This window comes from Lepus europaeus, chromosome 7, assembly GCF_033115175.1.
Source record: "Lepus europaeus isolate LE1 chromosome 7, mLepTim1.pri, whole genome shotgun sequence".
NCBI lineage: Eukaryota > Metazoa > Chordata > Mammalia > Lagomorpha > Leporidae > Lepus > Lepus europaeus.
This window is the reverse complement of record NC_084833.1, coordinates 109,825,043-109,897,131: the sequence shown is the minus strand read 5'-3', so window position 1 is coordinate 109,897,131 and position 72,089 is coordinate 109,825,043. Positions and strand designations below refer to the sequence as shown.

Below are 72,089 nucleotides of genomic sequence, written 5' to 3'. Positions count from 1 at the left end.
CTCAGAATCTTCTTTGACATCAAAGGTTTTGCTCTGTGTCCACTAGAGCTAACAAAAGACATCTTCTACGGGGCAAACATTAGGCGCAGCAGCAAAGGTGATGCTTGGGACATGCACAGCCCATATCAGAGTCCCTGGCTTTGAGTTCGTGCTCCACTTCCGATTCCAGCTTCTTGCTAACGCACACCCCAGCAGGCATCAGGTGATGGTTCAGGTACTTGGCTCCCTGCTACCAATATGGAAGACCTGAACTGAGATCCTGTCTCCTGGCTTCTGTCTGACCCAGCCCCAGGTGTTGCAGGCATTTGAGGAGTGAAACCAAGAAATGAGAAATCACTCTGCCTCTCTTTATCTCCGTGTGTGTGTGTGTGTGTGTGAGAGAGAGAGAGAGAGAGATATGTATGTATGTATGTATGTATGTAAGTGTGCTGCCTTTTTTAAGATTTTATCTGAGATTTAGAGTTACAGACATTGAGAGGGAGAGACAGAGAGAAAGGTCTTCCGTCCGTTGGTTCACTCCCCTAAGGCCGCAACAGTCAAAGAAGCCAGGAGCCAGGTTCTTCCTCCCAGTCTCCCACATGGATGCAGGGGCCCAAGCACTTGGGCCATCCTCCACTGCCCTTCTAGGCCACAGCAGAGAGCTGGATTGGAAATGGAGCAGCCGGGACTAGAACTGGCGCCCATATGGGATGCCGGTGCCTCAGGCAGAGGATCAACCTTCTGCGCCACAGCACCAGCCCCCGTGTGCTGCCTTTCAAATAAATAGATAATTTTTAAAATAGCTGCTTGTAGGCTTTGAGAGAAAGTCTGCAATCAGGGGAAGCCAAGGGGACTCCTAGGAGGATAAAGTCATGGTACTCTACATGAGAGTGAACGGTGGAATATGTGAATTGTCAAACAGCGGAGTGAGGATGAAGCGAAACCTGCTCTGGTTTTTAGTTATTTGGTCCTGGAAGCCGCAGAGTCAGTTGGGTTCCACCAGACAAATGAGAAAGCGAAGGCAGCCCTGGATGAAGCAAGTGCGGGGAGACGGCTGACAAGTCTTCCCGCACACGGGAGGCCTCGGGGCCTGCCGCAGAGTGCACTTCTCCCAGGCTCCTGGTACAGCACCAGCTCTCCAGCTGCCGGCAGCTGTGTGCCTGCCAGCTCCTCACAGCTGGCTTGTCACATAGAAAGGGCCTCTCCCTAAAACAGTTTCCCAGAAGAGATGGCTCCCATCTTACAGTGTGTTACAGCACAACTGTAAAAGTGCCGATGAAACGAAACGCATCGTGATATGGGATATCAAGGTGTGGTTGACCCCAGGCGTCCCACACGGTACAGGTCTTTGCTGGAGGAGAGGCAGAGGTTTTCCTTCATTCCTTCATGTCTCCTACCTTTTACTCACGCCGAACAGCAGCAGGGTTGGGATTCTGGAAGCGCGTTTTCCCCAGGGGAGCTTGAGCCCTTTCCTGGGCTGTGCTCATTTGTGCACCATACATGGTGCATGCATGTATGGGTTCCTGAGCCTGTGGAGGGGGGTCTCGGGGCTACACATACATCTGCAGTTATATGTGTGCATACATAAAGCACGCCTCAGAGTATTTTCCTAATATCAATCACATATATTCTAAAAGCATAGTTCAAGACCGCATTGGAGAAGAAAGGTTTTCCTTTTATGATGGAGCTGAGTTTCAAGCTTTTATGAGGTAGACTGAGCTGAGTTCAAGAGAATAATTGAATGAGAAGTTGTGGTGCAAACAACAGTTCCTGCTGTATCCTATTTTCTGTTAAATCAGAGGCTGTTGCTTTCATCTGTTCTTAGTGACACACCGTTGTGCTACTGAGTTCTGGTTGCTTGGAGGATGAAGCTCACACCCCCAGGGGAATCTCAGTGCATAAGCAAGAGGAATTTGTTGTTGTTGTTGTTGTTGTTGTTGTTAAAAAATGTTTTAAATGCTATAAACTTCCAACCTGTTTTTCAAAGTTAATCCTAAACCCATGCTAGGCTGTTTGCTCAGAGCTCAATGATTCTAACAGATGGACATTGGAGGGCGATTTTCAAATATGCATTTATATTAGCTTTTTCTACTTATTTTTCCCATTTATTATCCTGGGACCTGAAGCTATGGATCACTCACCATTTCTTTTGCTCTCTCTTTCCGTCCTCCCTACCCTCTCTCCCTTTCTTCCTTCCTTCCCAGCCTCTTTCTTATTCTTTTTCTTTCCTCACTTCCGAGCACTGGCTTCTGTCTCATGACACAACCTCCCATTTGCCAGATGACATAAATTTCAAGCGCTTCTTCTGTTGCTTTGTGAGGCACCTCCTTCCAAACTGTGTTTCCCCTCAGACTTAACTCTTTGAAAGGAGCAAGGCTCAGGGGACTGAGAGACGGAGGCATGAGGGGAGAAAAAGACAGAAGATCTCATTTGGCAGACTCATAGACCCCCTCCATCCACAAATCTCACCAAAGCCTTTTCAAATCTGGAAATATTTTCATGCAGCTAAAGACGGTGGAGTTGTGGAGTTGTTCCTTCCGGCTTTGTTGATCCTCTCCCCTCTCTCACTCCTGCCCCGCACCTGTCTTCCTCACTGAGTAGAGAAACAGAGAATCACAAATTAAAAGCAGGAAGTGGATAAGGTAGGAAAGAAGTTGGAAACCCAAGGGGAAACAATGGAACATTTTGAAGTTTGGGGGTCAGGTATGGATCCCAGAAACAAGGTGGTAATGTTCTCCCTGCCTTGCAAGCCCTTTGTCTTTCTGAGCTACTGGGGCTGGCTACTCCTGCACGCCAACTGTGAATTCTGTTATCCCTGGTGGAGCCCCAGCTTGGGAGGATTCCACCTACATTCCTTCACTGCCCTGTTGGGGAGGGTCACGGGGGACGCAGGAGAGGGGGCGGGAGGCCCTGGGGATTGTCCGACATACAACACCATGCCGCCCTGCAAAAATGGCTAGGGTTTTAGCAGATTCATTTTGAAGTTCACCCAAAGTCGCAGAGTTGAAATGCCTGAATTTAATACCACTTCCCCACACCACACACTCAGCCAAGTGTCCTTGGCTTTTCAATAGTCCTAACCTCTTGGCACTATTGAGTCTTGATGTTTTGCATTCAGTTTTCTTAGATTTTTAACCCTCAACTTGCGCTTTCCTGGCTTCAGCCTCAATAGTCACTTAAATGGATGCCTTACAGCCTGAATGCCTTCCTCCCTTCCCCCTGCCCACCTTTCCTCCTTCCTGCCTTTCTTCCTCCCTTTCTCTCTTTCCCATCACTTTTGCTTGCTTGCTTTTTTTTTCCCACTTTTTTCAGGAGAGAGCAAGAAAGCAGTGGAGCAGCCCCCGGACACAGTGTCGCAAAGGCCAACGTGGTGTGGCCTTTTGCTCTATTTGTTGAAGCAGCTTCAGAAAGCCAGAATTTAATCCTTGTGTTGAGAGTTGTCCCAGTCCTTGGCACTGAACACAGTCTTCAAGCATTCCCCTGGAGTAGCAGAAAAGCTTTATTGTCCAGTTGTCCCCTTGCGCCCTTTTGGAGACCTTCTCCTGGGTGTCTCTAGCATGGCCAAGTTCCTTAGTTGACTGCCAGCTAGGACTGGTGTTAGTTTTTTTAAAGTTTAAATGTTTTCCATAGCTGTGCCTCCACTTTTTAACTGTCTTGCAGTTTTATTTCCCCCAGAAAGCCCAGTGGCTCTTCCAAAGTTCACAGTCTTAGTGAAGAGCAAAGCCATAGAAAGCACTTGGCCAGGCACACATATAGGGTACGTCTCACTCAAGATATACAGAATCAGTCAGTGTGACTGAACGGGCAAGTGTGGCTTTACACCTATTTTTGATGAAACTAATTAGTTATGAAGTCATAGAATCAATCCATTGGTTCTCTGTGTGTGTGTGCATGATTTTGGTTTTGCCATTCTAAAGCTAGAGTTGAAACAGAAACCCCAAGTTGATCCTCCCGGATCTTCAGCCAGAAGCTATTTCATGGAGTTTGTCTGTGACTAGCTTCCTACATTCTGCCCTTTATGTGCAATCTTGATAGTAATTATGATTTCACTTATTGGGTATGTGCTACGTATCAGGCAAGGCACTAAGAGTTTCGTACATACTGTCTTATTTAATTTTCTGAATGCTCCTATGAAGTACTATGCTGATTAACTTTTCAGATGAGGAAACTGACATCCAGATATGTTGTGACACTTGCCTAATGTCCATTATTAGTCACCTATGTCTCCCAGCATCTTGTAATAAGCAGAATGTTCTCTTCCCTACTCTTCTATCCACCACAAAGCACATACAAAAGTATTTCAAAACATTCATGGAAAATGGAATTAAAAGAAAAGTTTTGGTGCAAACTATTTTGAAATCCATGCATACAAGGGAGTCTTCTAAGAGTTCATGGTGAATGTACATCATTACAAAGCATGAATTTCAAACTTCTTTGCACCAAAATAAACTCATCTTTTAATTTCACTTTTTCCAAGAACATGCATGCTGCATTAATACCAAGGAATGTCCTTTTCCCAACGGGAAAATTTTAAAACAAAGATCCAGATATAATCAAGGAGGGGTGTGTTATAATTCCTTCCAAATCTTTGGAGCCACACAACTTACTCTCACTCTAGACAGAGTGGTGGTAATTCTGCACGAAGCTAAAAGGGAACTATGGAATTCAGATTTTCGTTGTCCACTTCAGATCTCATTGCCATGTTGGGGGGCTATGACCCCACATCTATGTAAGCATAAATACAAATATTCACCATTCTCTGCCATCCAAAAATGTTAATTTTCTGTGACCCAAATCATGAACCTCTCTGTTCTATATGAAACGAAAGTGTGTGGATAGGGGTGGTAAATTTGCAGGAGCCAGGCTGGGCAAACACTGGGCATTTACTTTGTTCTAAGGCCCCCATACTGGCTCCAAACTAGATGGTTTCTTCTCTTTTTTTATTTTTATGATTTATTTATTTATTTACCTATCTATCTATCTATCTATCTATCTGAAAGGCAGAGTTACCGAAAAAGGGAGGGAGAGGCGAGAAAAAGATCTTCCATCCACTGGTTCACTCCACAGATGGCTGCAAAGGCTCCCGCTGGGCTAATCTGAAGCCAGGAGCTTCAGCCCAGTCTCCCATGTAAACACAGGGGGCCCAAGCACTTGAACCATCTTCCACTACTTTCCCAGGAGCATTAGTAGGGAGCTGGATCAGAAGCGGAGCAGCCAGGACTCGAACCAGCACCCATATGGGATGCCAGTGCCGCAGGCAGAGGCTTAATCCACTGCACCACATCACCGGCCCCCAGATGGTTTCTTATACCTAGAAACTCAGATTTCTCTAGCATTTAGTCTCTATCCCTGAAGTCACTGTCCCTTCCCATGCCCCACTTCATTAGGCAGAACAATGTGACCAAAGAAAATGCAATTCTTCAGTGTTGCATATTGAATGGAGGAAATCTTGCTATTGCAATCTCTACTCTATCCCAGTTTGTTGGAAGTTGCTAATAATTCCATCTCTGGCTCCATTTCTAGCTCCAGCTCAGAAAAATCCACACACCTAGCTCTCCACATTAGATGAGGGCTCTTGCTATAACTTATTGTGGTTAACTTGGTTTCATCCAGAGCTATTGAGTTTGTTCATCTCAAACTAAGCAACTCTGTTTCCATTTATTGACAGAGTCTACCAACTACCAGAGTTGAATGCTGAGAACCAACAAGGGTGAAAGAAAAAGGAAAGGCCTCTTTTGTCACACTCAGTTACTTCCAGATTCTTCAAGAAAATAGTCAATACAGACAGTGCCTGTTACTGGAACAAGAGCCAGACCAGCAGAATGGGGAGATAAGGTGGCTGGAATACACAGGAAGCTTCAATACTAAGAGGCAGGCATACACACAAAGACAGGATTTATCACCAAGAAAGACACAGGACATAAAGAAAACATGATTTTAATTAAGCAAGTTGCTAAATAAGCTGACTCTTCTGTCTACCCAGAGATGAGTTAAAATAAAGTATGAAGCCAGAGAGACTGCTGGATCAAGCAGCTGACTCTATTACCACTCGGGACTTTTTGAACAAGTCACATTTTCACTGGGAAGAAAACAAGCCAAATACTACCCCAAAGACATTAAGATTATAGTTTCCCCATTCTCCTCCAGAGAATCCTCCTGGTAGGATCACAACATTACAATGCTACATTTTCTGACCTCACCTGCTTATCCTCCAGAACTTTTGCTGAGTATTGACATGGGATTTATTTGTCATCTGTCCTTTTAACTGCCATTTTCTCTTGGCCTCTGTGTTCCAGAAAGCTGATCATTGGATTACAAAGTGCCCCAGACCTACCTAATAGGTGAGTTCCCTTTTGATCTCAGGAGAATTGAATCTAACCCCTTCCCTCCTGATGGTCCACTCCCTTCCTCATCCAATCAATGGCACCAGGTGAGACATCCAAAACAGGTTTCAAAATGAAGCCCAAGGAAAAGAGACAACGGCCTTGAAGGCCATACAAATGAGTAAAGAAATTGAAACAAGAACTGTGATACAAGCCTACCCAAAATGGGATAAAAACAGAGACTGAAAGGGATGGGGAAAGAGAAGCACAAGAGCTTTCAGATCAAGAGGTAGAGGCTGAATAAAAATTCCTACTCCAACAACAGTGGTTGATTTTACTTCTTTTAAAGCACAAAGAAGCTATTTAAAAGATCTAATCTAGATCACAGAATACTTGGTAGAAGCTCGGGCCCTAGGGACAGGCAGTCCTGGTTTGAATTTCCAGTGTTGTGTCTCACCAGCTAGGTGACCTCAAGGAGATTTCTACACTGTCTGTCAAATGGGAGTAACCACTATCTACCTCACTGGAATGTTTTCAGGTTTCAATGAGATCATAGCATTAGCACTTGTATAAAACCTACCATGCGCTGGGCATTGCTAACTAATCAACTTGCCCAAGACCACACAATTAGACATGGTAAAGGGGTGATTTGAACCCAGAGATGATTTGGTTCCAGTATGAGTTCTTACCTATGGTGTCTCTCCAGTCCCAAACCCGGAATTGGTGCACAATAATAATGTTGTAAACATCAGCTATTGTTTTATTAGTTTTCTTACACAGAACGTAAGAAAAATCTTCTTGTCAATAAAGATGATGGGAGGAAAAGATGGGCCTGAAATGCAATACCTGGAGCTCTGAATGCCAGAATAATATTGTCTAGGAGATTTGGGAAAGAGATGTTTTGTTTTCCCTGGAGATGCTTCTGGCTCAGTTTTCTTAGTTTAGTAGCAATGGCTTGTTTTTCCAAGACAAACCCAGAACTCTAAATCTCAACGTGGAATTACAGATTCTCATCTCCCTCTCATTTCATAAACAAGTAAATTGAAGACTCAAATTCATAGTATTTTATTAGAGAAGCTTTGTAAACTAGCTACAAAGCTGCTACTTGAACTATAGTCTCTTAATGCCCAGATAGTGCTCTGCCTCTTAAATCAATAGGCAACACATACACTGGCTTTTCTGGATTTCAAGATCTCTTCTCCACTGTCTGCTTAAGTGCTGTCCTATTGGCCAGATAAGTGATTTAATTATTGATCTGGAAAATACGGTTACCATGATTCATCACATGGAAGACAGCGCCGGAGCTTCCCTCTGTTTGCTTCTAATGGGCTTGGGGTGCGGAGTGGGGAGAGGGTGGCTTAAATCCAAATGTCCCAAATTACCTACCACAGTCCCCTTGGTCCTCCATGGTTGTCCTCCATGGTCCTGAGGTTTGCAGACCTGTTTGCTCATGAGGAGATCCAAAAGCTCCCACTGAATTTAGCTGTTAAAATGCTCTAGGAGGGGGGCTTGAAACATTGAAATCAGGGACCTCCTTCTACTACCCCGAAAATATCCTTTGCCTTTAAGGGACTGTTTTAAAAAGCTCCGAGTTTCCTCTGTTCCTCCTTAATAAAGTTCCCCAGCAGCGGCAGCGGCGTTCCCCTCCCTTATTTGAGATCTGTGCAGTCTCATTAAATTTGATGTGCCACAGAGGGCTCGGCTATGTGAAAGGCAGGCTGTGGGAGCAGGACTGGAGGTTGCCAGCTTTGCTAAGGAAACGTAATTCATTATGGCTTTTCAAAATGGACGCCCCTCTGGCTTCCTGCTCCATTGATTTTTTCCCCCCCTTTGCAAGTAACAAGTGAAGGGCCAGCTCAGCCTGCAGATTTAACCCTTATTAACAGCTGTTTAAATTAGAGATGCGGTTTGATGGAGAGACGCGAGCCTTCTTATATCCCCACTCAAAGGAAACCGAGAAGAGACGATTAAAGATGAAAGCGCGCAGCCTCTGGTGCGAGCCTGGCGAGACGGCATCCACCCCCGTCCGAGGAGGGGCTAACACTGCTAGGAAGTAGTTTATCCAAATAATGTGCTCCTACTTTTCCCCGATTAAATATTCATGACATTTCCCCCCCTACACACACACACACACACACTGCAGCTCCAAACAGTAGGACAAGAACGGCCGCCCGACCCAAGCCCATGACACTGCATGGCGGTCACCGCAGGAAGCTCGACCCAGAACCACTAGGGGCTTCCGTGACCTTGGAGTGGACATGCGTATTGCCTGGGTACTCCTGAATGGAGGCCCCAGGACCAGAGGACACCATGCACCATGCAGACAGTAGCTTCGCCTCCGTCTGTGGGACCAGTGAGTGCAGAGACACCCCCACCCCCACCCCAAACTGATCAGAAGCAGAGTAGCAAGGACAGGGCCAGCCCCAGGATGGAGAAGGAGCAGCTAGTCCTGCACAGCCCAGACAGCTCTTCCCCGCCATTGTCCCCCTGTGACAGTGGAATCTAATATCTCAGATCCCTTAGGCCTCGCCCCAGTAGGTTTTTGGGGGATTCATGGTGTTGTTCCTGTGAGTTTTGCCCCTCAAAAGCTTAGTGTGGGCGTCACGGCGAAGACAACAGAACTAGTTGCCCATTGCAAAAGTGCATCGCGGCCGAACGACCCCTGTGGAGAATGAGCAGAGGGGTGTGCCCCCTTCAGATAGCAAAGCCCACCGTGTTGCTCCCCCTTGCTTCCATGAATGCATAAAATAAGCGCAGAATCAGGGCCCCACCTCTGAAAACGCACACACACACGCTGTTCTGAGAGGGGAAGCCATCACCGCGGTGCCCTCATGCTCCTACTCTATAACTGTATTTTCCTGACTCGCAGCATCTCCTTCAAGGAATCTAAGAGAGAAACATTCGGTGACAGAAACAAAATAAGACAGGCCTAAGTAAATCATGCATTGACAGCACCAGCATTTACATATTAAGTGAAGGGATGTCAGCTCACTGGCTTCTAATTTTATTTTCAACTGAAGTGAAAGGTTTTTTTCTTGAGTCAAAACTGTAGCAATTCATATGATAAAAACCTTAGTACACCTTCCACAAGGAGTTTTTACTCTACAGGAATAACACTCCCCCCTCCTCCAAGTCCCAAGATAGGAAAAAAAAAAAAAAAAAAAAAAAAAAAAAAACCACATCCGAAGCATGACTATGATCTTCCCTACCTCCTCATTCCATTTCAGTGAGTTTTGCTTAAGTTGTTTTTTTTTCTTTTTGGTTGGGGGGGGGGGGGGATTCAAAGTGTACACAGTTTGTTATAAATGGGATTTTCTTCATACTGTTTTGAAACAATATTTTAAAGTATTTACACTGTCAGAGGGAGTTATTGCCTGCTTGTCTTTATCAAGGAGTGGTGAGCATTGGAAATAAGGGTCTTTCACTTTTTTATAACTATAATCGACACCATCAGGGAAATGCACAAAGATGAAGCCATGGGGAAATAAACCATACATTTCCAGTGTACATCCCATCGAGGGGCAGATTAAGGGAGCTGCCAAGAACTTTCAGGTTCAGATTAAGGGAGCTGCCAAGAACTTTCAGGTTCAGAACAAGCGTCCAAGCACGATGCAATCTTGGCACAAGGCTTTTCCTCTTAATTTCAAACTCACGCATATGTATGGAGAAATGTAATCCGTTTTTTTCTGAGAAGCTTTCCCTTTCCAGAACATTCGCGTCCTGTTTTACAAGCACGTACAGCATAAAGGGGGGGGGGGGGGGGGCTAATTATATGGAGGAAACTTTCTTGCCAAACAAGGAAATTGTTTCTCCAGCAGTTAGAAGTAAAGTGTTTGAGGTGAGCGATTCAGGAGGGACCACAACTACACCCTGTGCTCTACACAAGGAAGGAGCTGTGTGACCCCTAGAAAAGTGTAGAATGATAGAGGTTTACAAAAAAACAGGACTGAAAGATAAGATTGTTTTGGTTCAAAGAGTTTTGAAATCCGTATACTGGTTTTTCAAGGTATGAATTTTCCATGAACTTTTGAAGACTCTTCATATGCATGAATGCCCAAATGCTTTGTATGAAAATAGAATTATCTTTTAATTATATTTCTCTGTTTGAAGTATCCTCATATGTGTTGTCTCATTCATACTTTGCAATGGTCCTATGAGATCAATTATCCTTTTTCTTTCCTTTTTTTTATTTTTCTTTCATGTACAGATGAAGACATTAAGGACCAGATGAGTTCAATAACCTTTTCAAGGTCTAAGTAGCTAAACTGGGACTAGGCTCACAATGTACCTAATTTTAAAGCCACTTTCTTTCTACTCCACACACCATCTCCAATTGCAACGGTCTTTAGAAACTGTAGAATCAAATGCCACCAAAATCACGAAAGAGTAGAAAAGAAAAAAGAATGTTTATTCTTAGCTCAGTCATTTTTGGTCATAGCAAATTGACCAGCGTTGTGTCCATTAGTCTACCCATTAGACTTATGAGTCTAGCGTTCCTGTTCCACTTCTTAACCCCAAGCCATACCATATACAATCAGATAAAAGTTACACCATGCAACAAGACATACAAGGAGGTCAGTGTACTAATCAATTATTTTAACAAATATTTACTTGTGCTTGCTATCCTGAACAGTCCTCAGGGTAAAAAAAAAAAAAAAAATGCAGGTCCGCACCCACAACCCTCTTTGCCGTTTCAGATGCTGAGAAGACATTATCAGAACAAGAACAGGCGTGGTCATTACACTGAGAGGTGATCCACATTCCCACTATAAAGCAGAATGACTAGGCAGCAGTCTCCTTCCCTGATGGCAAACACAGGTCTTCATCTTCAACTTCAACGTCAGACTCAATCTTCCTCAGCCCCCATATCCCTACTTCCAGCCTCAACACAGACCTTACCCACCTTGGCTTCTTCCCCCTTCTTTCTCATTCATTTAGCCCCACTTGCATCCAAACCAAGTTTCCATCACCGTCCTTCATATTCCATCCCATCTTCTCAACTAGCCCCTTCTTTAGTACCCCATGGAATCCTACTCTATTTAATGAATAAATCCCAGATAGCCTCAAGCCCTTACATAAGCATTCTTTCCACCTCACTGTCTAAGTGGAAACATGGATTTCCCTTAATTATACAACAGCTCTCAAACTCCTTTCACAAAGAAACTATTTTTTCTTCCCCAGCTCTAACTCCTGTCTGATTACACTTCCTCTCAAATTCTCTTGCTGAGCTCTGTTCTGCAGCAATGGCACAAGAACCTGTCTCCTTTGCAACTCTCTGCCCTCACTCCTTGATGTAGTCTTCTGATCCTTGGAGCCTTGAGTACCGGTGTATCTCAGACTCCATCAACAGATCAGCTCATGTGGATGATTAATGACCTCCTCAGCAGCAAGAATCTCAGCTCTCCTCTGTTTCTCCTAACAAAGGCCATGGTTCTCAAATCATGTTGATTGGACCAGGAGCATCTTCTAGAAACTTGCTAGAAATGCAAATTCTCAGGCTACACCCTAGACCAGTCAAATCCGAATCCCCAGCAATCCTGGAAACATGAGCTTTAGTAGGCTCTGCAGATGATTCTGATGCTCTAACATTTGCATACCATTAGGGTTAAGTATGACTATACTGTGGGTCTTTATCAGTTGGGTCTACTCTAAGATCTCTCAGTATAACTTCCTTGCAATCACTTTTTCTGTTTCCTCACATTGGCTAATATAATATTTTTCATGGCCTGGAAGTCAAGACTCTTTCACCCAGTTTGGTCCCGGCTCAGCTATTTGCATAATTCCACTAAGGCTGCAATTGCCACTTAACTGGTTTCCCCTAAACTTGGACTTTTTGGCAAAAACTATGAAATCGTGCTGACTGAATACAAGCTATTTATCTTTTCTGGCCCTTGCTGCTGGTTCATACTTGTATTATTTGTTTATTTTGGATTCTCTAACTTGTTCTTCATAATATTCCCAACATTTACTCACTTTCTTAAAACTAGCATTTCTCACCCAGCTTTATAGATTTAAGAAAGATGGCCTTCACTCTTACTTTTCTTAAAAGAACAAAATCACCCATATGAGTTCCCTCACTTTCCACCTACAGCTTTCCAATCTCTATAGCTGCTCTTTCTGATTGTGAAGTCGAAATGAACTTCCTCATTTCTTATACTCTGACTCTCCTACCTCATGACCCCGTCAGAACGCTGATCCTCAGGAATGCCAGTGGAATGTAGGGACTCTAGGAAGAGAAGTTCAAGACCATGTCTTGCAGAGAGTGGGAGAGATTGCAAGTGATTAATAGTGTCATGTGTCAGAAATAGATCCCAGATGAGACTGAAGACTGTTTTCTTGTGGCCATTAGTAGATAACTGGTTTCAGTAGAGAGGTGAGGAAAGAAAACAGATTATTTGAGGTTAAGGGTATAAGGGTATGCATGGCTCACAACTACAAAAAAAAGTTAGCCATGTGGCAAAAGAAGAGAGTAGAACGATATCTCAAAAGGCTGTGGACACTGATCAGACTTCCTCCTGCCATCAGTGAGGTCTTTGCTCTATGCAAAGGGAAAGCATCTCCGAAGAGAGCTAAGTTAAAGATAATAGAAGATGGGATGAGTGAAGGGAAAAGTCTTATAGTAGAACAAAACTTGATGAACCTATCCAACACTGCTCTTGGTTGCAAGAGAAATGATACCTCAGAAACTAACAAACTGAAATAGAGCTATATTGGCCATATAACCAGCAAGAGTAGGAATGTAGTTAGAACTTGCTATACCCAGAGACTAACCACTGTCTATACCCAGTGATTCTTCCAGGATCACTGGCTCATCTCTGCTTCTCTCTGTGTATCTTCCACTTTCTTTTCTATGACAGCAAAAGACCCATTCCATAAGCTACTCGTGCACAATCTTTCCAGCTTTTCCATCAGAAAAGAAAGGATTTCTCCCCAAATCCAGTTAAAAGCCATAAGGACTCTGATTTGGCCCAATCTGTTTTGTGCCCAACCCTAAGGTAGGAAAGAGAGGGAGAAGACAGAATATTCTGATTGATAAATCCCTCTTTGAAAAATGGATGGAGGAGGGCCGGCGCCGCGGCTCAATAGGCTAATCCTCCACCTTGCGGCACTGGCACATGGGGTTCTAGTCCCGGTCGGGGCACCGGTCCTGTCCCGGTTGCCCCTCTTCCAGGCCAGCTCTCTGCTGTGGCCAGGGAGTGCAGTGGAGGATGGCCCAAGTTCTTGGGCCCTGCACCCCATGGGCGACCAGGATAAGCACCTGGCTCCTGCCGTCAGATCAGCGTGGTGCGCCAGTCGCAGCACGCCGGCCACGGCAGCCATTGGAGGGTGAACCAATGGCAAAAGGAAGACCTTTCTCTCTGTCTCTCTCACTGTCCACTCTGCCCGTCAAAAAAAAAAAAAAAAAAATGGATGGAGGAGCTCCTCTTCATTTGCCCACAAAATGTAGACTACTTTGACCAAAAGAGACCAGGGAGAAATGATGTACATTTGCAACCAATGTCAACTAGGTTGTAGCCTTAGGTAGGAACAGTTACTCTCTGACATTGGAATGGATTGTGTGTGTGTGTTACATGTGTGTGATTATATGAGAGTGCTACAAAAATTTAAAGAAAAAGAGAATTAAAAAATAAGTTTATTTTGGAGCAAAAGTTTTTGAAATTCATGCAATTAATGTCTAGTTTTTTCATAATATACATTTTCCATCATATAAGACCCATCATAATACATTTTCCATCGTTAAGACCCATTATATATAATATATATGCGTAGGTATATATACATGTATATATACATACACACAAACATCCTTACTTATGTATATAGGTGTGTATGTCACAGGCGAGGTACTCTGGAAGCAGATGCTGAGATAGTTTGTTGTGAATATATTCATTGTGGATCAGTACCTGCAAAAGGAAGATAAAAGAAACCATACCTGACATGGACGGGGTAAAACTGCAATACAGACCTGGCAAAGCCTGCATCAATCCAGTGGAAAGCTCTGGAGTAAGTGTCACAAGTTAGAATTGTCTTGTGTCAGGTAGAAATGCCTGGTCCAATGTGGTTAGGCCTTCATACGTCTGCCTCACTCACTAGACACAGACTACCCAGAGGAAGAAAGCCCTCGACAGTTGAAGGCTGACTGCTGGAAGCTGCTGTCTGCATTCTTCATAACCAGGCAGTTAGATGGTGCAGCTAAAAGAGGGATCTAGATGGTGCAGCTCCATGTTTATCATACCAGAGTAGATGGAAAAGTTATGTCAAAAGTCAAACCCTGGCCATGAAGCAGAATGCGGTCCCTTCACTTTGTCAGTGCCCGCATGGGAGCAGCAAAGCTGAGCAGAGAGCATCTGGATTCAAGTTGGTATCTAGTGAGTCCACGGAAAAAAATGCTCAATTATAATATGTGTAGGTGTAATACATTTTAAATAGTGGAAAATTCTTTGACACACCTCTCATCAGGAGGTGGAGTCTATTTCTTCCTCCCTTGAATCTGGGCTTGCCGTTTTGATTTCTGGGGGATGTCAGGAGAGACACTATGCTATTTCCATACCCAACCCTTAAGACAACTTGGTCTCTGGGAGCACTGAGCTGTTAAATAAGCCCAACTACCCTGCTGGAGGGATCACACAGGGAAGCACTTGGGCTACTTGTAGATGGAGAGGAACCTATGTGAACCCATCTTCCAACTGTGATCATGAAAGTTCCAGGCATGTAAGTGAAGACAGACCATTGGCTGAAAACCACCACGTGACCCCCGCTGATACCAAGCCACCAAGCCCTGACTGAATACCTGGCAAAACATGTGATATGAAACTATAGAGTTATTTAAAACCTGTAGCACTGAAGGTGGCTTGATATGCAGCAGTAGATGATTGGAAACATGGCGTGGAACAGAGACAAGGACTTGACAACTCCTGAAGCGCTCAGCAGAAAACTGAAGAGTTGGCAGTGCACAGAAAGCCCAGGGGTATCAGGGAGGGGCATATACTAAGAAATATACAAGTCGGCAGATGGGTTAGACAGCACATGAGACTGCTCTGATCTGACTTATGCTGAGATGGATACTGCTGGCTTCTAGACTCCTAGTTCAGGGGCAAATGAAATTATCTCCTGACACTAGTGTCTGGGAGAAAATAAAAGTGGTTTGAAGAACAGAGAGAAAATTTGGATGATGTTGGAGCAACAATGCCAAGAAAATGAGCAATATAAGTAATGACATCACCAGCAAGGGCCACTGCCGGAATATGTGATGATGGAGTCATCAGCATCTTGAGACCCTCTCCAATGATGCTAGGCCACCTAGGAGCAGAATCGGGACTGACTCTGTTATGGTGGATGCCACAGCAGGTCAGGGGAACTTAACAAGAGGTGCAAGGATGAAGGTGGTCATGTACCAGATATGGCCAGGGACATAGAAGCAGTAAAGCAGGTAGATAAAGAGATCGAGGTTGTTGAGATCTTGATGAAATAGCTACGTTCACTTCAGAGAAGTCGAAACTAATGGACAATATGATGTTCTGCATCATCTGTGGGATTACATTATGTTTCTACTGTCATTAAGGATAAAGAGTATATCACTTCCTAATTCTTTAAACACATTATAGAAGGGATATATATAAGGGTCTCTGAAATATAGCACATCCCGAAATATTTTAGATGGGGCCTGATCCTGCACAGACCATAAGGTATAGAAAATCTGATCTCTGACTGTTGCTATATTATCAACTGTAAATTCCTTAACTTTTCCATGCTTTCACATAATTTTCTATGGTAGAAAATGATACTGACCACTTCTGTCCTGAGCACTTGATGATTCTGTACATATGATAAACATTTACTGACTGCCCTACTTGACTCAGATGTTGAGCTGGGCCCTGTGGAAACAATGGTTCATTGATACATGTTGCTTATCTTCAAGAAGTATGGGAGATAGGCCTAGAATCAACTAACCATAATACATATGCCTAGTGTTAGGATTATGAACACATTGTTCATTCATATAATATGTTCAACTAGTTAATTTTACTATGCCACTGTTACAGGAGAGAGGGTAGACAAGTTGCATGAGTGGAATGATTCCTATTTGCCATATACTTTATACATCTATAGCTCAGTTGCCTTCACAAGAGTTTTACAAGGCATATCTCACTTGCCCCTGCTCTGTGACTCAAAGAAGAAAAATTGATTTGCAGAAAGTTAGGTATAATACCTCTAATTGGCTAACTAAGATGTATCTCCAAACCCCAGGTTATTTTCTTAATACCATTAGGCTTCAGGGAGTGCTACATTTATTTGTTTATGTTTCTGTCCTTTAGGTTAGTTTATACTCCTTTTAAAAATTTATTTATTTATTTGAAAGGCAGTGTGACACAAAGATTTTAATCTACTAGTTCACTCCCCAAAATGGCTGCCACAGTGGTGTGTGTACCAGGCCAAAGCCAGGAGTCAGGAACTCCATCCTAGTCTCCCACGTGGATGGCAGGGGTCCAAGGATCTGGGCCATGATCTGCTGCCTCCCTAGCAGGAAGCTGGATTGGAAGCAAAGCAACTGGGACTCATACAAACACTCTGATATGAAATGCCAACATCACAGGGAGCAGCTTAACCTGTTGGGCCACAACTGGCCAGTCCTGGTTTGACCTCTTTTTAAGAGTAAGACTCTTGTCTGACTCATTTATATTTTCCTCCTGTGCTTAATATATGTCAGGTGGTTAATAAATATGTGGCTCACAACCAAAATGAGGTACACATTTAGCAAAAATATGTTCCCTAGAAGTATGTAATTTGCTTTATGCAATTATTTTTGCAAACAATGAATAGGAGAACACATGAATCAATGACGGAGAATGTATGTGTATATAAATAAATGTGTGAATGAAAGTCAAATGAGCTCTAATCTCAAGCAATGTGTGTTTATTTTTCCTTCTGTACAGAACAGTTTTCCCCAAAATTGTTCCATGCCTTGGTTCCTGAATGCTTTCTTCAGATCTCCTCCTAAGTTTCTCATCAGTGGAATCCCACTGGCCACCCTCTGTAACTGGCAACCTCTCCTCCAACCACTGCCTCTACGTGCTTACCCTGCTGTATTTTTCATAGTACTTACCACCTCCTGAAGTGTGTGTGTGTGTGTGTGTTTAATTCACTTGCACTATCTCCTCTGCCAGGACATAACTTTGTGAGAGCAGACACTGCTGGATTGTGCTCCACTGTCTCCCCAATGTCATGGGCACTCAATTAATATCTATGGAATGACTGAACTTGACTGGTGAACTCGGCTAGTAAGCTTGATCATAGAATGCAATTCTCATTTTGCCTGAAAATTCAAATGATCAATCATTCAAAATAGTGCTATGTTCTAGAAACATAAAACACTTTGAGTTTGCCCCTTCTTTTTCTCATCTTCCTCTCAACGTTGTGTGTGTGTGTGTATGTATGTGTACATACAGTGGGGTTTGGTTAGGATGATATGTTGCCACTTTCCCTGTCTGAAGGAGCTGGGGAGAAAGTCCAGCTGTGTCCATTCTCTCCTCTGGACTCTCAAAGGGTCAAAGGTGAGTTTTCCACCCATAAAAGGAAGGTGTTATGACTTTCTCTCCACCTCATCCTTCCTCTACTTGACTGCTTGATTTTGGTAGTGGTCTGGAAGGGAGACAAACTAATGTTTCAGCCTCTATGATAGTGGAAGAAAGAAAAGAGCAAACTCTTAGAGCTAATGTTTACTTCATGGCAGGACAAAAGAGATCTAAACAGCTCCAGTCAAGTTTCCCATGTCTACTGAAGATAGCTCACAATCAAACACTTTTCCTGGAAGAGAAGCCCAGTCCTATCTTCTAAGGCTCTTTCTGTTTTAGATAATTAGTTTTGAGAAAGTACTGCTTTCAAGATAACATAGATGCATGATACTGTAATAATATTCATTGCAATGGAATTTTACCTTTATGATAATATTATCTATAGTGGCAGCCAATCTCATTTCCCAGTTCTCCGTGTCTCTAATTACTTGGAGAAACATCCTAACATTGTGATATTTAAGGTAGGGCCTATGTGACTGGGATGTTAATAGACTTTAATGCAGAACATTTGGAATTAAGCTGTAAGCTACTGAGTTCACAGTCAAAGCTGAAATAGCAAAATGCTTTGTATGACTCCATATTTCTCACTTTAACTTCACCACCTCTGTATTAGGGAGTCCGAACATCTAGCTCACATTACAAATGAGACTTGAGACTCCAAGATCAACAATGTGTTGTCATCACACAGTTAGTGATGGCACAGCCAAAACTAAACCCCAAATCTTTTAGCTCCTATGCCCTCCTCTACTTATTCCAAATAGCTCAGAAAAGCTGAGACTGCACTGTAGGCTGCCAGCTTTCCCCTTTGGACTTGAATTTCTGGATCTCCATGTCAATAACAAGTTAAAGGGTGGGAGTTCATCAAGAAAAGTAAGAATTTGTGGACACAGTTCACGATAAGAGCAAATATGGAAATTGTGTCCCTGGATATCCAACACAGGTAAGTGATTATTGAGAGAAAGCTCTGAATCCTATGATGAACAGAGAGAAGCAGAAGTCCCAAATGAACCTTCCGTGGTGGTGGGATGTCCAATATGGTCATGCATTACTCTGAAGCCATACACATTGTTTCCTTTTTAACCTCCCTTTCTGTAATCAGGAGAGTCATCCACTTTATGATTGACAGTTCCCTGAAAATATCCACATAGATGCATTTCTTAATCACTTCTCTCTTTATCCATCACTTGCCCACTCCCCCATCTTTGTCCTGTGTCCCCTTTTTCCCCATTCCACTGTCTTTCTCTTTATCAGAGGGTTTTAAATACACAGTCTTGCTCAAAGTGTTACTTTTCTATCACCTTCTGTTACAAGGCATCACAAAATTAGCGTCCTAAAACAATACAAACATGGTGTCTCGGGTTTTGTAGTTAAAAACTCTGGGCATACCATGGCTGAGTTCTCTGCTTAGGGTCTCATTGGGGTGAAATCATGGTGCCAGCCAGCCTTCAGTTCTCATCTGGGTCCTCTTACAAGCTCACTGGTTGTTAGAATTCAAATCCTTATGGCCATGGAATGGAAAATGCCCACTTTCCTGCTAGCTTTTGGCCAGGGACTGCTCCCAGTTCCCAGAGTTTGACCACGGTTTCTTGCCATGGTCTCCCAAAGACAGTTCACAATGGGAATGTTTGTTTATCCCAGGCAGCTGGAACATGTCTCTGAATTCCTCTTCCACAACCAACTGGAGAAAACTCACTGCCCTTAAAGGACTCATGTGATTAAGCCAGGCCCACCAGAATCATCTATCTTAAGATCAGCTGCCATACAGCATAACCCACTCACTGGAGCAAAACTCATAATGCATGTCACAAAGCAGGACATGTATACAAGGGGCTGGGAAATTTGGGGGACGATCTTAGAATTCTGCCTACCACACTTAGTGACAACTCCATCCGTGTGGGATGTCATATGAACAACAAAACACATTCTGTTCCCCGCAACAGATGCCCAGGCCCTCCTACTTGCATCACCCTCTACTAGGCTTCTCAGATGCCTCTATTTCTTGGATCTCTTCTGGCTCTCTGGCCGTTCCTCCTTAGGCCGCCATGCTGGCTCCTCCTCATCCTCCTGTCTCTAAGTGCTGGAGTGCCTCAAAACACCAACCTCTCCTCTTCATCTAAAATATTCCCGAGAGACCTCATCTCGCCCCAGGCTTGCAAGTATCTTCTTTTGAATGTCCTCCTAATTTATCTCTGTAGCTCACAGTCCTCTCTTTTGAACTCCAGACGCACATACCAAATTGCTTTCTTAATATGTCCACTTCCTGTCCAATAAGAAAGTCAATCTTAACATTTCTGAAAATAAATTTGATTCCCAATCTGCTCCTCCCCAAATCCTCATCTTAGTAAATTCCTCTATTTTACCATTTTTTTCAGGCCCAAATCCTGGAGTCCTATTTTTTTAATTTTTTTTTTATTTATTTGGAGCCAGTGTGTGGTGCCATGGGCTAACCTGCTGTCTAGGATGACAGCATTCAATATTGGAGCAATTATTCAAGTCCCAAATGTTCCATTTCTGATCCAGCTCTCTGCTAATGCACTTGTAAAAGCAGCAAAGGATGAATCAAGTGTTTGAGCCCCTGCCACCCATGTTGGGAAACCCAGTTGGAGTTCTTGGCTCTTGGCTTTGGTCCAGTCTAGTCCTGGCTATTGTGGCTATTTAGAAGGTTAACCAGCAGATGGAAGATCTTTCTCTCTGTTACTCTACCTTTCAAATTAATTAATTAATCTATTTTCAATTTCGTATTTATTTGAAAGGCAAAAAGAAAGACAAGGAGAGATCTTCCATACACTGGCTCACTTCCCAAATGCACACAGCACCCAGGCTGGGTCAGGCCAGGTCTGCCACACAAACAATTGAGCCATCATTAGCTGCCTCCCAAGATGCACATTAGTGGAAGCTGGATCAGAAACAGAGTAGCTAGGACTCATACCAGGCACTCTGATCTAGGATGTGGGTATACCTTAATCACTGAACCAAGAACTCACCCCTAGAGTCTTCTTTAACTCCTCTTTTTCTCACTACCCCAGATACAATTCATCATCAAAGTTCATTGACTCTACCTTCAAAATATATGCAGAATCTGACAATTGCATATCTCCAGTACTAACAAGATATCTTCATTCCATGTTTGGATTTTCATAGTACACACTTTTTTTTTTAGCTTTTATTTAATGAATATAAATTTCCAAAGTACAGCTTATGGATTACAATGGCTCCCCCCCCATAACTTCCCTCCCACCCTCAACCCTCCCCTTTCCTGCTCCCTCTTCCCGTCCATTCACATCAAGATTCATTTTCAATTCTCTTTATATACAGAAGATCAGTTTAGCATATATTAAGTAAAGATTTCAACGTTTGCACCCACATAAAAACACAAAGTGAAAAATACTGTTGGAGTACTAGTTATAGCATTAAATCACAATGTACAGCACATTAAGGACAGAGATCCTAAATGAGGAGTAAGTGCCAGTGACTCCTGTTGTTGACTTAACAAATTGACACTCTTGTTTATGGCATCAGTAATCACCCTAGGCTCTTTTTTTTTATATTTAGTAAATATAAATTTCCAAAGTACAGCTTATGGATTACAATGGCTTCCCCCCCATAATTTCCCTCCCACTCGTGCCCCTCCCATCTCCCGCTCACTCTCCCCTTCCATTCACATCAAGATTCATTTTCAATTATCTTTATATACAGAAGATCGATTTAATATATATTAAGTAAAGATTGCATCAGTTTGCACCCACACAGAAACACAAAGTGTAAAATACTGTTTCAGTACTAGTTATAGCATTACTTCACATTGGACAACACATTAAGGACAGATCCCACCTGAGAAGTAAGTACACAGTGACTCCTGTTGTTGACTTAACAATTTGACACTCTTGTTTATGGCATCAGTAATCTCCCTAGGCTCTAGTCATGAGTTGCCAAGGCTATGGAAGCCTTTAGGGTTCGCCGACTTTGATCTTATTCCGACAGGGGCATAGTCAAAGTGGAAGTTCCCTCCGCCCTTCAGAGAAAGGTACCTCCTTCTTTGATGACCCCGTTCTTTCTACTAGGATCTCACTTGCAGAGACCTTTCATTTAGGTCTTTTTTTTTTTTTTCCAGAGTGTCTTGGCTTTCCATGCCTAAAATACTCTCATGGGCTCTTCAGCCATATCCGAATGCCTTAAGGGCTGATTCTGAGGCCAGAGTGCTATTTAGGACATCTGCCATTCTATGAGTCTGCTGTGCATAGTACACACTTTACCTTCTTTCACTCCCCATTCCAGTCTGTTCTCTACACAGCAGCTACAGTGATCCTTTTAAAACAAAATATATGATGTCGCTCCTCTGCTAAAACATCTACAACAGCTCCCATTTCATCCAGAACAAAATACCAACGTCCTTACTCCAAACCTGCCTTATTGCTTTCTCTCATCTCCTTCCATATCACTGTGCTCATCCTGCTCTTCTCTCTGCCTTGCCACAACACTCTCCACAATGCTCCTCCCCCACACAGGCACCTGCTTTCCCAGGGCTTTACGTGTCATTTTCCAGATACCCACCAGGTTTATTTCCCCACTCTTTCCCTGCCTTTGCTCAAGTAGTATCAGAGAGAATTTCTCTGACAATATTATATATAAAAGCACCATCCTGGGGATGCTGTATCTCCTTTCTCCTCTCTCCCATTTCATCATGGCACTAACACTTCCTGATCTAGGAAATAATTCAATGTATGTGTATATTTCTAGTCATCGTTTTTAATGTAAGCTCCATAATAGAAAGGACTTGGTTAGCTCATAGCTGTGTCCCAGAGCTTCAAGGAGTAGTGTCCGCAACATCATAAACTTTCAGTGAGGGGTCAGCATTGTGGCACAGTGGGTTCAATCACCACTTGTGATACTGACATCCCATAGCAGAGCACCAGTTGGAATCCTGACTGCTTGCTTCTAAGCCAGCTCCCTGCTAGTGCATCAGGGAAAGTAATGGAAGATGGCCCGAGTGCTTGGGCCCCTGCCACCCACTTGGGAGACTCAGGTGTTCTGGGCACCTAGCTTCAGCCTGGATAAGACCCAGCCATTGTGGTCATTTGGGGATAGAAACTGTAGATAAAGACAATCTCTCTCTCTCTCTCTCTCTCTCTCTCTCTCTCTCTCTCTCTCTTTCTCTCCCTATCTGTGTGTGTGTGTGGGGGGGGGGGTGTCACCCTGCCTGTGAAGCAAATAAATAAGTAAAAATATTTTCAGAAATTAAAATAAATAATTAAAAACAGTCAATGAGCCATTGCTCAATGAGTAAAGCTTATCCAAAGACAGATTTTCTTCACATGATAGCTTGCAGTAGAAAATGCCATGGCAAAAAAGTAGTTAGTTTAACCTTGTAACCTTGAAACAAATTCAACTCATAAGACAACAAGGTGAGGACAGAGGAAGGTTTTCATGGAAGAAAGACATTCAAATAGGCAGTTTAGGTCCTTTCATCTCAAGGGCTAGAGAATAAGTTTGTGTCACATAGAGTTGGCATGGATGGAAACTAGACAATATTTTGCCTCCCTACCCACTTTTCCCTAAGATTAGATTCTCACTTCCACATCCTGGTTCCTATGGCTCTCATCCCGGGATGCCCTCGCCTCAATTTCCCCAAATCCTGTCCATCTTTCAAGAAACCATCCTTATCACCAAGTGATGCCCTCTATGAGGCATGACTACTTCTGCTTCAGACTTTCCCAGGTGCCCTACTAATAGAGCAGTCATTGGACTGTTATCCCTCCCCCTTCCTGTATTTTCCAAGCTTAGAAGGTGCAATGTTATTTTTCTATCATCTGTAGCATTTAGCACCATGTCTTCCCCAGAGAAGATACTCATTTATACTTGTATAATGGGATTGGATTGATTCAAAGTATTGCATTTAACTAGGAAATTAGGCATTTTGCTAGTGCACTGATTTATTGTGCTTTCAGGCCAAAGGAACTCAGAATCAGTTGCCTGTTGCCTAGGCCTCTGTAAATTGGCTCAATGGTCTCTCTGAGACTACAGTCTGTCCAGCTTACTTAGGGGAAGCTCCTGAACAACTAATGGTTCTATGACGTCACCAAATGTAGGGGGCAATCAGGAATGGTAAAAGGAAAAAGATGTGCTTTACAAGTAGATTAAATTTTCTACCTATTTTCTGTTTCATGCTCACTAGCTGAGTTTCAAAAAATGTGCTTTTAAAATCATGATGAAAAGCAACTTCTTCTCTATTCAAGTGGAATAACACAATTCACCCTGTGCTACCCATGGCCCCTGCTAGTGCTTCCAGAAGAATATAGCAAGGGGCTACTTTCCTTGTGAGTCTTTGATTTCTTCTTTCTACATCCTGTAATTTCCATCCATACCAGAGAGCCAAGTGCTGTGTGGGGCTAATTAAACACTATAATTACCCATGAGCTGTGGCCCAGAAGCAGAGAGAAAATCTAACACATGTCTGATTGTAATATCAGGTAAATACTCAAGATGTGTGACTAGAAAAATGCAAAATATTCTATTCATTTAATATTCTTGATGAATAGTGAATTAGTCTAATCACATTAGGTATTCTATTCATTTATTAGGTGAGGGTGATTAGAAGTGAATAGCTGCAGAAAAACCCTCTCAAGTTGCAAAAATTAGACTTCTATAGTTTTATTATGTTTATTTTCAACTGAGGGTAATTGTCTGTAGCTTTTTCAGAGACTAGTCGGCACCCCTCCCCTATCTGTGCTCCTTGAAGAACTGAGTGCTGGTAACAAGTTTAGAGAAGGCAGATAAGACAATGCAGATCTGGTATACGAAAGCGCCTACAGATAATATAAACATGTAAAATATGACACACATACTGTAAAAATAGCACACTTCCATGGGCATAACCATACTAGTTCTTCCTTCTTTGTTGTGATATAATTTACATACAATAACATGCATAAATTATATGAGTACAGCTCAATGGATTTTACCTATATAGGTGACTATGTAAGCACAATATAGCTCAGGATACACAGTATTTTCTAGAAACTTTTGCTTTGTGCCCCTTCCCAGTCAATACATACCCACTCCCAAGAGGTAATCACTCTTCTGAATTCAATCACATTCACTGGTTTAGCATGCTCCAAATTTCATACAAATGGACTCATGCTCTCCCATATTACCTTTAAGGAATAGCACAGTCTTTCTAATACAGTAAAGCACAACGAAAGGAAGAGTCCATAATATTAGCACCACAAAAAAATAACCTCTAGATTAAAGCAATTAATAAAAGTAACACATGTGAGGTTATTTCACAAAGTTTATGGATGAGGTAATTAAAAAATACATTTATTTGGGGACTGGAGTTATGGGGTAGTGAGTAAAGCTGCTGTGTGCGATGCCAGCATTCCATAAGGGCATCAAGTCCTGGCTGCTCCACTTCTGATCCAGCTCCCTGCTAATGCACCTGGGAAGGCAGCTAAAGATGTCCCAAGTGCATAGGCCCCTGCCACCCACATGGAAGACTAGAGAGAAGCTTCTGGCTCCTGGCTTCAGACCAGTGCAGTTCCAGCCGTTGTAGCCTTTTGGGGAGTGAGCCAGTGGATGGAGGATCTGTGTGTGTGTGTGTCTTTCCCTCTCTCCTCTCTATGTAAACCCTGCCTTTCAAATAAATAAATATTTTTTAAAATAAGTTTATTTTGAAGCAAAACATTTTGAAATCCATGCATATGAGGGAATCTTCAAAAAGTCCACAGAAGATACATAGTATGAGAAACTATGCATGGATGTCAAAATATTTTGCACCAAAATAAACTTCTTTTAAGTATATTTTCCTCAAACTTTCTGAAGTACTCTTATACATATTATGAGGTATCTGAAACATTACAGAAAACTTACAGAAGTTTCTCATTACAGTGAATTCTGCTGAATATTCTCTGTTGGTGTCTTCCAATCCTCCCTCTGCTTGTGCACCCGCCCTGAATCTGTGGAAAGTGGCCTTTGTGAGTGGTCTCAGTGGCCTCTTTGCTCCCTCATAGGCACCAGCTCTGGGTGGGAGGGTGACCCACAAGGTAGGAGGAAGTACTGTTCTCGGGCTCTTGGGTTTCCCGAGCTAGCTGCAGCCTTCTCCTTCATCCAGCCCTCTCTCAGGACTAGGAACAGCCTCTTTGTGTACCTCCAGGCTTATATGGTCACAGTTCTCACCTTTGCCTTCCCCTTAATTGCTGCTTCTGACCAGATTCTCATAATCTGTCCAACACCCCTCTAAAAAGCCCCTTCATGAAATTCTCCTCTGTGGCCACAGGTGACAGTGCTCTGTGTTCTGCCCCTGACTGCCACCGACATTAAGTGTTCAGTGGGCTTTGCGGGAGACACCTATGCATCTGTCACGTACAAAAGTTCTAAACTGCTCCGTCGGTGATAAGCTAACTGTTCCTACAGGGTTTCTTTATCATCCATCTCCTTTTAATCAAAGTAACTTAAGCCTCTCCTCTTTCTAATCACAGCACAAGTATACTTACATCCTCCACACACTTAATTCATCCTGATCTTTAAGCATAATGACAAGTGACCCAAAGTGTAGAATATGCTATCTTGGAGCTTTTAAGTCATTTTTGCCATTTGGACTTACTTGAGTTCTACTGCCAAATCTCTCTTGTTTCAATTTCAGACCTTATATATACAGGTGCTTTGGAAAAGTCATTTATTTTTCTCAACAGGCCTAGCATGTGTGGGGCATAAACAAGAAGAGCTTTGCCAAAGCTTCACATGGAGCAAGAGCAAGCCAGAGAAAGCAGATCCCTGCTTGAGAGCAAAGGTGGGAGGCTGACCTAAGACAAAGAAGGCTACGGGAACATCAGCATTCGCTAAGAGTCTTCGGTGTGTCAGGTACAAGCCACAGGAGGTTATGGGTCCAGCATAACTCACAGCTAGGGAACTGACAGGTCTGAGATTTAAGTCCACCCTGCGTCTAAATCCCAGCTCACACTTCCTGCTCTCTGTCAAGGAGACTGCTCTTCAGACAGCGGTGTGTAGAACCAAGATGACTATGGCAGAGCTGGAGCCGATGGGACAACAAGAAAGGGGTCAGCAAGCAACAAAGCAGTTTGAAGTTCAAGTGCTTAACTGCAGACAAACCACATCATAGATCGTGCCCTGTCAAAGCCACCCTTTTATTTAAGAACTGTGGTGAGAAGCAGAGATGATTACCACGAAGAAGTACAAGCCTAAAGGGAAGAGGTTTCTCCTAGGAGGGAAACCACCTCTGGTGCTCAGGAGCATGGACTCTGAGCCAGGAATTACAGCAAATGAGCTCTTGTCCTGTTGACCGCACTTCACTCATTCCTTTTCTTATTTAACAAGTAATTATTGGGAATCTGTTGTGTGGCAAGCACTATAACTCAATGCTAGTGAGTACAGCCATGAACAAAAGAGAAAAGCCCTGCTCTCAAGCAGCTTACACTTTTCTGGTAACAGACAATACATGAGCAAACAAGAAAGCATATGATATTCCAGGATCTGATAAAAATGGAAACGTGAGTAGAGAAGCTATAGAAAGATGGGGAACAATGCCTGCTTTGGCATAGGATGGTCGGGTGTAGATTTCTGTGGTCTCTTCTCTGAAGAGATGCAATGAGCTGTAAGGATTACTGAAGAGATTCGTGTGAGTATCCAGGATTTTAAAAGATGCCACATGAAAGGAATACCACCTACAAAGGCCCCACGGTAGGTGCACATTTCACTGTTTGAAAACTAGCAAGAAGACTGTGACTAAGGCTGGATGTTCATCCCCAAGGGTAGATAAGGAAAGTGGTAGAAGTCAAGCTTAGAAACGCCATAGGAAGTAGATTAGGCTATTAGAAATACTTTATTTTGTACTCTGAGTGGGATGAGGTACTACTGGAAGGTTTCAAATAGAGGAGAGACATGATAGGACTAATGATTTCAGAGGATCACTTAGGATACTGTGTAGAGAATACACTACAGTAGAGAGGGAAGTAGGGAGGCAGTGTGGAGGCACACTGGAAAGTGATGACCTGGACCAGACACTTGTGGCAGTGGAAATAGCAAGAAGTGGTCAGATCCTGGGTATGTTTTGAAAATAGAACCTGCAGCATTTGCCCTTGGATTGGAAATAGGGTGAGATAACAAAGGAGGTGGAAAAGTTGACCCTGAGGTTTTAGAGATGTGTAAATTGTAGAATAAAATAGCCATTTTTGGACGCAGGGACAACTTCAAAATAACAGTTTTCTGGGAAATATCAGTTTATTTTTGGGACATGGTGAATTTCAGGTGTCTGCTAGAAATCCTCTCATACATGTCAAGTCGGCAGGTGGATACAGGACTCTAGGTTTCAGGACAGAGGGCCCTGATGGATAAATTAAATAGTTACCAATGTGTGGATGGTACTGAAACTATTAGATGAACCCCACCTGCCAAGCTTGTAAATTAATAACTGAGCCCTGGAGCACTCCAAAATTTAGAGGTCATGGACGAGGAAAACACGACACAGAAAACATGAAAGAGGAGCTATCAGTGAGGGAGGTGTGAGAATTTAAAAGGGCTTCCTGCCCCAGAGACAGAGAAGAAACTGCTTCAAGGTGAAGCAGAGATCAGCTGGGGCTAACACTGCAGCAAGACCAAGCAGGATGATGAATGAGAATCGGCTGCACCTTCTGGCAGCGTGAACCTCCACCAGGATTGTAGTGGTGCTGTGAGAACCGTGGGTTCAGGAAATAGAGGAAAAAATGGGTTCGGGGAGAGAGACACTGGAAGCTGGATGTATTGACAACTCTGAGTTTTTGTTTAAAGAAGAAGACAGGAAGGGGATGGTAACCACAGAGGGACATGGCCTGATGGAGGCTGGTTGGATGGCTTGGTTGATTGAAACACAGGGGCTATTCTATCTTGCTTCCAGGTTGGCAGGATCAGTCTGGTAGAACAATGCAAAACACAGAGTGTTTTGTTGCTAATTTAAACATAAACCAATAACTATATATTTGCTTTATGTAAACCTCATTTATCCCTATGAGTCATTGCATCCCTATTTAACTAACGAGGAAATGGAGGCTCAGAAAATTTACATGACTTCAACAGGTTCTCAAAGCATATATGCAAATCAGGACCCAAACTGGGTCTAATTCCCCAAACCATAAATACTCCACAATATCAGAGCCTAGAACTCCCACAGAGGGTCCACTGGGTAAGGGGAAAAGGTGAACATCATCCTAAGAGGCCAGAGAAGAATGGCACAACTCCCACAGTCCTGAAGCATTCCAGGGACAAGCATTAAGGAGGTAAGTTACCTGCCGGGATCCTCTGCTTCTGGGGGCATCAGTGCTTGGCAGTGGGGTAGGAAGGCGCTCACGAGAGCTGGGTGGCCAGGTTGGGCTGATGGGTCCTGTGTCAGTGGGAGGGGGCAAACGGTCTCCCCTGAGTTGAAGGTGCAGCAGCAGAGGTTGAGAAGTGGGAATGGGCTTCTTTGGGTTTCTAGTCACTTCCATGGACACATTCAGTTCCTGCAGTGCGCAAAAGCACAATGTCTCGTGCTTAGAAACGGAAGAGGGGAGGGCTGACACTGTGGTGTAGCAAGTAAAGTTGCTGCCTGTGATGCTGGCATCCCACATGGGTGCTGGTTCAAGTCCCAGCTGCTCTAATTCCAACCCAGATCCCTGCTAATGGCCTGGGAAAGCCAGCAGAAGATGGCCTAAGTGCTCGGGCCCCTGTCATCCACTTGGGAGACCCGAATGAAGCTTCTGGCTCCTGACTTCAACCTGGCCCTGCCCTGGCCATTGCAGTCATTTGGGGAGTGAACCAATGGATGGAAGATCTCTCTCTCTCTCTCTCTCTCTCTCTCTCTCTCTCTCTCCCTCTCCCTTTCTCTCTTTAACTCTTTCAAATAAAGAAAAAAAAAATTTTTTAAATTAAAAAAGAACTGTCATCCTGCCCTGTAAGTCCTTTACCATGAACCATTGGAACTCAGCATGAAATTTCTACATACCCTATTACCCGGCGTTCTCCAGAGAAACCACCTGCGACACACAGATGCGAGAGACAGAGACTGAAATAGACCCGATTCATACAGAGTGGTGTCACGGCATTGGCTCACACAATTGTGGGGGCTGGCAGGGCAGCCAGAGCTTGGAAACTCCAACAAGCATGGAAGCTACGGTCTCCAGACAGAATGTTTTCTCCTCGGAGAAACCTGGTTTCTGACAACCTTTAACTGATGACACAGGACCCGCCCACGTCATAGAAGGCGATCTATTTAAAGTCAACCGACACAACTGTTAACCATATTTACAAAACATCATCGCAGCAACACCTGGATTAGTGTGTGGTTATGTAACTGGGTGATGTATCCCAGTCAAGCTAACACATGAAGCAGCCTATTAACTCCCAGAGTCATTCCATAGAAACCAAAAATAGGTGCTTTCTTTTAGAGATATTTGTCTTCTACAAGCATTTCCTGATTGTATTTGAAGCTGTGGACCAGCAAGGGGCCAGAGGAGGGGCTGTCTCGGAGTCCTTGTACTGGCAAAGGGTGGCTTATAAAGGTTCTAATTCATTGTAATTAATTTTGATTGTGCAGAAGCAGGAGGCTGGCACAGTGAAAGGGGGTAATTTCACAAGTCAAAATAGCAAATAAGTAAATACAAATAGTCCCCAACCTCCCGGGGCAGCTCTGGGTCTGCAGGTGTGCCCAGCTCTGAAAGAAGTCACACTCTGACCCCCCATTCCCTCGCTGCCACCCTGGCTTCCCACCAGTTTTCCAGAAAGCTAACTTGATTTCAAATGCCCCCAGCCCCACCAACCCTCCTTTCCCCTGATGTGGACCATTTAGGGACAGCTGTCAATCCGACGGAAGAGCTAGGTTTGGGGTGTTGAAACAGCACCCCCCGGAAAGACCTCGCTGCTGGCTGGCTAGGGAGAGAAGCCCTCATTGGTGGTGCTAGTCGCAAACAATGAAACCTCTGCACGGAGGTTCTTTGTTCGGCCGTGGGCGAGCTGAGCCATGCACATGCGTGTGCTGGGTATTAAGTCTCCTTTCAAAACGCTGCCTAGGCGCAGGACGTGGGAGCCAGCTGGGTGCTGGAGTCCCGGCTCCCACCCCTGCGAGCCTCTGCATGGAGATTGGAGAGCGGAGATGAAGGCTTAAGTCCCCATGCCATGGGCGCATTTCAGTGTGCAGAGGGTGAGGGAGCGGAGCGGGGCTGTGACTGTCCTGGGCAGGAGCCCTGTGCTGGGGTCGCAGCCGAGCCTTGAGTAATGATCAGTGTAGGTTTCTCACGGAGAACTCATTTATCTGGGTGCCGGTGGGTGAGCCTGGCTTCCCAAGCTTGAAAATTTAGATTTATTGGGTGCCAGAAGTTGGACTGGACCCCATTTAATAGGCCTATGCACCATGAAGGTGAGGGTGGGGGATGAGGGTCAGGGGGCTCCGTGGATGGTGAAAAGGACATGGTGTGAGGGAAAACAGCAAAATCGGAATAGCACGATAACATTCTAAGCATAGCAGGCAGGAAACACAAGACTCTGGAAAAACTGATGGTTTCTGAACAGAGCTGTGATCAGATAAATGAGCGGGAAGACAGAGGAGGAGGATAAACATTCTCTCTCTGAAGTTGGAGGGAAGGGGTTGAGAGAGAGAGGCCACAGATCCCGCGAGTCTGCAGGAGGACAAACCTGCTGTTACAGGAGGGAGATCGATACAAAACATTCTGCTTATTACCAAAATAAAATAAAATCAAAATGCATCCGTCTTGTTCAGCTTCTTGGTCTGAAACAGAAGAAAAGCTTTGGGGTTTCTGGAATGTGGATTTACATAGGCCCTGGGACATGTGGATACTCAGTTGACTTCTAACACAGAGAGAAAGGCCAAGGGAAGCCTAAGGCGAGGAAAGACACCCAAGCTCCAGGCTCTGTGCCTCATTCCCAGGGGGACCCGGGGCGTTCACCCCCTTCTCCTGGTGCCTCGAGGTCCTTACCTATGTTTTCCCCTTGCAGTAGGAAAAGCAGTGTGAAAGTGACTCTGGAGGTGTTAAGAGTCAAGCAAAAGGGTTTGTAACCCAACACAGCTGATCTGAATCTCTTGGCTCACGTGTAGCTGTCCACTCATTATTTACTGTGTTGTTTTCTCTGTGCAAGGCACCGAGATTGACGGGTATGGGAGATCATGATGGGCCCTTCATTCATTCTCTAATTCAAGAAACATCTGGGGGTAAAAAAGTGAGTTAGGGCCCTATCACTCCCCTCAAGGGAAGAGGAGTTAGAAAGGTAAAGCCCCATGTCCCGTACTCTAGAGACAAGGAGGAGTGACAGAGGAGAGGGACAGCAGAACCATGGAAGCCTTCCCAGAGGAGGTGACTGTCACACTCAGGTTGCGAGCACCTCGAACTCAGTAATCTGCTGAAAATCACATTTTTCTGTGGACAGATGTTGAGGTGACATATCAGCACATATGTAGACTGTTAGAAATGCCTGCATTTCCAGTGATTACATCCAAATGCCCAATAGCATTTGTAGAGAGGAGTGCATCCATGTACCGCATAAATAATGCAAGCATGTATCATGTAATAATTATTTTTATGAGCCATTCTTTTTCCTCAAGGACACAGATCATCAAAGTCCTTTGCTATTTATTGTACATTAGTTTATTACTTTCCCTCAATTATGTGGTGAAATTTATATCTTTGCCCATGGCCAGGGTGGTAGCCCCTGTGGCCCAAGGCAATTAGATAAGGCCTTAAAGAAATCAGACTGTGAACAAGGCAGAAGTTTAATAAAATTTGAAACCCACAGCTGTCAAGCTCCATGAAGCCTCATGTTCACAAACATCAGGCAAGCACCACTACAGATTTTAGTGAAAACTTCGCATCCGATCTTTCTCCGTCTGTCTCTCTGTGTCTCTCTTTCAAATAATATTAAACTAAATAGAGAACGTTTTTTAAAAGGTGGGCAGGCATTTGGTGCAGCACTTACGTCACCGTCTGAGATGCCCACATCCCATATCGAAGGACCTAGTTCCAGTCCTGGTTATTCAGCTTCCATTTCCAGTTTCCTGCTGACGTGCAGCCTGGGAGGCAGCAAACGATGCCTCAAGTCCTTGGGTCCCTGCCCCCATGTGGCAGACCCAGCCAGAGTTCCAGGATCCCGGCTTCAGCCTGGCTTAGCCTTGGCCATTGTGAGCATTCAGGGAGTGAACTGGGGGTGGAGGATGCTTCTCTGTCTCTAGCTCTACCTTTTACATAAAATGAAAATAAAGTTGTAAAAAAAAAAAAAAAAACTTTTAAAAACTTTGCATCCCATTCTGGTGACCAATTTAAAGGCTATGCTTATGCATATGTATGTGGGAACATACACACAAATTTACATATGTGCATATATACATACAGGCATGCATGTATATACATATAGGCTTTTATGTTGATACAGTGATGTCTCGGAGGAAGGAAAGCGTATGGTGAAAGCAATGTTTCTTTTCAGCAGTCACCAATCATCTATTCAATTTCTTCTTATTTCCTCTCTCCCCAGGCACCTTCTCACTCCACACAAACCCCCAAGGAGTTTGAAGTCCTCAGGTCCACCTGCATCCCCTCTCTACCCTGTATCGCTAACTCACATCATCGTCCTTGCCCTGGAAGATATCCATTTATTCGTCTCGTTTGGCCTACAGCCAAAAGAGCAAATGCTTCCAATAGAAGAGCTTCAGGAACAAAGTGGTACCGTCAAGGGGTAGACTTGGGGGTTAGAGATGCAACAGAGAGACCACTCGCTTTCCTGGTCAGCAGAGAGGCAAAACAAAGGATGAGTCAGCACAAGACAGTGGTTCCAGTACAACTTCTTAGGACATCGGCAAGTCCCTTTCTTGTCCTCTTGCTTGGGGTCAGTCTTTCTTTTGTCTATGGAAGCCTTCTGTAGTCACCCCAAATCGAGCTTGTATTGTATTGCACAATTACTTATTAGTTCCATGTTTCTGGCCATCTCAGCTTCCACACAATGAGCATCGCAGTGGAGGGGACCTTGTCTTGCCAGGCTCTAACCTGGTGCCTAGAATGTCCCAAGTACTCCATAGAGGAGGTCAGTGCTTTTCAATGAACATAACAACTGAGTCAGTTTCTATCCCCTGTAAAAAGGGAAGTGTGACCATTCACTCCTCCATCTACTCGTTTGCCATTCACTGGACAACTGGCTAAGGGAGGTGCTGTGGGAAGCGTACAGAGGTTTAATCTAGCAACTTGCCCAAATAACAGTCCCCCCTACCCTTCAGAATCTTGGAGAACAAAGAGATCGCGCATACAAACGGGCTGAGGAAATTGCCTGTGCTCCCGGAGATAAGGGGTGTTTTTCTTCTCACTTGTTACCTGTGCCGTGGGGATGCTGTGTGTGCTGCCGGCCCTGCAAGGGTTATTTCTGCAGATCCCCAGGCTCTCTCCTCTGTAGCTCCAGCAGATGTATTAAGTGTAATCTTGGAACCGTTCCAGGTTCCCTCTTTAAGACTCAGAATGTTCAATATTTCCTGCACGCAGCAGGCCGCTCTGGCCTGGCATGGTGCCAGAGACTCTAACGGGTGTAGCTCCCAGGCATCCTGGTGTCTGAGCCCCAGCCCCAACTTGTCCAGGTTGCACGGGGCCAGCTTGGGAAGCAGGGACAAAGCCCGAGCAGAGGGGCCCCAGCAGCCCTATCAGCTGGTACCCAAGATGATCTGCTTTCTGCCTCCCTCTGGGGCACCAGTGCGGGAAAGGAAGTCATACTGCGGACTGCTCTGTTTGCTGGAGCCGCCAGGGACCCCGGGAAGCAGGTGAGGTGTCTGGGCTACCCACGAGTCTCTGGCTTGGTTGACAATGGAATTACTACTTTTGAGAGATTTCCACAGGAAAATGAAGGAACAATAGTGAACTGATTCCCCCTGATACTTGCTTTCTGGCTGAGCAAATATCATGGGATTTGACTCCACCTGTTTAGGGTGGGAGCTAAGTCCCCATCTGCTGCTGCGCTGGGAGCTGCCTCCCTGCGGCTCCTCAGGCCTAATGCCTCCTCTCTCCGAGGGCACTAGCACAAATGCGATCCGTAGCATTCAAACTCCGATGGGGAAGGAAAGGTCTGTAAGGAATCTTTCAGAAGACTTCCATTTCAACCATGCCTCCCCTGCTCCCTCCCTTCCCTCTTTTGAGTGAATTTGCATAATCACTTACACAGGTTGCACACACGTGAAGCAGTCTGGATTCATGGTTGCATTTAAACAGGAACTCATTTTGTGCCTTTAAATATGATCTTTCCCTGACTTTTCCCCTACCTATTGTCTTTCTTTCCAGTTACTCTCCCATCTCTTCTTAATACTTCTTTCTCCAACCCTCCAACACTTGGGGAATTATGCGACTATTTGCAAACTCCCTGCATCAAATATCCAACCTCTTCCCCAAACCACAGCAATTCAGCTAAGCTAGTGTGTTTTTCAATGGAATGGAAAAGAACTAAGATACATTGAGCCCCAACAAGGCAGTTAGGCGGGGTGCAAAAATCCAGAATACAGACACAGAAACTCCTCGGTAGCCTGGCAGGCCAAGCTCAGGCCTACTGAGGCAGTTAGAGCTTTTTCTAAGAGGGTCCAAGTTTCAGAGGTTCTTAAGGAGCCCAAGAGCCAAATCCCAGACAATCAGGAAATTCACTGCAGGAGATCACTGGGAGGTGATTACCTTCCCACATAGAAGTTCAAGCTCTGCCTGCCACTGACCTTTGTTAGCCTGCAACCCCTTAAATAATGTCACCCAGCTCTGAAATTCTCTGCATCTGTAACTCCTTCAATGACCTTGGCTTTGCAACTGCCCTCGTGCTAAAATGGTATTAAAAGAGGCTGTAGATACAGGCACATGTCAGCTGTATTTTTCCTGCAGGAGCCCAGAATTGAACGACGAGTTTTTGTCATAATAGTCTGCACTGTGGGCTGTACCGATCCTAGCAGATCGCTGTGTCTGACTACCAGCACGCAGGGTTCCTTTAAGCACTCGAGTCTCATGTTATTTAGAAAGACAGACTGTTATTCAGTCCGCAGCCATCCTTCCTGGAATCCTGTTCAGACGGAGCTCGAGCTGCTTGAGCTAATGAGAGAGACCTTTTATCAAACCCTGGAGGTCAGCAGATGTGAGCTTGATGGGAAAAGTGAAAGAGCGGGAGAAATTCCATCATGATCATGAACAGGCACTTACAGTAAACCCTGTTATCCATCAGGGGAGAGCCATAGCTGTTCTGGTAGGCGGCTAATAGAGAGCTTCTATAGATGTCGCGTGGATTATCAATTTTCAAACATTGAAGGAAACATGGAAATACACCAGAAAAGTTGCTATAAATAAACCAATCCTCTTCCAGGATTCCAAAATCCTTTGTGCAGGCATACATAGCAAGTGAGAATTACAAGAGTTGGAACATCGTTTTCGCTGTTCATTATGAAAACTATCGGGCACCTGTTTATCAATCCTCTCACTTTGGAAAAGCAAACAGCAGCAGCGGCAGAAATGATAATAATGCCCACCATGCTTTGGCTTCCCCTTCAAGCCCTATTTCCAACTTCCGCCCTCTCCCTGTTCCATATTCTACTCATGCTCTGGCAGGGCATTTCTAGCAAAAGACTGCACAGCTGAGCTCAAAAGACTGCTTCCTCCCTCTGTCTAGAGGGCCCTTTGTTCTCACTGCCCCACTCCCCTACCTTCCAGGTTCTTTCGTTGAGCAATAAACCAAACACAGTGATTGTTCCAGCTTCAGAATTCCCACTGCACTTTGTCTTCATCTCACTTAGAGCATGGATCCATGTGGCACTCTTTGGGGCTAGCGTTATAATGTAGCAAGTGAAGTCACCACCTGCGATGCCAGCGTCCTGTGTGGGCACCAGTGGGAGAGCCAGACGCTCTACTCCCAATCCAACTCTCTGCCAGTGTACCTGGTATAGCAGCAGAAGATGGTCTGAGTCCTTTAGCCCCTGGCTCCTGGTTTCATTGTGGCTATCTGAGGAGTGAACCAGTAGATGAAAAACCTCTCTCTCTCTCTCTCTCTAATTCTGACTTTTAAAATAAATAAATAATTTTTTTTTTAAAAAAAGAATTCTGGAAGAATTTTTACCAATATATCTACATACACAAATCTTTTTTTAAAGAAATAATTTACTAGGGCTGCACTGTGGCATAGTGGGTAAAGTTACCACCTGCAGTGCCGGCATCCCATATGGGTGCCAGTTCAAGTCCTGGCTGTTCCACTTCCAATCCAGCTCTCTGCCAGTGTACCTGGTATAGCAGCAGAAGATGGTCTGAGTCCTTTAGCCCCTGGCTCCTGGTTTCATTGTGGCTATCTGAGGAGTGAACCAGTAGATGAAAAACCTCTCTCTCTCTCTCTCTCTCTAATTCTGACTTTTAAAATAAATAAATAAATTTTTTTTAAAAAAAGAATTCTGGAAGAATTTTTACCAATATATCTACATACACAAATCTTTTTTTAAAGAAATAATTTACTAGGGCTGCACTGTGGCATAGTGGGTAAAGTTACCACCTGCAGTGCCGGCATCCCATATGGGTGCCAGTTCAAGTCCTGGCTGTTCCACTTCCAATCCAGCTCTCTGCTGTGGCCTGGGAAAGCAGTGGAAGATGGCCCAAATTCTTGGGCCCTTGTACCCGAGTGGGAGACCCAGAAGAAGCTCCTGGCTCCTGGCTTTGGATCAGCACAGCTCAGACCATTGAGGCCAATTGGGGAGTGAACCTGCAGATAGAAGACCTCTCTCTCTCTCTCTCCTCTCTCTCCCCGTGTAACTCTGACTTTCAAATAAATAAATAAAACTTTTAAAAAATTGCACTCTTTGAACCATGTGAGTGTATCTTGTCCTGGCACTGTCCTTTGAAGCAGGGTTGACACGCAATCTACCTGGGCACTTTAGCGTTCTCATCTGGACTAACCTCTCTCTCAATTGCAATTAGAGCTTTTTTTTTTTTTTTTTTTTTTGGACAGGCAGAGTGGACAGTGAGAGAGAGAGACAGAGAAAAAGGTCTTCCTTTTGTCGTTGGTTCACCCCCCAATGGCCACTGCGGCCGGCATGCTGCGGCCAGTGCGCCGTGCTGATCCGAAGGCAGGAGCCAGGTGCTTATCCTGGTCTCCCGCAATTAGAGCATTTTACCATTTATCAACATTTTTTAAATTTGGAAAGCAGATTATGGCCTAAATTCCCTATTCCTAAATGTCTGCAAGCATCTTAAAGTCAGGATCTTATCCTAGCAACCTGTAATTCTGTTTCCCCGCAGAGCCTGGCATGTAGTGGAGAGAAATCAATCATCGTTGAGTTAGCCTGGACATAATAAAAGACACCTTGGTTCATCAACACATTAGCAGAATGCTGGAGTTGGAAGTGTTCACCAAACTCAAATCTCTGATTTTCAACTAAAAAAAAAAAAAATCACATTTTACATTGGAAAGAGAGATAACAGTATATGTAGTCTTGTTTTCAAACTCAGATAGTTTATTTTAATAAAGAAGTATCACTTGGGCAGGTTGAGCCTAGCCGTTATTCATGTGTCCACAGGTTAGAACACCAGCATCCTGCTTTTGCATGCCTGGGTTTGATTCTCAGATGTGGGTCCTGACTCCAGCTTCCTGCTAATGCTGACCCTGGACGGCAGCAGCGATGACTGTAGTATTGAGTTCCTGTCACTCACGTGGAAGGCCTGGATTGAGGCCCCAGTCCCTGATTTTGGCTCTGGTCATTGCAGGCATTTGGGAGTGAAACTAGCAGACAGGATCTCTCTCTTTCTGTCTCTTCTTGCTCTCTCTCTCTCTCTCTCTCTCTGTTTTTATCACTGTCTTTTTCCTCCAAAATTAAACAAAACAATAAAAGTAGCATCACCACCCTCTAATATTTCACGAATTTGTTGACAAAGGTCACTTTGTTATTCGAATCTTTATAGCTGTAGGAGTACATTCATTCATTCAATAGATATTGAACTCCCATATTGTTATAATATTATGAGGTGTTAAAATTTCAGGGTTGCTACAGTGAAGAAAAGACAAAGTTCTTAAACTTATGGAGGTTCTATTGTATAGGAGGTCACCATTCAAGAAAGTAAAACAGGAACAAATATGGTTTCAACGATGTAAAGAAATCAGGGTAGTGCCATCAAAAGTCATGGGGAAATCAGCATTTTAGATAGGATTGTCAGGGAATGCTATGGAGAGGAGGATGACTGACCCGAAAGAGGTGAATAAGTGATTCATGCAAAGCAACCCTGGCAAAAGGAACAGTCTATACAAAAGCTCTGAGACAGGGCAACGCTTGGTGCACTTGAGGACGAGAATAACAAGGAGGAAAATGGAGCAGGAAGGCAGTGGGCAGGGATGGGTTGAGCTCAGTGGCAAGAGAGGAGTTTGCAGCAATAGCAGTGGCCCTGAGGTAGGAATTGTGTAGGGTATGGGTAGACCTTCGGGCTTTGCTTTGAGTAAGAAGGATGCCTTTGGAGGACGTGGACCTGAAGTGTGACGAGATCTGGCATCTATGGATTGAAGGCATCATCCTAGTTGCCATATGGAAAATATGGCCAGAGTAATAAGCGAGGATGGAATGCCAAAACCAGAGGTCTGCTTAGTGCAATCTTCCAGGACAGTGGTGACTTGAGCTGAGGTGGTGAGTGGTGATAGTGGTAAGGAATGGTTGGGTCCTGGGTGTTTCTTTGAAGGTAGACCCACAGGGGCTACAGGCTTTGCTGAAGGATGAGATGTGGATCTGAGAGAAAGAACTCGATTGAGTCGTGAGCTTGGGAAGCTGGAAGAAAAGATTTGCTATTTGTTCATGGAGTAGAACATGGGGGGTAAGTTTTGAGGCAAAGGAGATCAGGAATTCTGTTTTGGAGATGTTACGTTTTTAGTTTTTGGGATCCTAAATGTCACCCAAATAGAGTTGTTACATAGGCAATTTTTAGGATCCTATTAGTCATCCAAGTAGAGATAGGCAGTTCGACATGGGATACTGGCATTCAGGAAAGCTGTTCAGGCTGAATAAATATGAGTTGCCAACAAGTTGTAGTTAAAGCCATGAGACCACTGCCTAGAAGAGAGGAAAGGCATGTGGGGTGAGGGGCAATGCGGAGGGAAGTTGTAGAGTACTGGCAAGGTGCGAGAAGCTGAGGGAGAACCAGCAGTGGTCACGAAGGAGAAACAGCCTTGGGAAGGAGGAGGAGAAACAAAGAGCATGGTGTCCTTAGAGTCAAGTGCAGAAAGTGTCTCCGAGAAGACAGATGATCGCCCAAGTTAAGTGCTGCTGATAGATCAAGTGAGATGGGGATGCAAATTGACCATGCATTTAGCAACTGGCAGGTCATGGTGACCTTGACAAGAGCAATTTTCTGCCAAGTGAAGTGGGTGAGATTCTGATTAGGGTGGGTTCGAGGAAAGTGAGACCTGGGGAACTGGGGCAACTAATCTCAATCACTCTCTCAGGGCATTTTACTGTGAAGGAGGATAGAGAAAGGCGTGAGGGCTTGGAAAAGCAAACACCTTTGTGCTTCAGAGGAAACACTCCCTGGAGAGAACTCCCTGCCTTCTGAGTGTGTCGCCTTTCATACAGGGTGGCAAGGAGCTCCACAGGCTGACTGGACACACTCAGGGGATGTGCCCCTGAACTGGCACCTCTGGGAACCGCCGGTCCATCTACCCACTAAAATCACAGGGGGTACAGTTCTGAGTCAGTAGCCCCTCGTTCATGAGGATGATTAGACACCCCCAGCACCCTTCCTGTTCTTCCTGCCTGGATCTGCAGGGATCCAGGGAGTCTCTGGCTACCAGCACAAATGACAACTCCCATAGGGTTGTCAGAAAACCTGCAAGAAATCTGAGACATGAAAAGGTCAAGAACCGAAAACCAAATGGAAAATTATATTGCAAGCAAATCTGTGGCTAAAAAAGGTGGCAAAAAGGAAGAGTGGGGTGGCATGAAAAGGGACAGACAGGTGCAAATGAATTCCTTGCTCCTTAAATCCGAGTGCTTAGGCATCCCGCAGCAGTCTGGGACAGATTCAATTACCTCTTTAAAATCTGCATCAGGTGGTGCTGGGAACTTATATTCTTTGCTGACAAGTGTCTCCCCATTGAGTCGCAACAGCGACATCATGCTTCGTCTGCTTTTCAATCTGGCCTCTTTAACTGAGATTTAAAACTTGGCAGGAGGTGGCTCTCACACTGAAATGAAATGTGGATGTTTAGTTCAATTTCCCCCAGCCAAAATTTGTCAAGTGCATAGGGCTGGATACCATGCTAAGTTGTTGCCAGGATATAACCTGGTAATAAATAGAACTTGATCTCATAGGGCTTACAGTCTAAGTCAGTCGTCCCAACCAAGGACGGTTTTGCCCCTCAGAGCTCATTTGGCGATGTCTGGAGACATTGTTGATTGTAACCATTAACGGAGATTGCCCTGGTATCCAGTGGATCATGGCCAGGGGTGTTGTTGAACATCTTATAATGCATAGGCCTATCTCCAACGCAAAGAAATATTAGGTGCAAAATGTCAACGGTACCAATACTGAGAGACTCTAGCCTAAGGCATAGTACAGCCTGTGTACAAATAACTCTAACACCTGGGTGGCTGAGATAGAAGCAGTTCATATTTCTGGGGATCCTCCAAGATGGGAAACAGCATCTTAGGTTCAGTAACTAGATCCCACTAGCACCAGTTTCATGCAGTCCTGGGAATTACATGTTGGAGAGAACAAAATTCCAGCAAGTTCTTGCATGGATTTTTATATGCATTCGTCTGACCTCTCGGAGGTACGAAGGCTGGGGCTGGTTTGTATGCCCTGTCATGTGTGACCCTTACAACAATCCTGTCCATGGTCTTCCATCTAGGCACTGAACTCTGCACTTGGAAAGACCACTGTCTCCAACTGGGAGGCAGGAACCTCAACCTTGCCAACCAAGGCTGGACAAATGTCCATCCTCCTTAAACAGCTATCCTAAGCAAACAAGAGTTGCGTCTCCATTTTAGGTTGAGAAACTGAGGTGTAGGGACATGTCTAAGATCTCACTGCCTCTACCTTGCAGCATGAGGACTCAAACCCAGGCCTTCTGACCCCAGACACAGAATCCGTTCTGCAATAGGAAGCCACCCTGTCCATGGGAACGATAGACGCCTACACGCGTATGGAGCTTAGCAATTTACAAAATGATTTCATGCACCTCTTTCACTCTTCAGAAATTTCCTTGAGCGAACACATGGTAAGATAGGGAAGAGACATTTTAGATGTAAATTGAAAGAGAGAAAGCAGCATCACCTGTGTTTGTATTAGTCTAACCTCATGTGTCTCTGTTCCCAAACAAACCTTGGAGTAAATGCAGCTACAGAGCCATCTCGCAACAAAATTGATTCAGATTAAAGGATTCATCTGGGAATATTATAGGCCACATTTTTGTACCCTTAAAAAATGGAAAAGTCATTCAAGTATGCTATGGCTTAGCATGACCAAGTCAGAAGTGAGTGACATGCTTTCATTTGAATGCAGACAGTCAGATTGTGTTTACAGAGAGAGCCAACTGCTTCTAGGAAGCAGTATCTGTACAAACAAACCAGCAAAGCCATTCAGAATCCAGAATTGGAAGGCGTCTATACAAATATAAATTATCAACTAAAGGGAGCATAAAATCTATGGATGTGAAAATTAGGCTGCTGTCTTTTCTCATCTACCTCCTGTTGGTCAGCATGGGCTCACACCACGTTCTTTCATCTGGGAAGTCTCTCGAGCATGGATTTAGCTGAGCCCCTGGGTGCCAGAATGTTGGCAGGCAGTGGCTGGATGACCTATGTCTCCACTGTGATTGTTTATCATTGTCAAAGGATTTTCTAGATCTCACAGAGCCACTGAGGTTTTTACATGTCCAACTTGCTACCCCAGCACTATTTTGATCCGTCAGCGTCCGCAGCAGGAGTCTTCTAGGCAAATTCGGGGAGTGGCTTGGTCTAATAATTTAGCCTCCTGGCTAATAGTAAGTCAGCTTTCTTCAGGGCCAAAGCTGAGCTCTCATTAGAAATGAAATGCTTCTGGAAGCTGCATTAACTCATTTACGCCACTAATGTGTTTCACTGGGGCCCTGCGGTAATCATCGCCTAAATGGGACTCTGAGGTATGAGAGACAGTGAAGTGAACATCTCCAAACCTGTCGCTCCCAACCAGGGAGGGTGTGGCTCACAATGGGTAGGGGTTAATGGACTAAGAATGTCTGCACACTGCTTGGAGCTCCATGGAGGAGGAACCTGGAGAAGAACAATCTAGCTAAATGAAATGGGTTTCTTCCTTTCCAACCACGGTATATTAATTGGGTACAAATCGGCCCACTTAATGCCAATTGACGCTAAGCAATTTACCATTTGATGGCAATTGAAAACCCATGCTTGCTGCTCCAAGCCTGCTTGATTGTTCCAAACAGATTTCCCATCCTAAAGTGGAAATGGATTTAATTTGATCTCTTCAGTCTGTTTGCCATTATGTGTGAAACAGTGATATTAGCAGCAAGAAAGCCAGCACCCACCTGAGCAGTGACTGTTCAAAATGAAGGCACTCCAGTCGCTGGCGAAAATCCGAAAAGGGTCATGATGGCTACAGACTGGGGACACTGTGCTAATTCCTTGCTCTTACTGCTGTCTCATTGTTCTGGTTTGTCATTTTTTTTTCTTTGCCATTTCCTTAAAACCAGAGAATCTTGGAGCTGAGGAAAGTCCCAGAAAGCAACCCACTTCAGTTCTGTTGCTTCAATGAGAAAATCGAGGGCCAAGGAAAATCAAACAAGACTTGCACCAATAGTTGAAAGCAGTAATCTACTCTCTGCCAATTCCCATGTCTTCCTTGTTCTCAAACACTTCCCACCCTCACCCCAAGAAGTCTAGCCCAGAGCTCTGGGAGTGGAGAGGCCATGGAAACCATATATGATCTCATCAACAAAGAACTTGAGCTCAGAGGATGCACCTGAGTTTCTTAATGTCTCAGGGGTTTCGGTTTTTTACCAATAAAAGGGTAACAAGTATTCATGTTTGCCAATGTTTCTGCAAGGACTGCATGAAATAACTCATGCAAATCCACTTTGAAATTAACAAATGAACTTGAGATATAAGTCATTGTCTCACTGAAGCCCAGCCTAAACAGCAAATTGGCCAAATGGGTTAAAGATTGAAAGACAGAGATGGAAAATATTTTGAGCAACTATTATAACCATTGCACTCCCATACCCTATACTTACACCTGAAACCAAAGAAAGACTAGGGATTAGAAAGCTGAAAATATTTGCAATTGTTTGGCATAGCCTTTTGACTTTTGGAACAAGTAACATCTAGAGCTATTTGTCCCATTTGTTTCTCTTTTAGCTAAGTTGCCAGCATGTTACTTGAAAACCTTTTCGATTCTAAACCTCGGTTTTTGCAGAAAGAGATCTGACCATCTGAACCAAGATGAAAATGTGGCTTTATAGACTTTGCTCTGTCATTGTACTGTTCAGTGAAAGGCAAAGAGCCTCACCCTATATTCTCTTGGCATTGTGCCCAAATCCTCTAGGAAAGTGTTTACTGGAAGGCATGCCCTTGGAACTTTCATGAGTATAGACATAAATGCAACAAGCTATAGGCAACTCATACTACAAGAAGCCTTGGGCTAAGAGAACCAAAGTGTTGCTTCCTGGCAGCTATGAGACTTGGAACAAGCCACTTAGCTCCGAATATCCCAGAGGTAAACGGGGATACAAAATGAGGATAAACATAAAATCTATCTCATAATTAAAGGGGATTCCATCATCAAGGTTTCAGCTCCAGTACTACCTGTTCAGAGATGTCCACTTTCAAGACGGGAGCACAGAGAATCATCCCCCTATTTGCTGAGAGCATTGACAACTGTCAAGTCACAGCTGGGCTCCCTTCAGAGATTTGCCTCAGCTGTCCACCTCACCCAGCTATACCCCCAAAGCAGCCTGCATGCCATATTGACCAATAAGATAATCTGTAAAGGTTCTATCTGTGACCCCAACACAGGGTCATTAGGCCTTTGGAGACTGAGGATTTGCTGTGGCTACATAACAGCTCAGTTTCTCTTCTGCCCAATCCCTTTTCCTATTCTTCCCTAAAGAAAGAGGTCTGGGGGCCAGTGCTGTGGCACAGCAGGTAAAGCCCTGGCTTGTGGCACCAACATCCCATATGGGTGCCTGTGAGTCCCAGCCTCTCCACTTCTGATGCACCTGGGAAAGCAGCAAATGATGGCCCAAGTCCTTGATACCCTGCACCCATGTGGCAGAACCAGAAGAGGCACCTGGCTCCTGGCTTCAGATCAGCCCAGCTCTGGTCATTGCGGCCATTTAGGGAGTGACCAGGCAGATGGAAGATCCTTTCCTCTCTCTCTCTCTCTCTCTCTCTCTCTGTGTGTGTGTGTGTGTGTGTGTGAGAGAGAGAGAGAGAGAGAGAGAGACTCTGAATTTCAAAAAATAATCTTAAAAAAAAAGAAAGAAAGAAAAAGAAAGGGCTCCACACAAACCCTCCATGTTATCCTCCATCTCAGAGTCGGGTTTCCAGGGAACCTGATCTTCAACGGAGACCCTTCCTGGCCACCCCAGATAATACAAAACCATCTCTCCTTTGGTCACTCTGCAACACATTGCTCTTGTCACTATCTGTATGATTTATTTATTTACATGTTTAGTATGTGCCTCATGTTCCATGAGGGAAGAGATTCCATTTACATGCTAGAAGTGCTAGGGCCTGGCACGCATTAGGTACTCACTAAGTACTTGTGAAATAAAAAGAACAACAGATGTTAAGAGCTCCTAGATGGGTTCCATGTTTTGGCACAGTGGGTTACGTTGTTGCCTACGATACCAGCCTCCCATATGGACCCAGGTTTGGGTCCCAGCTGCTCCACTTCCAACCCAGCTCCCTGCCAATGCGCCTGGGAAAGCAACGGAAGATGGCCCAAGTGCTTGGGCTCCTGCCACTCATGTGGGAGACCCAGATGGAGTTCTAGACTCCTGGCTTCAGCCTACCCCAGCCCTGGCCATTGCAGCCATTTGAGGAGTGAACCACTAAATAGAAGACCTCTTAATCTGTTTCTCCCTCTCTCTCTGTAACTCTGCTTTTCAAATAAATAAATAAATCTTTTTAACAATAAAAAAAGAGCTCCCACTTTAGTAGATACAACGATCTGTACAAATGTTAATTTGTGTGTTTTTTTCCTTTAAATTGTTTTTATTATAACAATGAAGCACATAAATGTGTATACAAATCAATGAATTCTAAAACTATTTAAAGAATTAAAATTTACATATGATGAAATACCTAAGTTCTGGAAAATGCATACCTTCAGACAATTGCTACTGTGATCAAGATGTAAAACATTCATCATCCCAGAAAGCTTCCCTTCGTGACCTCAAATCAATTTTCATCCCATAGACAACTGATGCTCTAATGTCTTGTATAATTTTTTTAAGAATGCAAAATGTATTTCAGAAGATACGAGTTAAAGTTAGTTGGTAAATAAGCAGTGGAACTCATTCAGTGAATCACTTATCAACACATTAAAGGATCCTGCCTTGGTTGACATTTATGTTTGCAAACTAATGCATGTTTATTTAACTGTTTCCATTATAGGCCCTCAATATATCCACAGAGTATTTTAAACATGAAAAAAAGCAACTTTAAAATAAAAACAAAATGAATACAATCACACTGTGTCCATGGGCAACGGGAAATACCATTTGGATAAAGGCAGAGCTCGTCACTAAGAAAGCAGGAACAGGTAAAATAAATAGATTATCAGTTCAAGGACAAAGTATAGGGGCCAGTGTTGTGGTGAAGTGGGTGAAGCCCTCACCTGTGACACTGGCAACCCATATGAATGCTGGTTTAAGTCCCAGTTGCTCCGTCTCCAATCCAGCCATCAGCAGAAGATGGCCCAGGTACTTGGGCCCCTGCCACCCATGTGGGAAACCTAGATAGAGTTCCAGGCACCCCCAGCCTTGGCCCACCCCACCCCAGCTGTTGTGGCCAAATGAAATCAGTATGTGAGATAACTGCTCTGCCATGTTCAAGCATCACTATTCACAATGGCCAAGATATGGAACCAACCTAGATGTCTATCAGTGGATGAATAGGGAAAGCAAATGTTGTATATATACACAATGGAATTTTGCTCATCCATAAAAAAGAATGAAATCCTGACATTTGCAAAAAAAAAAGAATGGAACCAGAGATGAGTAAGGGAAGCAAATCAGGCACAGAAAGACAGTGAACGAGAGGCTGGAATATCTCTTTCTCTCTGTCTATCCCTGTCTCTAGGTAACTTTGCCTTTCAAAAAAATAAATAAATATTTTCTTTATTAAAATAGGACAAATGTTTTCATAGACAAGAGTGATTTATGTTGATCCTTGTAGGGCTCTGGGTCATCATGGCTTTAAGTCAGGAAACCCATGTTCCAGTCCAAGCTTGGCTGCTAAGTCACCAAGGGACTTAGGTCAAGTCACTTCTCCTCTCTGGTCCTAAAGTGTTTTCATCTGTGAATTGAGAAAGATGCTTGCTATGACTCCTCTTAGCTTTGAAATTCTATATGCCTGCATTGGCTGGTTGATGTACATTGGTGATACACTGATGTCAAAGAAGATAACACAGACAACACCACCAACTATATAGAGGATAAAGCTAACAACTCTTAACCCGCAGGACAGTTGTGGTAAAAAGTGGAAAACTTACATTGGATTACCAATTTGACTGTCTGAGTTCAAAGTCACACTTAAACTGGAATTAGGAGATTGGATTAATAACTGAAAGGCAAATGAAGCCAATGGATAACATATTATATCCTTCTTTGATATGGGGGATAAGATTTTGCTTATCTGGATCTTGACAAGTGGTATTTTTTAGCAATGCAATGAGACTCTTTTTCTCAAGTGTATGAATTAAATGGGGAGGTACTAGACCCCACTTGCTGTCACTTTTTATTCATTTATTTCTTAAGTTTGAACATGAAATACCTGTATATTTCATTGGGTAGAGTGAGGGGTTTCAACAGATACACACAGCATAACCCAATCACCCCAGGAAGTTAGCCCTTCCCTCTCCTTCAATACAGACTATCATTATTCTACCCTTCTGTGGGATTTCAGAAGCCATTACCTTCACCAAACTGCATTTTGGTGCTCATTATCAAGTCTCATTTCATCCCTCCACCTTTCCCACTCTCTAGGAATCACTATCTTACACTCTTATCAACTATATGTATACAGGTTTTAACTTCTACATATGAGGAGAAAATGCTGTATTTTGTCTTTCTGTGCCTGATTTGCTTCCCTTACTCATCTCTGGTTCCATTCTTTTTTTTTTGCAAATGTTAGGATTTCATTCTTTTTTATGGATGAGCAAAATTCCATTGTGTATATATACAACATTTGCTTTCCCTATTCATCCACTGATAGACATCTAGGTTGGTTCCATATCTTGGCCATTGTGAATAGTGATGCTTGAACATGGCAGAGCAGTTATCTCACATACTGATTTCATTTTCATTGTCTATATTTCTAGAAGTGGAATAGCTGGGTCATATGGCAGATCTTTTAGATTTTTTTTTTTTTGAGAAACCTCCATGTTAATCTGCATAAATGGCTGTACTAATTTGCATTCTCACCAACAATATAATAGGGCTCCCTTTTCTTAACATCCTCAATGGTATCTGTTATTTTTTTTTGGTAATAATTTATTTATTTTCATTTTATTTGAAAGGGAGTGGAGAGAGAGATCTTCCATCCTCCATCCCACTCCCCAAATGCATATAGCAGTCAGCGTTGAGTCGTCAGGCCAAAGCCAGGAGCCCAGAACTCAGTCTGGGTCTCCCACATGGGTGGTAGGGACTCAAGTACTTGAGGATCATCACTGACCCCAGAGTGTGCGTAAGCAGGAAACTAGATCAGAAGCAGAGGAGTCAAGACTTTAACCAGGCAATCTGATATGGGCTTGGGTGTCCCAGCAGTGTCTTAATCGCTTGTTCCAAATACTTGCCCTCTCGTTGTGATTTCTACTTACATTTTTCTTGATCACTAGAGATGCTGAGAATGAGTTTGTTAGCCATGTGTATTTCTTCTTTAGAAAAATGTCTGTTTAGATCTTTGCCCCATTTCTTAAGTGGGTAGTTGGTTTTGCTGATGCTGAAGTTTTTTTAGTTCCTTATATATTCTGGGTACTAGTCCCGTATCAGATGCATAATCTGAAATACTACTGTGATTCAGCTCAGAAAATTGAGATGTTTGCTTCCTTCTCTCTTTTCCCTCCTAGCTCCTCTCTCATTGTGATCACCCTCCAAGATTCCATTCTGTACACTCTTCCCTGGGTATCCAACCCAGATGATCATCTCATCCACCTACACAGCTTTAATGATGAGCAGATGGTCCCCATAGGAGTATCTCTGGCCACATCTTCTCAATTTCTAAATCAAAATTCCTAATTGCCAACTAGAAAGTTTCCTTAGCTAGTTCAATATCTCAAAGGTATGTCTAAATGGACCTGCACGTGTTCTTTATCAGCTATATTTAACTTTTTAAAATTTTTTTTTATTTGACAGGTAGTGTTATAGACAGTGAGAGAGATTAAGACAGAGAGAAAGGTCTTCCTTCCGTTAGTTCACTCCCCAAATGGCTTCTACGGCCGGCGCGCTGTGCCGATCTGAAGCCAGGAGCCAGGTGCTTCCTCCTGGTCTCCCATGTGGGTGCAGGGGCCCAAGCACTTGGGCCATCCTCCACTGCCCTCCTGGGCCACAGCAGAGAGCTGGACTAGAAGAGGAGCAACCGGGACTAGAACCTGGTGCCCATATGGGATGCCGGCAACGCAGGCGGAGGATTAACCAAGTGAGCCACAGCACTGGCCCCTATGTTTAATTTAAATAGTTCTTGAACCTCATTCTTCTGTTTGGGGAAGCACTCATATTCAAATTCTTGTTTCCTGAGTTTGAATATTCGCTAAATTATTTCTTCTTCCTTTTCACTGTCTTCAACATAAACCCCATTCCCACTGCTTCCACCCTAAAAAGAAGTTTTGGAGAGAATTACCTATTCAAACATCAATAAAACTTATATCTTGGGGCTGGTGCTGTGGCATAGTGGGTAAAGCCACAGCCTGTAGCACCAACATCCCATGTGGGTGCTGGTTCGAGTCCTGGCGGCTCCACTTCGATCCAGCTGTCTGCTCTGGCCTGAGAAAGCAGTGGAGGATGGCCCAGGTCCTTAGGCCCCTGCACCTGCGTGGAGAGGCCTGAAGGAGGCGCCTGGCTTCAGGTCGGCTCATCTCGGGTGATTGCTGCCATCTGGGGAGTGAACCTGCCGAAGGAAGATTTCTCTCTCTCTCTCTCTCTCTCTCTCTCTCTCTCTCTCTCTTTGTCTCTGCCATTCTGTAACTCTTTCATGTAAAATAAATAAATCTTAAAAAAAAAAACTTATATAACTAGTCTGAAAGTTGAAACAGGCAATAGCATGAAAAAATATAGAGAAAAAAACTCACTTTTATACATAGATAAAGCAATATTAAATGAAATATTGGAAAAGAAATTCACACATTAAAAATACATTCTGATTGGGGTGGGTTTATGTCATGAATTCATATATGGTTTAACATTAGAAATCTGATTAATGTATAGTAGTCTATTGCATTAAATAAGGAAAGTCATACATCCACAAACACAAGATAAAACTCAACACCCATTTGTGATTTAAAATGAAAAAACAAATTAGCAATCTACAAATAGAAGGGTACTTTTTACATCTGCCAAAACCATTCCTTAGGCATCGTTTTTACAATCCATGTGAAAAGCTCAATAGGAAAGAGGCAGTTCTGATTTTATAACAGAGGTCCTAAGAGGGCAGTAAAAACAAGTAAACAAAACAACACGTTTAAGAGTTAAAAGAAGAACAAAATTATTCATTTTAAAGTTCATACAATTTCCTAGCTGGAACAATAAAACAGAATCATCTGCAGAAAAAAGTATAATTAGTAAGAGCATTGACTAAGAGGGTTGGATATAGTATAAAGACAAAACTCAGCTGCATTCTCATTTAAATCAAATAAAAAGTTACATGTAATTTTTAAAATGGCACTTAGAAGACGCAATATATGGTATGGTATTAATTAGCTTGTGTTACTTTAAAGCTACTTACAAAGGAAGAAAGCTTATTTCAGTTCTTGATTTTGGAGGGTCATAGTTCAAATCTTGGGCAGCCCCAGTAGTCTGGCATTTGGTGAGGGTAATGGAGAGTGGAAGGTATGTAGACGAAAATCACATAGCGAGTTAGGAAGGACAAGGAACGTGCTTACTGTCTACCCCTCTGTGTACCCTTTTCTTATAAAACAGCCATGATTCAAGCCTGGGGCTTTCACCCTCCCAAACTCATCCAATCTAGACTCCTTCCAGTCCTCACCTTCAGACACCATAATTAGATTAGGTCCCATCCTGAGTATATTGCCCTAAGATTCTTGGGATCAAGCCCTTAAAGCCTGGGCCTTTGGAGGATACCAAGCTATCCAAACCATAACAGTACCAAGTAATTAACCTCATAGACAATACACAAAACCTTTAAGGACAAGATGATAAAATATTGTTGAAAAATATTAAAAACACCTAAACAGAAAGATTACCAAGTTCATGGATTAGAAGATTCAATATCTTATCTATGCTCATTGTTCTCAAATTAACCAATACGATCAAAGCAATTCAAACCAAATTCCTGATAGAATTTTTCATGGAACTTAAGTAGCCAAATTCTATAATTATATGAAAAGCAAAGGGCCAAGGAAAGTCCAGAACACTGGAAAAGAATTGCTCCACAAGACTTCAATACTATCAGCACTGTGGACTTAGAAAGGGGATGGGCAAAGGAGAAAAAGGCTACTGAGCAAAGTTGCGGTACAGCAAGCAGGTTGTTGTTTGGGATGCCCAAATCCGGTATCAGAGAGCCCACTTCTGCCTCCAGTCCAGCTTCCTGATAATGCTCATCTTGGGAAGGCACAGATAATGGTTCAAGTACTTGAGTCATCCACTAGAGACACCTGGAATGAGTTCTGGTCTCGTGGTTTTAGCCTGGCCCATCCCCAGCTGTTGCCAGCATTTGGGGAGTAAACCAGCAAATGGATCTCTCTCTCTCTCTCTCTCTTTCTCTGCCTCTCCTTCTCTCTCTGTAGCTCTGCCTCTCAGATAAATAAATAAATATTTTTTTAAAAAATTAATCACAAAGAAGCAAACTTAGAAACATTAAAATTTTTGGAATTAGGGGTGAGCACTTAACCTTGCGGTTAAGATACTTATCATCCCACATCAGAGAACCTGGGCCCAAGATCAAACTCCAGTTTCTCACACCCCAGTGGGAAGTGGCAATAACACAAGTAATTGGGTTCCTACCATCCATGTGTGGGACCTGGATTGATTTCCCAGTTCTTGACTGTGACCCAGTCTAGCCCTGGCCATTGTGGGTGTCTGAGGAGTGGACTAGTAGATGGGAGTCCTCTCTCTCTCTCTCCCTCTCCCTCCCCCTCTCCCTCTCCCTCTCTCTCTCTCCCTCTCTGACTTTCATATAAATAAACAAAATCTTTTAAAGCTTGGGAGTAATTACAGAATTTATTTATGACTTTGAGATGAAGAAGGATTTCTTAAAGAATCAAAACATAAAAACCATATGTCTTGGTCTGTTTGTGCTCTGTTACAAAATACCACAGATGGAGTAATTTATAAAGAACAGAAATTTGTTTCTTACAGCTCTGAAGGCTAGATGGTCAAGATCAAAGCACCAGCTTGTGAAGACCCAGTCTTTCTGCCTACATCATGATGCCTTGAATTCTATGTTCTCTGCAGGTGAAGAATGCTCACATGGCAGAAGGCGGAAGGGAAAGGGATGAACTGTCTGTCAAGCCTTGGTATTAGGGCATCTAATTCCACTCATGGGGGTGTAGCCCTCATGATTCAACCAGCTCCTTTCCTTACTGTTACCTTGGGAGTGAAGTTTCAACATGAATTTTAGAGGACAAAAACACTAAAACCACAGCACCATAAGAGGAAAGTTGATATACTTAGCTACATTAAAAAGAAAGTGGTCTGTGTACTAAAAGACATCATTAAAGGGACTTTGAATTTGGGCAGGATAGAGAAATCAGCTCCTTAAAAATAGCTATCACAAGGGATGAAACTGTAAAATCAACCATTTCAAGGCTCTGGAAATCAAAGACCAACACCAAATTTGGAAGCATTTATTCTGAAATTGTTAGAGCTTTGGGAAAGAACAGCAGGGGGTCTCTGGTCTGTTTGCCTGAAGCAGCTTTCATCCCTTGCCTCAGTTCCATTAGTAGAACTTTATTTTTGTCAGGGCTGAGCTAGCTGCAACATCAGGAGCTATGCTACCAAAAGGGGCCGACTCAATGCATCATGGAGACTGGAATGACAAGCAACAACCCAGGGCTTTTCTAGCTAACAGTGGTGAATTTGGGGGCTAGCATCGTGGTGCAGCAGGTTAAGCACGACTCTGGCATCTCACATCGGAGTACTGATTCGAGTCCCGGCATCTCCACTTCCAATCCAGCTCCCTGCTAATGCACCTAGGAAGGTAGTGAATGATGGTTCAAATACTTGGCCTCTGCCACTCACATGGGCAATCAGGGTTGAGTTTCTAGTTCTTGGCTTCAGCCTGGAGTAGAACTGACTGGTGCAGCCATGTGGGGAATGAGCAGTGGAGGGAAGGTCTCTCTCTTTCTCTGCCCCACCCCCTCCATTTTTCTGGCTCTCCCTATCTGTCAGTCTGCCTTTAAAATAAATGAATAGATCTTTTCTTCAAAAAAGTGGTGAATTCTATATGAAATAAATGGGGGAAAATTCCAACCATCTGCTAGTCCAGGATTGCAACCCCATTTGTGATGATACACCAGCCATAAATTTAATGGGGAAGTTCTAGAAATACAAAAACTATAGAAGAGCTAAAGTAATGTTCCATATGTACATTGGTGACTGGAAAATAGATGTATACTGGGGAGACCCAAGAAAGCCGAGGAAGGCTGAATGACCTTGAAGTTCACACACAGATCAATCAACTCAGAGTAAAAGCCTTATCAAAGTAAGCAAACCCCACCCAAGCCATTGTCTGACCACTAAGCTGTGGAGACACTGGGCGACCCTTAATAAGATAGACCAAAAGTTAAAATCTTGAGTAGATAGTGTCTAAACATCTTAGGGGAAACAGTTTCTCTACATCAACACCAATGCTTCATATTGCTAACCTGTTTTATTATAGCCATATTTTGGTGAACATTTAGTGCTATGACATTACTGTAGCCTTAATATACATTCCTTATTGACTAATGATGGTGGGCACTTTTCCATGTTCCTATTAGCCATTCATATTTCCCTATTTCTTCATTAGTGAAATGTCCATTCCAATCATTTGCCTATTTTTAAAAAAATGTGCATACTGCTGGTAGAGATGAAAAATGGTACAATCATTTTGAAAAATAACTTGGTAGTTTCTTTAAAAGTTAAGCATAGAATTAGCACACTGCCCAGCAGTTCTGCTCCATACCTCCACCCAAAAAGCATCAAAACATGTATCATTCCAAAAACATGCACATAAGTGCTCATAGCAACATTATTCTTAATAATTAAAAGCTAGAAACAAAACAAATGGCCATCAACTTGTGAGTAGATAAACAGAATGTGTTACAACCATGCCATCCTGTCATAAGGCACAAATTGTCACATGGAACATCATGGATGAACTGATAAAATACTATGCTGAATGAAAGAAAACAGACACAAAAGACTACATATTGTATGCCTGTTTATAAGGCATTTCTAGAAAAGGCAAAGCAGTCCAGTGGTTAGCTACAGGTGGAAATAGGAGCAGAAATGGACTGCAAATGGGCAAGAGGGAGCCTCTAGTGATAATAACAATATCCTAAAACTGAATTTTGACAATGAGCGCTATCTCCATCTGTTGTATGATGCTATGACAGAATACCTGAGGCTGGGTAGTTTATAAAGACAAGGCATCTATTTCTCACAGTTTTGGGGGTGGGAATCCCAAGATCAAGGTGTCAGCCTCTGATGAAGGCCTAGGTGCTGTGTCCTCCAAGATGGAAAAGCAAATGAGTCTGCAGGAAGCAGAGAGCATGCTTTTATGACAAAGCCACTCCTGTGATAACTAGCCCACTCCACAGTCAGGCATGAATCCTTTCACAAGGGTGCAGCCCTCTGTGACCTAATCCCTGCTTTATGAAAGGCCACACTTCCCAACTCCATCATGACAGCAAGCACATTTCAACGGGAGTTTTGGAGTGGGCATTCAAACAATGACAGTTGTCTGGTCACGTAAACTCGTAAAAAATACCAATCTGTTTCTTACTAGGAGGAAAATTTGGGTATGCAAATTATACCTCAGTAAAGCTGCTTTTGTTGTATTTTCTTTTAAAGCATCATTGAAAAAGTTAAAAGTCAAGTTACAGATTGGGAAAAGATACTTGGAATTTATTTAATCATGGGATTAAGATCCAGAATGATATGTTTGTGAATAAAAACACACAATCTTAACAAGTCAATCAGAAATAGGGGAAGTGACAAGTTTTAAAGAAGTTGAGGTGACAACAATTATGAACAAAGGGCTGGCATGGTGGTGCAGTGAGCTAAGGGGCTGTCTGCAATGCCAGCATGCCATCTCAGAGCACCAATTCAAGTCCCAGCTTCTCCCTGCTGATTCGACTTCTTGCTGATGTGCCTGGAAAAGCATCAGTTGGTTTACTCCCTAAATTACCACAACTGTCAGAGGTAAGCCAGGCTGAAGCCAGGAGGCAGAAATTCCGTTCAGGTCTTCTACATGAGTGGCAAGGATCCAACTGCTGGGGCCATCTTCTGCTGCTTTCCCAGATGCATTAGCAGGAAGTCAGGTTGGAAGAGGAGCATCTGGGACTGCAATCGGCACTCTGACAAGGGATGCTGGTGTTGTAAGGGGCAGCTTAATCCACTGCGCCACAATGCCGGGCCCAATAACAAGAATTCTTAAATACTTCTGAGGAAAGTATGCATGAATACAATCACTAGAGAACAACGTGGCAATATTTCACAATGTTGAAGATGTACACTCTTCAGGCCTCAGTCATGCCATTTCTACCCATGAAATCCTCACACATACAATATCCTTGGGAAAACAAATACAAAGGATAGCTGATTTTGGAGTCAAAGACCTAACCAAACCACCTGTCCTCTGAGCTGACTTAAGAACAATTATTTAAATCTCTCTGTGTTCTAATTGCCCCACTATTGAAATGGGCATAACAATACCTGTCCACCTATGAAAACAAGGAAACATGTTTGTGAAAAAGGTAGCATGGTACATTATTCCCTGTCTCTGTGTTCTAAACGAATGATCATTTTCTAAACTGGCTGGACATAGTTCCTTGATTTTAGTCAAGCCTGGAGCCTACAATGAGGGCAATTGTGTCCCTCCGTTCCCCTTCATCTGGGGCTCTCCAAAATATCCACTAAGCCACCCTCCCCAAACACACAGTCCAAAGAAGTTAGAACCAGAAGCAAAAGTTATGTCATGGAAAGAGGGAGGAGGCAAGGATCCCAAGACAACTACAAGCTTAGCTGCCATTTTGACAGCTTGTCTTCCACCTGGGTCTCAATGTGAGTTACATAGAACAGTGTTTGGTTTAAGCTAAGCCAGTAGCATCTGTGGGGCAAAAAACCTAAATGCAAAACTTTCAAGTGGGGCCAGCACTGTGGCGTAGCAGGTAAAGCCACCGCCTGCAGTGCCGGCATCCCACATGGATGCCAGATTGAGTCCTGGTTGCTCCACTTCCCATCCAGCTCTCTGCTATGGCCTGGGAAGGCAGTGGAAGATGGCTCAAGTCCTTGGGCCCCTGCACCCATGTGAGAGACCTAGAAGAAGCTGCTGGCTTCAGATTGGTGCAGCTCCGGTCATTACGGCCAACTGGGGAGAGAACAAGTGGATGGAAGCCCCCCCCCCCCCCCCCGCTTTTCCTTTTCTCTGTTTGTAACTCTGACTTTCAAATAAATAAGTAGATCTTTAAAAAAAAAGAAAAAAAGCCCTTTAACTACAAAACTCCTCAGGACGTTGATCTGGGCAAAGTTTTTTTGGGATATGACTCCAAAAGCACAGGCAATCAAAGCAAAAACCAATCAATGGGATTGTATCAAACTAAAGAGTTCCTGTGCAATGTAGAACACAACCAACAAGGTGTTTCTGTTTTCCACAGAATGAGAGAAAGATTTGTGAACTATTCAGGCAACGAGGCATTTAATATCCAGAACATATGCGCCCAGAGGATGGCAATAGCAGAGTTTGTGCAGAGGAGCAAACACACAGCAAGCCCGGAAGCAGAGGGCTGCTGGGCCTGCCCCAGGCTTCTACCAGCCCCGAGGACCTGTTCTACTGTGGCCCACCTCTAATCACCTTGATTGGCTTGTTTCTGCCCTCTTGGTACTTTTAAATATGACTTTGGAGGTTTTTTGTTTGTTTGTTTTTTGACAGGCAGAGTGGACAGTGAGAAAGAGAGACAGAGAGAAAGGTCTTCCTTTTTCCATTGGTTCACCCCCTAATGCGCCGATCTGAAGCTAGGAGCCAGGTGCTTCTCCTGGTCTCCCATGTGGGTGCAGGGGCCCAAGAACTTGGGCCATCCTCCATTGCCCTCCTGGGCCACAGCAGAGAGCTGGACTGGAAGAGGAGCAACCAGGACAGAATCCGGCGCCCCAACTGGGACTAGAACCCGGGGTGCTGGCGCCGCAGGCAGAGGATTAGCCTATTGAGCCATGGCACCAGCTAATATGAATTTGAGGGTCAAGTCTTGCTCCAGCCACACAGCAATTCTCAAGAGGAGATACACAAATAGCCAACGGGTATGCAAAAAATTGCTTAACATCGCTACTCATCAAAGAAATGCAAATCAAAGTCACAATGAAATAGCATCTCATCCCAGTTACAATGGCTAATTTTAAAAAGGCAAAAACAACAATTGCTGGCCAGGATGTGGAGAAAAGCAAACTCTTCATACCCTACTGGTGGGTATACAACTATGGAAAATGGTATGAATATTCCTCCAAAAACTAGAAATAGAACTACCATATCATCCAGTTGTGCCACTAGGGTATATATCCAAATGAAATGAAATCAATCTATTGAAGAAATATCTACACTCACATGCACAATGGAGCTTTACTGACAATAGATAAGAAGTGGAGTCAACCAAAGTGTCCATTGACCAATGAGTAGATAAAGAAAATATGTTATATATATATATATATATATATACATAACAGAATATTAATCAGCCACAGACAAGTATGGAATCCTGTCATTTACAGCAGTATGGATGAAACTGGAGGACATGATGTTAAATGAAATAAGTTAGGCACAGAAAAGCAAATACCGCATGTTCTTACTTATACATAGAAGCTAAAAAGTTGATCTCCCAGAAGTGGAGAGTAAATTGGAGGCTGGGATGAGGGTGAGGGAGAGGATGGCTAACCAGTACAGAGGTGCAGTTGCATAGAAGGAATAACTTCTGAAGTTCTATGGCACAGTATAATCACTATGATTGACATTAATTAATTGTATATTTCAAAATAGCTAGTAAAGAGAAGTTTGAATGTCCCCAGGATAAAGCAATGGTAAATTTCTGAGGTGATAGATGAACCACTTAGCCTAATTTGATAATTACACCTTGTATGCATATATTGAATTGCCCCCACCAGATCCCATAAATGTACAATCACCATGTGTCAAAAATTTAAAAATAAACAGATGGGCACTCAGTGCCATGGTTAAGATGCAGTTTGGGATGCCCGCATCCCCTACTAGAATGCCTGTGTTCAGGCTCCTGCTCTGCCTCTGATCCAGCTTCCTGCTAATGCACACACTGGGAAGCAGCAGGTGGTGGTTCAAGTACTTGGATCCCTTCCTTCCACCTGGAGACCTGGGTGGAATTCCAGGGTTCTTGACTACAGCCTGGCCTAGCTTTAGTTATTGTGAGCACTGGGGAAATGAACCAATGGATGGAAGATCTCTCTCTCTCTCTCTCCCCATTTCTCTTTCCCCCTTCAAATAAAAACAAATAAATAAAAGATTTTCTTAAAAATGAATGAAGCAGCATCTGTGTTATACTGAAATGGGCCTCTGTAGTTTTAAAGGGTAAATGTGTATTTACATGTGCAGAAGAACACACTGATTCTGGATCCTTAGAAATTTAAAGATCATCAGGGCCGTGCTGTGGCATAGTAGGCTAAGCTTCCACTTGCAGTGCCGGCATCCCATAAAGGGCACTGCTTCATGTCCCAGCTGCTCCTCTTCTGATCCAGTTCTCTCCTAATGGCCTGGGAAAGCAATAAAAGATGGCCCAAGTGCTTGGGCCCCTGCACCCACATAAGAGACCCAGAAGAAGCTCCTGGCTCCTGGCTTCATATTGGCCCAATTCCGGCCATTGTGGTCATTTGAGGAATGAACCAACAGTGGAAGACCTTTCTCTATCTCTCTCACTCTGCCTCTCATATAAATAAATAAAATCTTAAAAAAAAAATAAAGATCATCTTGTTTTGTTTTTCTAGCAAAATAGACCGATTATGTTATGGAGGTCCAAGTAACTATGTTGACTCTTATTTAATCTCACAAGGACACTCATGGCAAAGGAGGTTAAGTGTGATTGGATTTGAAGGTATGACAGAACATGCTCCCACTAAAAACGAATGGAAGGGTAGAAGCCAGGAGGGTAGAGTGAGCCCTAACTGAAAGGCATGGTCTACACGGGCATTCCAGACCCAGATCAGAGTTGGGCTCCATGCAGAGAAAGCAGTTTTGTGTAAAACAGAACACACTGGATGGGAAAAAAAAAAAAAAAACTCCTCAGCTCTAAACCCACTGGGTCACTAACTTGCTGTGTGACCCGAGAAAGCCGCTCCACAGCTCTAGACGTCACCATGGACTCAATTATCTGTCCACTCTGCACGTGCAATTCTGGGGCTCATCACCAACTCACAAACAATAGCTGTACAAGTTGCATTCTCATGAGATTACCAAGACCCCTGAGAACACCCAGAGTTGTCCTGCACTTAGGAGAAGGGACTGGGGAAATATGAATGAAAGACGGGAATCAAGAGAAGAAGGAAGAAACACATAAAAAGAAAGCATTGAATCAAAGCAGTTTCTTGTGTGTGAAATCGGAAGAACAGCTCCACAAGTTCATGGACGTAGAAGGTGGGAGAGTGCACACTAGCAAGGACTCTTGGGCAAGCGTGTGTGACTATGAATCATTTCCTTCTCTCCATCTCCATCTTCTTCTCTGTAAAACGAGATGCTGAGGCCAGATTTCCAGGCAAAATAATATTTTGATTTCCAGGCAAAATAACTAGATGAATCTCAGTTTAAGGGGAAACAGCACATAATGTATATATAAGCCTTGAGGGACTTGGGAGGAGCCCAGGCACAACTCGGAGTGGGTAGGGTTTCTATCTCAGAGCCTCCAGAGAGCGGGCCCCTCCCTGTCAGACTTCCCAGACAGCGCTGGCGTCGCCAGAGTGCTGCTGGGAATTTCTCTACGCAGCCCTGTTCCTAAATCAAGTCCCAGGAGATTGGGGGATGGAGGAGGGTGCCAGTTTAAAGCAGGTCTGATATGATCCAGGACCTGATAGAATTTCAGCTGCCTGCTTTCTGGCAATTTGCAGAGAAATTAAAGAGATTCTTGCAGAGGTTAAATGGCTCAAGTCCTAGGGAGGGGACGCGGTTGCTCAGAAACACAAAGACTAGATTCATCTTGTTCAAGAATTATAAATAGAACAGTCAGATTAGATTCAGCAGAGGAGTGGGGGCACCATGAGGGAGCCAAGTTCTCGCCGAATAAAGAGGCAAGGCTCCAAAGACTCCCAAAGCCCCGACACAAACATAGCAGGCTTTCAAAAGGGGAGAAAGGAAAGATGGGAAAAAAAGCAAACTTCCAGAAGTGGGTCTTTTCTTTTAACCTACAACTCCTTTCAGGCAAGAAGGCAAAACCCTGAGTTCCTGAAAGAGAGGTTAAAAGTAAATTATCACCCCATAAGGAGTCATTCACTGGAAAAGGAATGAAAATAGTTTACTGCTCTATGGAAAATGAAAGCCGCTTCCAACCTTTAGGTTAAAAACTTGGCAAAGGGAAGCTGGCCTCCCTGTGCGTCGGTCTTGGAGATGTTTATCCAGCGGACGGAGATACGGAGATGGGCCCGGTTTCCAGGTTTGTTTCTTGTTCCACATAAGGTTTCCATCAGAGACAGCCTGCAAACCGGCGCAAGTCGGGAGGCCACAGCAGTAGAGGCCCCGCTCTGCCGAAACCACAACTCTGCTTGCTAAGAACAAAGCAATGGTGAAGAGACCGAGCCGCGGGCAGCTCTGGGGGCCGCTGGAAGGTTCGCTGGCTCCTGACTGGAGGCTGCTTCCAGCCTTCCACGCCATATGGTCTTAGACAAGTCCCTCCACCTCTCTGGGCTACAGCTTCCCCTTCTGTTCCATAGGGAGTCTGGCTTCCACCTACACCTCCAGGTTCTTGTAAGGAAGTGATGTAAAATGCACACGCTATAGAAATGTCATCGGGAGCCTAGGCAGAAATAGCTTCCTTCAAGGGGACTCTAAATGTTTTCTACATAACCAGAGAAAGGGAGGCTGCTCTGTCACATTCTATCTTTCCTGTTCTCTGCAGGAGGACATTAAACACGTTCAGTCTTGGCTGTCCAAGAGGAAGTCCGCAGAGGTAGAGAAACATAGGGGTTAACAGCGTGGGTTCTAGATTAACAGAGGCTGGGGTCTGAGCCCCTGCGGACTCACTCATTAGAGTATAACATCGGAAAGCTTTCTCACTATCTGTACCTCAGTTGACTTCACTGTAAAATGGGAACCATGGGGGGCCCCACAAGTTTACTGTGACTAATACAAATGGATAGATACACTAACCACAGCGTGTGCTCAGCACCACTGCTGTGGTCACAAACTCACACTCTCTGGATCACGTCGGACAAGTACCTCTTGATTTACCCATGTGCTTCGAGCTGCAATTTAAGTCTCCTTGCGTTTTCTTTTACTAAGATACCTATGGGTTATTTTTCTAGTGATAAATGTAATGCATGGATCTACTTCTGCTTCCAGGAAGAAGAGTCAACATAACTTTCCCTAGTCTGCCTACTAAGTGTAACTAAAAGCCTTGGACATTGTATATAAAACAAACAGGCAGAGAAAATGGAATTCCGACTGAGGATCTCAGATCTCAAATAACACTGCGTTGAGCTCCCTGTATCTTGTTTTTGCTTCATCTATACAACACTTGGAGCTTAAGAAGCCAGCAACCTGGAGAAGTCGGCACAGATTAAAAGTAGCCTCAACAAGTCTCTCTTACAGGACCACAGGAGCAGTATCCTAGCAAACTGAAAACTTAGATGATAACCGTTCTGTTTCCACGCAAAAACACAGAAAACACTAGGTCCCTGCCCCACCCATGCCAGCAGAGGCAAAAAGGAGCCTACATTTCTATCCTGGCCAAGCTGTAATGAGCAACCGCAAATTCCCAGCAGGTGGGGTCAGAGGAGGCCAGGTGAGGAACCTGAACTTCATAGCTGCAGTAACCACCCTGTTCCCACAGTGTCAGTGGTGACCCCATGGAGAAACCAGGTTTCTACTACCAGCCAGCCAGCCAGTGTGAGGCACTGCTCCCTCTCCTCACCGGGTAATACCAGAGAGGACCAGAGGAATGCCAGAACTTTCCCCAGCACCCAACTTCAACAAGAACACCTCTACCTCACGGTGTCAGTGCTGCCGCATGGGGAGTAGCAGCAAGGGGCTGGCACCCCTCGCAGCCTGGGAAGCACCTGTGGAGCCAGCATGCCCATCCACACCCAGCCGTCACGAGAAGCCTCCCTCGCTGACTGTCAACGGAAGCTCAGAGAAGAACCAGGCCAGCTTCCTCCGCCTGGCAGGATAAAAAGAGGTCCCTTGTGTCCCCTATTAGAGAAGTGGCAGAAGAAGCCAGCTAATACAGAATGTTTAAATAATATCAGTGTGCCATAACATAACACAAGAATTAAACAGGTTTCAATAGAAAATTTGTCTTCATGATAGAACCAGAAGGATTTCAAACTGAATTGAAGAAAAAGACAGTGTCAACACCAACATCAAAATGATAGAAATGTTAGAATTATATGACAAGGATTTAAAGGAGCCAGGATAAAAATGCCTCAACAGACAACTACAAACATAATTTAAATCAATGAAGAAAGCCTCAGCAAAGAAATAGAAGACATATAAAAGAACCAAAAGGAAATTTCAGGGCTGCAAATGAAATAATTAAAATAAAAACTCTTTTTTCCCTAAAGATTTATTTATTTGTTTGAAAGGCAGAGTTACAGAGAGGAAGAGAAAGAGAGAGAAAGCTTCTGTTCTCTTGTTTACTCCTCAAATGGCCACAATGACTGGAGCTGGGCTGATCTGAAACCAAGACACAGGAGCTTCTTCCAGGTCTCCCATGAAGGTGCAGGGGCCCAAGGACTTGGGCCATCTTCCACTGCTTTCCCAGGTCACAGTAGAGAGCTGGACTGGAAGTGGAACAGCCAAGACTAGAACCCGTGCCCTTATGGGATACTGGCACTGTAGGCGGCGGCTTTACCTGCTATGCCACAGCACTGGCGCCAAAATAAAAACTCCTGGGGATGGCGCTGTGGTGTAGTAGGCTAAACCTCTGCCTGTGGTGCTGGCATCCCATTTGATACCAGTCTGTATCACCCAAACTGAGATGTTGAACGCAAAAGCAAGTTAACAACCACTTAAGCACCGTGTCCGACTGTGTGCATGCACTGTCACTTTCCTGCTATCACCTTGGCACTGGCATGCTATGTCCCCTGGGGGTCACCTTGGTGCTGCCACTTAGTAATATTCTTGTGGTATATTCCAGATGTAGAGCGTTTGGTTGAAAAATATGTAGGGTGTTCAACAAATTCATGGAAGATACATGCTGCAAAAAAAAAAAAAAAAATTGCACCAAAATAAACTTGTCTTTTAATTCTATTTTTTTGATGAACCTCTTGAAGTACCTTTGGACTATAGACAAGAACTATAGCCTCACTTATATGATTTCACCGCTTCCAAAAAAAAAAAAAAAAAGCAGAATTTTGTCTTTTCCACATTTAGATGAGAAATGTCTGAGGAAATTGGTAAAATTTTTTAGGAAGGAGGCTTGGCGACTCTCCTGTGGAGCAAAAATGGCATCAGAACATTCTAGAAGGGATTTCTAAAGTACAATACTTTACCTAGCGAGAAGGTAAAGTGTAAGGTCACTTCTATTGAAAAATAATTATCTTTCCTTGAAATCATTCATGCTCAGAAAGATTTTTCAAACTTTGGATATATATGCCTGAGCTTTAAATGGTAGCTATCCCTGAATGGTTGAAACATACATGATTTTTTTTAAATTTATTTAAGCTGTACAAGTTTCATGTATTTCATATATCCACATTTAGAAATACAATGATACATCTCACCCTACCCTCCCTCCCACCCAAGCTCCAACCTTTCTGCCTCCTCCTTCCCCGATTCCCACTCTTAATTTTTACAAATATCTATTTTCAGTTTACTTCATGATTGGAGACATACGTGATTCTTAATAATTTTTTTCTAGGAAGCTGGATCTGGTTAGTTGTAGGTGCTCTTTATGCTCTTAAATTTCTTTCATCTGAGCATATCGTGTTCCCTTTCATCCCTGAAGGACCTTTTCACTGGGTATAGAATTTTGACATAGCAATTCTGTCCTTTCAGCATTTGAAAATGTGCCACTTCCTCCTAGTCTCCAGTTTCTGGTAAGACGTATACTTGTCATTCAAATAGTATTTCTTCTACTCATGCAAGGTCATTTCAGTCTCAGTGTTTTTCAAGATTTTTTTCTCTTGGTCTTCATCAATTTGACTATGATGTGTCTTTGATTTTATTTGGATTTTCCCTATCTGGATTTTTTTTTTTTTTTTTTTTTAGCTTCTTGACTCTTTCAGCTTCTTGAATTTGTTTCTTGACAAACTTGGAGAATTTTAGCCATGATTTAAAAAAAAAATTATACTTATTTGAAAGAGAGGGAGGGAAGAGATAGAGAGAGAGAGAGAGAGGTTGATCTTATCTGATGGGTACAATGCCTCGAATGCCTGTAACAGCTGGGGTTAGGCCAAGCTGAAGCCAGGAGCTAGGAGCTTAATCAGAGTCTTACACACATGGGTGGCAGGGCCCCAACCACTTGAGCTATCACCTGCTGCCTCTCAGGGGTTCAGTAGTAGGAAGTTGGAATCAGGAACTCCAGTATGGAACATGGTCACCCCCAGTGGTGTCTTAACCACCATGTCATATCCCAAACATTATTTCTTTGAGTACATTTTAAGCTCCACTCTGTTTTTCCTCTCTTTCTAGGACTGAGATGATAGAAATATTACTTTTTTGCTGTCTCAAAAGTCCCTGTAGCTCTGTTGGGTTTCTCTCCATCTCTTTTCTCCATGCTCAGATTGGGTAATTTCTGTTCTATCTTCCAGTCCACTCTTTTCTTCCTTCTGCTTCCTCTATTCTCTTGAACTCATCCACTAAGTTTTTATTACTTATTTGTTTACTTTTATTAATGATTTTTCATTGTGATAAAATACATGTAATGTTTTATCACAGTGAAAATAAGCCAGTCCCAAAAAGACAAATATCATATGTTTTCTCTGATATATGGCAATTAATATAGAATGCAAAAAAATATATAGTATTGAAACAAGCATCTTATGATAGGATTGTAGTTTTTAGCCCTTGTTTATGCTCCAATGCAACTGTCTTCTTCACACATTTTACCTGTTGAATATTATGGTTAGTGGTGAAGTAAGCCTGTGATATAGAGTGGATTGAAATTATGTTTTTGCAAAAATTAAAGAAAAATGTGTAAGGAAGGAAGGAGGGGGATTGTGGGAGAGAGAGGGGGAAGGAGGTAAAAATACATATATAACATAAAATTGCCATTTTGGTCCTTTAAGTATACAGTTCAATGATTATATATATATGTATATATATATATATATATGCCATTGTGAAACCATTGTCACCATCCATCTCTAGAACTCTTTTGACCTTGTGAAACTAAAACTATACAGTCACTAGACAAGAGCCACTCATTCTCCCTTCCCCCAAGCCAGACAACCCATCATTCTATTTTCTGCTGAAAGAATTTTCCTACTCGAGGTGCTTCACACAAGCTCAATCACAAAGCACTTGGCTTTTTTTGTGCCTTTCACTTAGCATAAGATACTCCAAGTTCATCCATATTTTAACATATATTGTAATTCCCTTCCTTTTAAAAACAGAAAGTAATTCATTGTATGTATTTGTTCAACGGTCAGTGGATACTTGGATTGAATATTTTAGCTTTTGTGAATAATGCTGCTGTGAGCTCAGGTGTAAAAATCTCTCCAACATCTTGTTTTCAATTTTTTTTGTTCTATATACCCAAAGTGGAATTGCTGAATCATATGGTAACATAATTTTCAATGTTTTAAGGACTCTCTCTGTTGTTTTCTATAATGGCTGCACCCGTTTATATTCACACCAACAGTGTGCAAGCATTTCCTTTTCTCCATATCCTCAACAACACTTATTTTATGTTGTTTGTGAACGATAGTCATCCTATTGGATGTGAGGTGGTATATCATTGTAATTTTGATTTGCATATCTCTAAGGATTAGCAATGTTGAATATCTTTTCTTGTGTTTACTGGACATTTGTATATCTTTGGAGCAAAGTCCACTCAATTCTTTTTCCCATTTTTGAATTAGGTTTTGTTGTCATTGAATTTTAGGAGTTTTCCATATATTTTGGATATTAATCTATTATCATATTTATGATTTCCATTTATTCTTATTCTATGGGTTGCTGTTTATTGTTAATAATGTCTTTGATGCACAAAAGTTTTTAATTTTCATGAAATCTAATTTGTCTGTTTTCATTTTATTTCATGTGCCTCTAGTGTTATACCCAGGAAACTATTACCAAACCCAATGTTGGAAAGCCTTTGTCCTATGTTTTCTTCTAAAAGTTTTACAGTTTTAGCTTTTACATTTAGGCTTTGATAAATTTTGAGTTAATTTTTGTGTTGAATGTTAGGCAATGTGCAACTTTATTCTTTTACATTTTTATATCTAGTTTTCCCAGCACTTTTGTTGAAAACCATCTTTCCTCACATTGGGTGGCATTAGCAATTCTGAACATCATTTGGTCAAGTATATGTGGGTTTATTTCTGGGTTCTATATTCTTTTCCATTGGTCTAAATGTATGTCTTTATTCCTGTGAATATTATTGCTTGAAATAAATCTTTATGCTTGTATCAAACTATTTTGACTATCTGTAGTTTGAGAGAAGTTTTTAAATCAAAATGTGTAAGTCTTCTACCATTGCTCTCTTTTTCTTTTCTTTTTTTTTAATTTTTATTTATTTGACAGGTAGAGTCATAGACAGTGAGAGAGATTGAGACAGAGAGAAAGGTCTTCCTTCCGTTGGTTCACCCCCAAAATGGCCACTACAGCTGGCGCGCTGAACTGATCTGAAGCCAGGAGCCAGGTGCTTCTCCTGGTCTCCCATGCGGGTGCAGGGCCCAAGCACTTGGGCCATTCTCTCCTGCCCTCCCAGGCCACAGCAGAGAGCTGGACTGGAAGAGGAGCAATTGGGACTAGAACCCAGCACCCATATGGGATGCCGGTGCCTCAGGGGAAGATTAACCAAGTGAGCTACAGTGCCAGCCCCCATTGCTCTCTCTTTTTTTTTTTTTTTTTTTTTTTACTTTTTGACAGGCAGAGTGGACAGTGAGAGAGAGAGAGAGATAGAGAGAAAGGTCTTCCTTTTGCCATTGGTTCACCCTCCAATGGCTGCCGTGGCTGGTGCGCTGCGGCCGGCGCACCGCGCTGATCTGAAGCCAGGAGCCAGGTGCTTATCCTGGTATCCCATGGGGTGCAGGACCCAAGCACTTGGGCCATCCTCCACTGCACTCCAGGGCCACAGCAGAGAGCTGGCCTGGAAGAGGGGCAACAGGGACAGAAACCGGCGCCCCAACCGGGACTAGAACCCGGTGTGCCAGCGCCGCAAGGCAGTAGATTAGCCTGTTGAGCCACGGCGCCGGCCTATTGCTCTCTTTTTCAAGATTGTTTTGGCTGTTTGGGGTCACTTGAGAGTCCATATGAATTTTAAGAAGGATTTTTCTATTACTGGTACAACATTGTTGAAATTCTTATAGGAATTGAATTTATAGATCATTTTGGATAATATTGACATCTTAACTATAATATGTCTTCTAATCATTGAAAATAGTATCTTTTTCACATATGTCTTCTCCAATTTCTTCCAGCCATGTTTTATACTTTCCATTGTGTAATCCATTCATCTCCATGACTAAGGTAATTCCTAAATATTTTATTCTTCTGGTGCTATTACAAATGTTTTTCTTAATTTCCTTTTCAGATGACTTGTTGTTAATGTATATAAATGCACAGAGTTTTGTGTGTTGGCTTTATATTCTGCTATTTTGCTGAATATGTTTATTAGTTCTAACATTTGTGTTTGGATGTGTGTGTTTGTATGTGGTTGAAATTTTTAAGATTTTCTCCAAATAAGATCGTATCATCTGCAAACAGATCATTTTACTTCTTATTTTTCAATCTGAATGACTTTTATTTCATTTTCTTGATTAATTATCTAGAACTTCCAGTACTTTATTGAACAGAATTGGCAAAAGTGGATGTTTTTGTCTTGTTCTTGATCATAGGAGAAAATCTTTTAGTTTTTCTCCATTAGGCATAATGTTCACTGTAGGTTTTTCATAAATAGCTTTTCTTATGTTCAACTAGTTTTCTGTTATTCCTAGTTTGTTTTGATTGTAAATCAGATACTGAATTTTGTAAAATTCTCTTCTTCATCATTTAAAATGGTTATATGATTTTTAAAACATTTCTCCCTTCGTTCTGTTAATGTGTTTTGTTACAATGATCAGTTTTCATAGGTTGAATTATTCTTCATTCCAGGAATAAATCCTACTTGGTCATGGTGCATAATCCTTTTAATAACCTGCTAAATTTAGTTCATATTTTGTTGAGGATTTTTGTATCAGTGTTGGTTAGGGATATCGGTCTGTAATATTCTGTTGTTTGTAGCTCTTTGTCTAGCTCTGGTATCTGGGCGATACCAGCATTCAAGAATGAGCTGGAAAACATTCATTTTTCTCCAGTTATGTGGAAATCTTTGAGAAGGGTTGATGTCAGTTTTTCCTGTAGTGTTTGGTAGAACTCACTGATGAAGTCATGAGGTCCAGTGTTTTTCTTTGTTGAGAGGTTTTTGATTATCGATTCAATCATTTTACTAGATATAGTTCTAATCTGTATTTCAATTTCTTCATAAATTAGTCCTTGTACATTTTGTGTTTCTCAGAATTTCTCCATTTCGTCTAGACTACCTAATTTGAAGGCACAAACTGTTTATGGGACTCTCATAATATTTTTCTCATATTGATAATAACGTGCCCACTTAAATTTCTGATTTAGTGATTTGAATCTCCTGTTTTTAATTCAATATAGCTAAAGCTTTGTCACTTTTGTTTATAATTTTCAGGAACTAACTTTTGGCTTTGTTAATTTTCTCTATTTTTCTATTCTCTATTTCATTTATCTTGAATCCTGAGTGTTTATTTCTTCTTCTAGTTCTAGGTTTAAGTTGTTCTTCTTAGGTTGTTGATTTGAGATCTTTCTGCCCTTTTAATGTAAATGCTTACATAAATATAAATTTGCCTATAAAGTTTTGGTGTGTTGTGTTTTCATTTTCATTTACTCCAAGAGATTTTCTAATTTTCCAAGTGATTTATTCTTTTATCCACTTGTTTAAGAGTGTGTGGTTTAGGGGCTGGTGCTGTGGTGCAGCAGGTTAATGCCCTGGCCTGAAGCACTGGCATCCCTTATGGGCACCGGTTCAAGTCCCTGATGCTCCACTTCCAATCCCGCTCTCTGCTGTGGCCTGGGAAAGCAGTAGAAGATGGCCCAAGTCCTTGGGCCCCGGCACCTGTGTGGGAGACCCAGATGAAGCTCCTGGCTCCTGGCTTCAGATCGGCCCATCTCCGGCCATCTGGGGAGTGAACCAGCTGATGAAAGACCTCTCTCTCTCTCTCTCTCTCTCTGTAACTCTGTCTTTCAAATAAATCTTTAAAAAAAAAAAAGAATGTATGGTTTAATTGCCACAAATCTGAATTTTCCAGTTCTTCTTATATTATTGATTTCTAATTTCATCTTATTGTATTCAAAGAAGATGCTTTGTAAGCTCTTTCTTTAAAATTTATTGACACTGATTATTTTGCCTATGATTCTATTCCACAGGGCAATTAATTCTTTCCCTGTATATACAACAACTTCTATATCGATTTACTCTGTAGACCTACAGGTATACTGCTTATGTGTAATGATCTCCCAAGAACATTATCTAACTCTCAGAATACGGTATTCTGGGACAAATTCAACTCTTTTTAGCCAGGCTTTTTCCTCTGAGAAATCAGGTCTTAACCTGCAGAGTCAGTTCAACCTGGAAAATGTTACTGTTTTCAATATCAATGAACAGAAAAGCACCTGGGTCAGAAGCACTCAGAGGATAGAGAAGAAGGAGCAGATGTAGAAGGTGAATTGGGAGATGGTGAAGCTCCAACCACTTGCTCCATCCCAACTGATTACAACCTGAATCAAAGATTCTGGCCAGCTCGGGATTCCATCGGGAACCCTGGGCAATGCTGTGAAAGGATTTCATGGAAAACTTTTCTTAAGTATTCTGAAGGAGTTTTAGCAATTTTTAGAAGTTATAAATGAGATGATATCCAAGGAAAAAGATGGAAGAATTGAAAACAGGAAGAGAACATGTGTATTTTGCAAAAATTTTAACAAGTGAAAAGTCGATGGATTTACCACTGAGTGACAGTAACTTTTGTTGACACATCCTGATGCAGTATCTCATTTTATTCCAATATCTCAAGGGGCAGGGCAGACTCAGAAGTTCAAACTATGTTTTAACTGATGAGCAATCACTCTGGGTTGAAGATACTACAAAACTGGGCTATCAACTACTATCTGAACACTCCCTGGCGGATGGCGAAGATTTTCAAAGATGGTAGGGCATATATTAAACACTGAAGAAGAAAGCTGGAACTCGTGGAAAAACGAAGGCTGCCCAAGATTTGTGAAAGCAAGAACATTGAATACCAAGCCCACAAGAGCAGCGTGGACGAGAACAGCTCCAGAGGACTTCCTAGCAAGAGGACCCAACAAAAAAATTCTTACGGGAAATGAGGTGTTAACAAGGCTTTGGAATCGCTGTCCTGATCATATGGAAGCCTGTAAATCTGAGACAAGAGAATACATGCCAACTTTGGAAAAATTCTTGGAAAAAGTCACTGAACAGGCAGACCCTGAAAACGTGGTTGAAAATGAGGACAAGGCTGTGAACCATTCAAATTATGGTTGGAGAGCCTGAGACAACCAACACAGAAAAGCCCTCGCTTCTTCCAGCCAACCAGCTGTTTAAAAGTTCACCAGAATATCTTGAAAACATGGTAATCAAGCTAGCCAAGGAATTGCCACCTCCTTCCGAAGAAATAAAAACAGGTGAAGACGAAGGCCAGGAAGATAATGATGCTTTACGGAAGGAAAACCAAAGTCCTGTCGTTCGGTGAGACAAACCTGTAACAGGGGAACAAACAGAGACATTCGCCAACCAGCTGGGTGAACCGCGGAAGATTCCGGCTCCCCACTTGGAAATGAAAGACTCAGGAATTAGACAGATTGGGTGTGACAGTGACGACGTGAAGAGGAGAGTGAGGCAGCAGCTCCTAGCTGCCTGACCAGATCAAGACGGGGTACATGCAACACCTGATTAATGCTCTGAGCAAGTCTGGACCGTGACCTTGCAGAAATTTCTAACTAACGACAATGAGACAAAGAGGTAGCTTCTTTCTTTTTTCTCTTTTTGTTAAAATTGGGATAAGATTTTGTTACCAAGCAGCATTTGATGAGGTCCACTGGTTTTGGTAACCAATAAACATTTTTGTAACAGTAAAATAAAATTACCTCCACTTCTCCAGCTGTGAAGTGGGCACTTTGTATCTGTCTGGGACTCATGGGGGTCTTACAAAGTGTACTGATGTC

General features: G+C 43.1%; 1 pseudogene; it reads left to right on the top strand.

The window, feature by feature from the left end:
- Positions 1–31,247: 31,247 nt before the first annotated feature.
- Positions 31,248–71,821, top strand: LOC133763931 (THO complex subunit 1-like; annotated as a pseudogene).
- The last annotated feature ends 268 nt before the right edge of the window (positions 71,822–72,089 follow it).